This window comes from Aotus nancymaae, unplaced genomic scaffold (assembly GCF_030222135.1).
Source record: "Aotus nancymaae isolate 86718 unplaced genomic scaffold, 86718_ANA_hifiasm-v0.15.2.pri h1tg000039l, whole genome shotgun sequence".
NCBI lineage: Eukaryota > Metazoa > Chordata > Mammalia > Primates > Aotidae > Aotus > Aotus nancymaae.
The window spans coordinates 2,783,605-2,855,693 of NW_026988453.1; the positions used below are offsets into that span (position 1 = coordinate 2,783,605).

The window sequence follows — 72,089 nt, forward strand, 5'->3', positions numbered from 1 at the left end:
TTAGGGGAATAATTGATGAAGACTTCTCTGGCTTTGTTAGAGACCTAGGCATCCAAATACAAGGAGCACAAAGAACACCTGGGAAGTTCATTGCGAAAAGATCTTCACTAGGCACACTGTCATCAGGTTATCCCATGTTAAGATGAAGGAAAGAAACTTAAGAGCTGTGAGACAGAAGAACTGGGTAACTTATAAAGGAAAACCTATCAAGTTAACAGTAGATTTCTCAGTGGAAACCCTACAAGCTATAAGGGATTGGGAACCTATATTTGACTTCCTCAAACAAAACAATTATTAGCCAAGAATTTTGTATACAGTGAAACTAAGCATCCTATATGAAGAAAAGGCACAGTTGTTTTCAGACAAACAAATGCTGAGAGAATTTGCCATTACCAAGCCACCACTATAAGAACTGCTAAAAGGAGCTCTAAGTCTTGAAACAAATCCTGGAAACACATCATAACAGAACATATTTAAAGTATAAATCACATAGGACCTATAAAACAAATACACAAGTTAAAAAGCAAAAACAAAAAAAAAAAACAAGAAGAAAAAAAGTACACAGGCAACAAAGAGCATGATGGAATGCAACAGTGCCTCACATCTCAATGTGAGTAAATGGCCCAAATGCTTAAAAGATACAGAACTACAGAAAGGATAAGGACTCACCAACCAACTCTCTGCTGCCTTCAGAAGACTCACATAAACTTAAAATAAAGTGATGGAAAAAGGCATTTCATGCAAATGGACACCAAAAGTGAGCATAGGTAGCTATTCTTATATTAGACATATAAGAAACAAACTTTAAAGCAACAGCAGTTAAAAAAGACAAAGAGGAACCGTATATAATGATAAAAGGCCTTGTCCAGCAGGGAAATATAACAATCCTAAACATATACGCACCTAACACTGGAGCTCCCAAATTTATAAAACAATTACTAAAAGACCTAAGAAATGAGATAAACAGTCACACGATAATAGTGTGGAACTTCAATACTCCACTGACTAGGCAGGAATACAGAAAGCCAACAAAGAAACAATGGATTTAAACTATACCTTGGAACAAATGGGCTTAACAGGTATATACAGAACATTCTATCCAACAACGCAGAATACACATTCTACTCAACAGCACATGGAACTTTCTCCAAGATAGATCACATGATAGGCCATAAAATGAGTCTCAACAAGTTTCAGAGAATTGAAATTATATCAAGCACTTTCTCAGACCACAGTGGAATAAAACTGGAAATCAACTCCAAAAGGAACCTTTGAAACCATGCAAATACATGGAAATTAAATGACCTGCTCCTGAATGAGCATTGGGTCAAAAATGAAATCAAGATGAAAATTTAAAAATTCTTAAAACTGAATGACAATAATGACACAACCTATCAAAACCTCTGGGATGCAGCTAAAATGATGCTAAGAGGAAAGTTCATATATCAAAAAGTCGGAAAGAGCACAAACAGACAATCCAAGGTCACATTTCAAAGAACTAGAGAAACTAGAACAAAGAAAACCTAAACCCAGCAGAAGAAAGGAAATAACCAAGATCGGAGCAGAACTAAATGAAATTGAAACCAATCAAACAAACAAACAAACAAATACAAATAATAAATGAAACAAAAAGCTGGTTCTTTGAAAGAATAAATAAAATTGATAGACCATTAGCAAGATTAACCAAGAAAAAAAGAGAGAAAATCCAAATAACCTCATTAAGAAATGAAATGGGAAATATTACAACTGACACCACTGAAATACAAAAGATCATTCAAAGCTACTATGAAAACCTTTACACACATAAATTAGAAAACCTAGAAGAGATGGATACATTCCTGGGAATATACAACCCCCCTAGCTTAAATTAGGAAGAACTGGATACCCTGAACATATCAATAAGAAGCAGTGAGATTGAAATGGTAATTTAAAAATTACCAACAAAAGCAGTCCAGGACCAGACTGATTCATAGCAGAATTCTACCAGATATTCAAAGAAGAATTGGTACCAACTCTTTTGACACTATTCCACCAGACAGAGAAAGAAGGAGCCCTCATTAACTCATTTTATGAGGCCAGCATTGCCTTAATACCAAAATCAAGAAAGGATACAACCAAAAATGAAAGTTACAGACTGATATCCTTGATGAACATAGATGTTAAAATCCTTAATAAAATACTAGCTAACTAAATCCAACAACATATCAGAAAGATAATCCACCAAAATCAAGTGGGTTTCATACAAGGGATGCAGGGATGGTTTAAAATACACAAGTCAATAAATGTTATACACCACATACACAAAATTAAAAACAAAAATCACGATTATCTCAATAGATGCAGAAAAAGCATTTGACAAAATTCAGCATCGCTTTATGACTAAAATTCAGCAAAATCAGCATAGAACAGACATGCCTTAATGTAATTAAAGCCATCTATGACAAACCCACAGCAAACATAATACTGAATAGGGAAAAGCTGAAAGCATTCTCTCTGAGAATGGGAACAAGACAAGGATGCCCACTCTCACCACTCCTTTTCAACATAGTACTGGAAGTCCTAGCCAGAGCAATCAGACGAGAGAAACAAATAAAGGGCATCCAATTGATAAAGAGGACATCAAACTGTCACTGTTTGCTGACAATATGATTGTCTACCTTGAAAACCCTAAGGCTTCTCCCAGAAAACTCCTAGAAGTAATAAAAGAATTCAGCAAAGTTTCCAGATACAAGATTAACATACACAAATCAGTAGCTCTTCTATACATCAACACTGACCACACAGATAATTAAATCAAGAACTCAACCCCTTTTACAATAGTTGTAAAAAATAAAATAAAATACTTAGGAATATATCTAACCAAGGAGGCAAAAGACCTCTACAAGGAAAACTAAAACACTGCTGAAAGAATCATAGATGACACAAACAAAAAGAAACACATCCCATGCTCATGGATGGGTAGAATTGATATTGTGAAAATGACCATACTGCAAAAAGCAATCTACAAATTCAACAAAATCCCCAAGAAAATACCACCATCATTCTTCACAGAATTAGAAAAAAAAATTCTAAAATTCATATGGAACCAAAAAAGAGCCCACAGAGACAAAGCAAGACTAAGCAAAAAGAACAAACCTGGAGGAATCACACTACCTGATTTCAAACTATACTATAAGGCCATTGTCACCAAAACAGCATGGTACTAGTATAAAAATAGGCACATAGGCCAATGGAGCAGAATAGAGAACCCAGAAATAAACCCAAATACTTACAGCCAATTGATCTTCAATAAAGCAAACAGAAACATAAAGTGGTAGGTTGGTGTGTCAAATGCATTTTTAACATACATTTTCTCCCTCCTCCCAACCCCCAACCCTCCAACAGACACAAGTATGTGTTGTTTCCCCAAAGTGTCCATGTGTTCTCATCATTCAGCTCCCACTTATAAATGAGAACGTCCAGTATTTGGTTCTCTGTTCCTGCATTAGTTTCTTGAGGATAATCGCTTCCAGTTCCATTCATGTTCCTGCAAAGGACATAATCTCATCCCTTTTTATGGCTGCACAGTATTCCATGGCATATATGTACCACATTTTCTTTATCCAATCTATCATTGAAGGGCATTTAGGGTGATTCCATGCCTTTGCTATTGTGAATAGTGCTGCAGTGAACATACATATGCATCTATCTTTATAATAGAGTGATTTATATTCCTTTGAGTATATACCCAGCAATGGGATTGCTGGATCAAATGGTATGTCTGCCTCTAGGTCTTTGAGGAATCACCACATTGTCTTCCATGATAACTGATGGCTTAATATCTGTGTGATGGGATGATCTGTGCAGCAAATCACCATAGCACACATTTACCTATGTAACAATCCTGCACATCTTGCATATGTATCTCTGAACTTAAAAGTTTGAAATAAAAAAAGACACACAATATTTTCAACTTACAGTGGGTTTATTAAGGTGTAACCCCAATGAAAGTCAAAGAGCAACTGTATAGTCACATTCTGAGGTACTGGAGGTTAAGACATCAACACATCAATGTGGGAAATGACAGAAAAACAATTCGGCCCATAACAATGATTAAACAGTTAAAGGATAAAAGAACAAGACATCCTAGAAGAACTGGCAGTGTAAAAAAAAAAAACTAAAAATACACTTGTGGAAATGAAAACTTAAAAACTATAAATTGAATAGCCATTTAGATACAAAGGAAAGGAAAATTGATGAATTAGAAGACAGATTTAGAAAAATTACCCAGCATGCAGCTAGAGATATTTAGGGGAAGAAAAGATAAAAATGAGATTGAGACATCCGTGATTGAAGAAGAAATTCTATTAAATGTATCAGAGAAGTTCCAGGTAGAGTGAATTAAGATAATACAAAGAAATAGTAGTTGAAGATATATTGGTTCAGAATTTTTCTAAATTGATGAACAATCGAAAACTAAGAGTGATGAAGCTCAATAGGAACAGAGGGAAAAAATGAAAAAAAAAATTAACAACTCACATCAGAAACACTGAAGTGAAATTAAAGAAACCAATCATGAAGAAAAACAATCTTAAAATAACCAGCAGAAAAAGACAGATTACCTGCAAAGAAAGAAAAATTCACCTTTCACTTATTAGATTTCCCAACAGCAATAATGGAAAGCCACTTTAAGAAAAAAAAAAAAAAAGGTCTATCTCCAAAGTTCTGAGACAAAAGTAACTTTCAATCTAGATTTCTTATACCTAGTTAAATAAGAATTCAAGAGCAAGAGCAAGAGCAAAGTTATTTTCAGACTATGATAGCATTTCTCATGCCCAGACTATTAAAGACTATTAAAAAACTATACATTAGAAGGAAAATTAATTACCAGAGTATAAAGAAACAAAATTAGTAAAGAAATTACTAACTCAAAATGGATTAAAAACTCAAATGTAAGACACATAACTATGAAACTACCAGAAGGAAACACTGAGAACATGCTATGGGACATTGGTCTGGGCAAAGATTGTTGGGGTAAGACCTCAAAAGCATAGGCAACAAAAGCAAAAGAAAAAAATAGGACTTATTTCAAGCTAAAAAGCTTCTGCAGAGCAAAGGAAACAATCAACAACAGAGGGAAGGGACAGCCCACAGAATGGGAGAAAATATCTGTAAACTGTGCATTCAAGAAGGAACTAATAACAAGAACATATTAGACGCTCCAACGATTCAGTAGCAAAAAAACCAAATAGTCTGATTTTAAAATGGGCAAAAGATCTGAGTAGATACTTCTCAAAAGGCATGAATAAAATCCTCAATATCATTAATATAATGGAAATGAAAATAAAAATCACATTGACATATCATCTCACCTAAGTTAAAAAAAGACAAAAAATAACAAATACTGGTGAGGATGTAGAAGAAAGGGAATGCTATTGATGAGAATGTTAAGCAGGACAGCGATTATGGAAAACAGTATGGAGGTTTCTCAAAAAACTAAAAATAGAACTACCATATAATCCAGCAAGCCCACTGCCATGTATATATATAAAAGAAAGGAAATTGGTATATTGAAGAGATATCTGCACTCCTGTGTTTATTGCAGCACTATTAACAAAAGCCAATATATGGAATCAACCTGTGTCCATCAATGGATAAGTAGATAAAGAAAATGTGGTATATATACATGAGAACATTATTTAGCCATAAAAAAGAATGGAATCTTGTCATTTGCAGCAACGTGGATGGCACTGGAGGTCATTATGCTAAGTTAAATAAGCCAGACACACAAAGACAAGTATCACATACTCTCACTCATATGTGGGAGCTAAAAAGAGGATCTCATGAAGATAGAGTAGTATGGTGGCTACCAGAGGCTAGAAAGGGAGCTGGGGAGATGAAGAGAAACTGGTTAATAAATACAAAAATACAGTTAGATAGAAAGGATAAGTTCTGATATTTGATAGTGGAGTAGAAAAATTATAGTTAACAATAATTCATTGTATATGTTAAAATAGCTAGAAGAGGCTGGCAAGATAGCCAAATAGGAAAAGCTCCGGTCTGCATCTCCCAGTGAGATCAATGTAGAAGGCATGTGATTTCTGCATTTCCAACTGAGGTACCCAGCTGATCTCATTGGGACTGATTAAACAGTGGGTACAGCCCGCGGAGGGTGAGCCAAAGGATGGTGGAGCGCTGCCTCACCTGGGAAGCACGAGAAGTTGGAGAACTCCCGCCCCTCGTCAAGGGAAGCTGTGAGGGACTGTGCCCTGAGGAACAGTGCATTCCAGCCCCAGTACTATGCTTTTCCCACAGTCTTTGCAACCTGCAGACCAGGAGATTCCCTCGGGTGCCTATACCACCAGGGTCCTGGGTTTCAAGCACAAAACTGGGTGGCTGTTTAGGCAGACACCATGCTAGCTGCAGGAGTTTTTTGTTTGTTTGTTTGTTTGTTTGTTTGTTTGTTTGTTTGTCTCTTCATACCCCAGTGGCACCTGGAAAGCCAGTTAGACCATTTACTCCCCTGGAAAGGGGGCTGAGGCCAGGGAGTCAAGTGGTCTAGCTCAGCAGATCCCACACCTATGGACCCCAGCAAGCTAAGATCCACTGGCTTGAAGTTCTCACTGCCAGCACAGCAGTTTGAAGTCCGCCTGGGATGCCTGAGCTTGGTAGCGGAGAGGCATCTGCCATTTCTGAGGCTTGAGTAGCCGGTTTTACCCTCACAGTGTAAACAAAATCTCCTGTAAATTTGAACAGGGTGGAGCCCACCATAGCTCGCCAAGCTGCTGTAGCTAGACTGCATTTCTAGATTTCTCCTCTCTGGGCAGGGCATCTCTGAAAGAAAGGCAGCAGCCCCGGTCAGGGGCTTATAGATAAAACTCCAATCTCTCTGGGACAGAGCACCTGGGGGAAGGGGAACTGTTGGCACAGCTTCAGTAGACTTAAACATTCACCTGCCTACCTGCTCTGAAGAGAGCAGCGGATTTCCAAGCACAGTACTCAAGCTCTGCTAAAGGACAGACTGCCTCCTCAAGTGGGTCCCTGACTCTCATGCCTCCTGACTGAGAGACATCTCCTAGCAGGGTTCAACAGACACTTCATACAGGAAAGCTCTGACTGGCATCTGGCAGGTGCCCATCTGGGACAAAGCTTCCAGGGGAAGGAGCAGGCAGCAATCTTTGCTGTTCTGCAGCCTCCACTGGTGATACCCAGGCAAATAGGGTCTGGAGTGGACCTCCATCAAACTCCAGCAGACCTACAGCAGAGGGGCCTGTTAGAAGAGAAGCTAACGAACAGAAAGCAATAGCATCAACATCAGCAAAAAGGATTTCCACATAGAAACCCCATCTGAAGGTCACAAACATCAAAGACCAAAGGTAGATAAATCCATGAAGATGAGGAAAAACCAGTTCAAAAAAGCTCAAAATTCCAAAAACCAGAATGCCTCCTCTCCTCCAAAGGATCACAACTCCTCACCAGCAAGGACACAAAACTGGATGGGGAATGAGTTTGATGAATTGACAGAAGCAGGCTTCAGAAGGTGGGTAATAATGAACTCCTCTGAGCTAATGGAGCATGTTCTAACCCAATGTAAGGAAGCTAAAAATCTTGATAAAAGATTAGATGAAGTGCCAACTAGAATAATCAGTTTAGAGAAAAACATAAATGACCTGATAGAGCTCAAAACACAGCATGAGAACTTTGTGAAGCATACACAAGTATCAATAACTGAATTGATCAAGCAGAAGAAAAGATATCAGAAACTGAAGATCAACTTAATGAAATAAAGCATGAAGACAAGATTAGAGAAAAAAGAATGAAAAGGAACAAACAAAGCCTCTAAGAAATATGGGACTATGTAAAAAGAACAAACATACATTTGATTAGTGTACCCAAAAGTGACGAGAAGAATGGAACCAAGTTGGAAAACACACTTCAAGATATTATCCAGGACAACTTCCCCAACCTAGCAAGACGGGCCAACATTCAAATTCAGGAAATACAGAAAACACCACAAAGATACTCAAAGAAGAGCAAACACAAGACACATAATCATCAGATTCACCAAAGCTGAAATGAAGGAAAAAACGTTAAGGACGGCCAGAGAAAAAGTTCAGGTTACCCACAAAGGGAAGCCCATCAGACTAACAGGCAGATGTCTCTGCATAAACCCAACAAGCCAGAAGAGAGTGGGGGCCAGTAGTCAACATACTTAAAGAAAAGAATTTTCAACCCAAAATTTCATATATTCATAAGTGAAGGAGAAATAACAAACTTTACAGACAGGCATATGCTGATTTTGTCACCCCCAGGCCTGCCTTGGAAGAACTCCTAAAGGAAGCACTAAATATGAAAAGGAAAAACAAGTACTAGCTACTGCAAAAACATACCAAATTGTAAAGACCATCGACATTATGAAGAAACTGCATCAACTAATGGGCAAAAGAACCAGCTAGCATCAGAATGACAGGATCAAATTCACACATAACAGTATTAACCTTAAATGTAAATAGACTAAATTCCCCAATTAAAAGATACAGGCTGGTGAACTGGATAAAGAGTCAAGACCCATCAGTGTGCTGTATTCAGGACACCCATCTCACATGCAAAGACACACATAGGCTCAAAATAAAGGAATAAAGGAATATTTAACAAGCAAATGGAAAACAAGAAAAAGCAGGGTTTGCAATCCTAGTCTCTAATAAAACACACTTTAAACCAACAAAGATCAAAAAAGAGCATTATATAATGGTAAAGGGATCAATGTAACAAGAAGAGCTAACAATCCTAAATAAATATGCACTCAATACAAGAGCAACCAAATTCATAAAGCAAGTTCTTAGAGACCTACAAAAAGACTTACACTCCCAAACAATAATAGTTGGAGACTTTAACATTCCACTGTCAATGAGACAGATCAACAAGACAGAAAATTAACAAAGATAGCCAGGACTTGAACTCAGCTCTGGACCAAGCAGACCTAATAGACATCTACAGAACTCTCCACCCCAAATCGACAGAATATGCAAACTTCTCAGCAACATATAGCACTTATTCTAAAATTGACCACACAATTGCAGGTAAAATACTCCTCAGCAAATGCAAAACATAAAAAAAAATGGAAATCTTAACAAACAGTCTCTCAGACCACAGTGCAACAAAATTAGAACTCAAGATTGAGAAACTCACTCAAAACCACAAAACTACATGGAAACTGAACAACCTACTCCTGAATGACTACTGGGTAAATAACAAAATTAAGGCATAAATAAATGAGTTCTCTGAAACCAATGAGAACAAATGCACAATGTACCAGAATCTCTGGGACACAGCTAAAGCAGTGTGTAGAAGAAATTCTATAGCACTAAATGCCCATAGAAGAAAGCAGGAAACATATAAAATTGACACCCTAACATTGCAATGAAAAGAACTAGAGAAGCAAGAGCAAACAAATTCAAAAGCTAGCAGAAGACAAGAAATAACTAAGATCAGGGCAGAACTGAAGAAGATAGAGACACAAAAAGCCCTTCCAAAAAAAACAATGAATCCAGAAGCTGGTGTTTTGAAAAGATTAACAAAATAGATGGATTGCTAGTGAGGCTAATAAAGAAGAAAAGAGAAAAGAATCAAATAGACACAATAGAAATGATAAAGGGGATATCACCACTGATCCCAAGGAAGTACAAACTACCATGATAGAACGCTATAAACATCTCTATGCAAAGAAACTATAAAATCTAGAAGAAATGGATGAATTCCTGGATACTACACCTTTCCAAGACTAAACCAGGAAAAAGTTGAATCCCTGAATAGACTAATACCAAGTTCTCAAATTGAAGCAGTATTTAATAGCCTACCAACGAAAAAAGCCTAGGAACAGATGAATTCACAGTCAAATTCTACCAGAGGTACAAAGAGGAGCTGGTACCATTCCTTCTAAAACTAGTCCAAGAAATAGAAAAAGGACTCTCCCTAACTCTTTTTATGAGGCCAGCATCATCCTGATACCAAAACCTTGCAGAAACACAACAAAAAAAGAAAATTTCAGGCCAGTATCCCTGATGAACATCAATGCGAAAATCTGCAATAAAATACTGGCAAACCTAATCCAGCAGCACATTAAAAAGCTTATCTACCACGATCAAGTCAGTTTCATTGCTGGGAGGCAAGACTGGTCCAACATACACAAACCAATAAATATAATCCATCACATAAACAGAACCAATGACAAAAACCACATGATTATCTCAATAGATACGGACGGACTTTGATAAAATTCAACACTGCTTCATGCTAAGAACTCTCAATAAACTAGATGTTGATGGAACGTATCTCAAAATAATGAGAGCTATTTATGACAAACCCACAGCCAATATCATACTGAATGGGCAAAAGCTGGAAGCATTCCCTTTGAAAACTGGCACAAGACAAGGATGCCCTCTCTCACTACTCCTATTCAACATAGTATTGGAAATTCTGGCCAGGGAAATCAGGCAAGAGAAAGAAATTAAGGGTATTCAAATAGAAAGAGAGGAAGTCAAATGATCTCTGTCTGCAGATGACATGATTGATCGTATATTTATAAACCCCCATCATCTTAGCCCAAAAACTCCTTAAGCAAAGTCTTGGGATACAAAATCAACGTGCAAAACTCACAGCATTCTTATACACGAGAGCCAAATCTTATACACAGAGAGCCAAATCATGAGTGAACTCCCATTCACAATTGCTACAAAGAGAATAAAATAGCTAGGAATACAACTTATAAGAGATGTGAAGGACCTCTTCAAGAAGAACTACAAACAACTGCTCAAGGAAATAAGAGAGGACACAAACAAATGAAAAAACATTCCATGCTCATAAATAGAAGGAATCAATATTGTGAAAATGGCAATACTGCCCAAAGTACTTTATAGATTCAATACTATTCCCATCAAGCTACCATTGACTTTCTTCAGAGAATTAGAAAAAAAAAAACTATTTTAAATTTCATATGGAAAAAAAGAGCCTGTATCCCAAGAAAATCCTATGCAAAATGAACAAAGCTGGAGGCATCACTCTACCTGACTTCAAACTTTACTGCAAGGCTGCAGTAACTGAAACACCATGGTCCTGGTACCAAAACAGTTATATAGACCAATGGAACAGAACAGAGGCCTCAGAAGTAACCCCACACATCTACAATCATCTGAACTTTGAAAACCCTGACAAAAACAAGCAATGGGGAAAAGATTTCCTATTTAATAAATGGTATTGAGAGAACTGGCTAGCCATATGCAGAAAACTGAAATTGGACCCCTTCCTTACACCTTAAACAAAAATTAACTCAGGATAGATTAAAGACTTAAATGTAAGACCTAAAACCATAAAAACCCTAGAAAAAAACCTAGGACTAGGCATGGGCAAAGACTTCATGACTAAAACACAAAAAGCAATGGCAACAAAAGCCAAAATAGACAAATGGGATCTAACTGAACTAAACAGCTTCTGCAGAGCAAAAGAAACCATCATCAGAGTGAACAAGCAACCTACAGAATGGGAGAAAATTTTTGCAATCTATCCATCTGACAAAGGGCTAATATCCAGAATCTACAAGTAACTTTAATATATTTACAAGAAAAAAACAACCTCATCAAAAAGTGGATGAAAGATATTAACAAACACTTCTCAAAAGAAGACATTTATGCAGCCAACAAACACATGGAAAAAAGCTCATCATCACTGGTCATTAGAGAAATGCAAATCAAAACCACAATGAGATACCAACTCATGCCAGTTAGAATGCTGATCATTAAAAAGTCAGGAAATAGGCTGGGCTCAGTAGCTCATGCCTGCAATCCCAGCACTTTGGAAGGCCAAGGCAGGCAGATCACCAGAGGTCAGGTGTTTAAGACCAGCCTGACCAACATGGAGAAACCTGTCTCTACTAAAAATACAAAATTAGCCGGGCATGGTGGCACATGTCTGTAATCCCAGCTACTTGGTAGGCTGAGTCAGGAGAACCGCTTGAACCTGGGAGGTGGAGGTTGCAGTGAGCTGAGATCGTGCCACTGCACTCCAGCCTGGGTAACAAGAGCAAAACTTTATCTCAAAAAAAAAAAAAAGCCAGGAAACAACAGATGCAACAGATGCTGCAGAGGATGTGGAGAAACAGGAACACTCTTACACTGTTGGTGGGAGTGTAAATTATTTCACCACTGTGGAAGACAGTGTGGCTATTCCTTATGGATTGTTGGTAGGAGTGTAAATTAGTTCACCATTGTGGAAGACAGTGTGGCTATTCCTCATGGATCTAGAACCAGAAATACCATTTGATCTAGCAATCCCATTACTGGGTATATACCCAAAGGATTATACATCTTTCTACTATAAAGACATATGCATACTTATGTTTATTGCAGCACTGTTCACAATAGCAAAGACTTGGAGCCAACCCAAATGCCCATCAAGGATAGACTGGATAATGTGGCACATATACACCATGGAATACTATGCAGCCATAAAAAACTATGAGTTCATGTCCTTTGCAAGGACATAAATGAAGCTGGAAACCATCATTCTCAACAAACTAACACAGGAACAGAAAATTAAACATTGTATGTTCTCACTCATAAGTGGGAGTTGAACAATGAGAACACATAGACACAAGGAGGGGAACATCATACACCGGCGCCTGTTGTGGGGTGGGGGTTAGGGGAGGAATAGCATTAGGAGAAATAGCTGATGTAGATGACGGGTTGACGGTGCAGCAAACCACCATGGCACATGCATACCTATGTAACAAACCTGCACATTCTGCACATGCATTCCAGAACTTAAAGCATAATAATTTTAAAAAATAGCTAGAAGAGAATTGTAATGTTCCCAACACAAAGAAAAGAGTTTGAAGTGATGGATATCCCAGTTACACATGTGATTTTTACACATTGTATACCTGTATTAAAATACCACATGTACCCCAAAAATATGTTCAACTTTTATATATCAACAGATTTTTTAAAGAAAAAAAATAGAAGTTAAAATGATCATCTTAAAAAATGAAAATGAACTAAATTCAGTCTGAATTTAAAACACTCTCATACTGTATTTTTTAAATATATCCAAAAATCTAATTTTATGCAGTTCAGAAGGCACATACTTAACATAAGCATACAGAAACGTATTCCATATCATACAGCCAACTTTGTAATGTTTCATACATGTTTTTATCCTTGGTTTGTTGGGCATAGCATTTGTATTTATGTAATAGTTTATATATGAGGTCGGTACGAAAGTCTTCGTGGCTTTTGCCATCTTGTAATGGCAAAAACCACAATGACTTTTACACCGACCTAATATATGTATAACACTTAGACCTTCTATGTATTATTTAATTTTTCTTTTATATCCGTTCCAAAAAGTGGTTAAAATTTCTGGCCATTTCACTGAACAGTTTTAGCAGTTGTCGCATTCCATGTTTTGAGGCTATGTTACTAGGTAAATACACAGTCATCATGGTTATATCCCCTTGCTCCAAGAACTACTTAACTGTCTTGTGTACTCTCTTCGTCCCTTATAAAATCTTCATCTTGAATTCCATTTCGTCAGATATTAGGACGCTACTTGGGCTTTCTTTTCATATTCTATGCTTAGTGTATTTTTCTAGTCTTATATTTTTATTTTGTATACATTTAATAATGTCTCCCATAAACAAAATATTATCAGACATAATTATTATTCAACCTAAAGGTCTCAGTTTCAATTGATTATTTTCATGTCCTGCTCCCTATATAATTTCTGCTGTATTCAGGCTTATTTTTGGTATTTTTTCAGATTTTTATTTACTATACTTTTCTCTTTTTTAATCTCAATTTTTTTTTCTGTCCTCCTCAACACAAAGTTTATATTTTACGGACTAAGGTGACTGCTTCAGCTCTCATTCTAACAATAGGAAAAAAAATAATGGGGAAGGGAAATGTATGTTTCATGTCTGTTAGCTCTCAGGTCATTTCTTCACTCCCACTAGCTCTCTTCACCTCTACTAGCATTCCACCTGCCAGGACTTGGTTGCATGGCCATACCCAGCTCAGGAGAAACCAAGAATTGTAGTTTATAAAGACCACCAATGTCCTAAATAATTGTTCTTTCTCAATAGAGAAAAAGGAAAAGAGATGTTGGCTTCATCACTAATAGTTGCTGCCACAGCACATCTTGTCAGCTACATAAACATCTACTCCCTCCTAGGGAAGACAATCCTAGGAACCCATTTAATTACAATCACATCAAGCTCAAAGCCTAGGATTTCTAGGTAATACACAGTCCTCTTCAACAGGTCCAAATATGATGCTTTATAATCCTGCAAACTATAAACCAAAACACAAGCTATCTTCCCCTCTCGTCTATATCCAATATATAGTGAGATGAAGAAGAAGATGACCACAATAAAAATGTTAATTAATGAAGGGGAAGAAAGCAGTCACTGGTCCATAGCAACCTTCAAATGTGGAAAGGCAGGAATTTTCAAACTCTCTGACCTAGCAAGAAATTCCTTGGTTAGCCCTTGTAACAGCACATGGTCCTGGTCTCCTGGAGGGATCCCCTTGTCCAATGTCTATCATGGCCCCTAGATTTGCCCTCTGGAAGGGTGTTCTTTGTCTACTATTCCCCATGACCACATCTGATGTGGGCATTGAAGAGTATGCTACTGACCAGGCATGATGGCTCACGCCTGTAATCCCAACAGTTTGGGAGGCCAAGTTGAGTGGATCACCTGAGGCCAAGAGTTCAAAACCAGGCTGGCCAACATGGCAAAACCCCATTTCTGCTAAAAATACAAAAATTGGTTGGGCATGGTGGCAAATGCCTGTGATCCCAGCTATTTGGGAGGCTGAGGCACGAGAATTGCTTGAACTTGGGAGGCAGAGGTTACAGTGAGCCAAGATCATGCCACTGCACTCCAGCCTGGGCAACAGAGTGAGACCCTGTCTTGAAAATAAAAGTTAAAATTAAATTAAAAAAAAAAAAAACAAGAGTATCATCTTGTTAGGGACTGTGCAGATTTGATAGCCCAATTAATCCTAGTGCAGAACTATGTGTCAGGAATTTCTTTAGGGATTAGGTGGGAAATAATCATAGCATTTTTGGCCAGTCTTGTGGTTCCTTTGAAAATCCAACTTTCTGAAAAACTTAGTAGGCTTTCAGTCTACTTTTTTCCATGAGTTCCATGTGCAAAGATCTACTGCCAAAAATCTTGCCTAGAGTTAAAACCCAGTCTCTTATTTACTGGCCTCTAGCCCCTGCCCATCTCCTCCTCTCAGTTTAATGATGACTTTCTTAAGGTCATGTGAAACAATAAGCGTGAGATGATCTTTGCCATTGGAGTGGCTTGACTTGTCTGAGCCAGAAATCTTAAAGGAAAGGGATTTTTAATATATGAAGTAAGAAGTTATCTGAACAGAGTTATCGCCTGTAGTTCTTGCTACATCCCCTAGAAAAATTTCTTTTCTTCAAAACTTCTTCCAAAACTCAAGTTTCCAAAATGAATTTCTGAATGGCAAAATAAACTGTCTGAAAACCATTTTTATAATGCTTTTGCACTAAACAAAAATTTGGTTAGATATAAAATTATAGGGACAATATAGGGTTTTTTTTCTTTCCTTCATGGCTTTAAATATAAAATTCCTTTTTCTTCTTGCTTTCAATGTTCTTAAGAAATTTGAAGTTAATGTTATTTTTGTTCCTTTGTTCATGATCTTCTCTTTCTCTTCAGAACTTAATAGAAGTTTTTTAGTGTAATTAGTGTTTTAAAATTTCTTTATAATGTGACAAAGTTTGGATCTCTTTTTATTTACCCTCTTTAAAACTTTAAAATCTCTGAAGCCATAAGTCATTCATCTTTTTCTTTCTTTTTTTGGTGAATTTTTAAGTTGAAGTATAACACATAATATAAAGTAAACAAATTGTAAATATACAGCTCAATGATATCTTTACATAATAAATATACCCATGTAATCATCACCCATATTAAGACATAGAATATTCCCAATACCACAAAAGAAAAACATTTTTTAATTTTTACCCTCATTTATTATTGGTCTGTTCTTTATAGAACTGGAACCACACAATACATACCCTTTCAAATCTGACATTTTTCACTCGCCATTATATTATTTCTGAGCAATTAATTTCTCTTGTGAGTGCAACATTAGTTTATTATTTTCATTGCTGTTTAACACTTCATTGTATGAATATATTACAATTCATTATACTTTCTTCTTTGACAGAAGTTTGGTAGCTTCCAGTTTTAAACTGTTATAAACATCACTATAAGAATGTTTGCACTTGTGTGCTACTGCACATATGTGTGCATTGTTATGGAGTATGTACCTAGGAGTAGAATCGCTAGGTTGCACAATACACATATGATCAGCTTTACTATATACTGCCAAACATTTACCAAAATGGCTGTGTATGTTTACACTGCCACCAACCACAAATAGCAATTCAGTTATAGCAAAATGTTGCTATCTGCTAATTCTGCATGGTAGATACACAGATGCTTATTAAATTATTGTCCAATACTTGATGTGTTAAAGACTTCACAATTTTAAAAATATGTAAAAACATAAAATTTAAAAGTAATTTCATGAAGAATGTTCAACAGAATGGGCAATATTATTTAATGCTTGCCCTCCTCCCCCATTCTGGGCCAGGGCATATATAAATGTTAGGGAATAGAAAGAGGTACTAATAAGACTCAGGATTTTTTTAAACACAATAAGATTCAGGGAATATGTGAAAAGAGCTCAATTTTGACAAAAGGATAAGGTAAAATGTTCTTGTAGATATTCTGTCAGCGAGATTTGGAACTCATCCCTCAACATCCCACCTTTACCCCAAAGCCTAGAGTTTCTTGCAAGAGGCATAGGAGAAAAATCAAAGGGATTCTGGGAGCAATGGGGAAACATAGGGTTAAGGGACCATGCATAAAGATGAGATGAAAAGAATTCAAAAGGACGGTGTTTCTTAGCCCACTGAACACTCAATGAGTGGCTATGGGGGGGCTACCCGAAGGAGCTGATACAAAGATTACAGTGAGGGGTTGAATAAATTAAACTATTACCTAAACCCATTTACCTCTGTGGACCTGCAAAAGGAGTACCTTTGCCTCACAGCTAGAGTAAAGCCCTTTTTTTGTTTATATTGGTCTCACAGTAAGCTTGTTTACAATAGATTCTTCATTTTTCTAGAGTCAAAATGGTTGCACCCGAGTCAGCACTTCTGGGGATAAACCCTGGAAATTTGTTTCATAAACAAGCTCCCTTCATGATGCCGGTATGCAATCAAGTTCTAGAACCACTAACAATCGTTTGTATCACTGAGTTGGCTCATAGATTTAAATAACTGAAAGTCACTACACCATGGACATTCCTGGCTCTTTCTTATATATAAAAGAAACGTTCATTCGGGGGATATGGCTTCATTTGGACCTGCAAACAAAAAGGTGATTTTACTATATCTACAGTGAGAGAGTGCCAGGGTATTCAACCCCAGCTTGAAAAAGATAAACTGACCCAGGTCAGCCTGAACAACAGAGGACAGCACTGCTAAGACCCTTCAACTACAGAACACAAGATTTAATTGTTAATCAGAAAAGCTGCATCAAGGGGCTGTATCTTTTCTGCAGTTTTGTCTTCCGTTGACCACTTTATTTTCACAATATTTCCTGGAAAGCTGAAGAGAACATTGAATTTTAAAAATTGACTCTAAAATGGAATGGCTGATTTGTAAAACTGAATACACATTATTAAATACTTCAGAGCATTTGATCTAGTATGGTCCACATTTCCATTCAGTTCCAATGGTAAGCATTTTATGCCATGTGTTCTCTTTGTTAGGAAATCATTTTCTTTGAGACAAAATTAATTTTTCCCTCAAATCAAATCATAACCTCTTTCCCTTCCACAAACTGTAATTTTTCTTTTTCCTATATTTTTCTAAGGTTTTAGAAACTACTCTTTTTTATATTTCAAGACATCAGGCTTAGGTGCAAATAGTATTTTATGCATACCTTCCCTGTGTGAAGATATTGTATTAGATACTTGTTACTTTCACATATAGTAAAGGATTTAGAAAAAATTAGATGGGTTAAGGGTCATAATCCATATTTTACTGATGAAAAAATAAAGATCCACTGAGACTCCATCACATGGCCAAACTCATACAGTTAACAGAAGAAACAGTCAAGATTCCCAGGCAGCTCTTAGGATGTTATATCCCTTGATATTTTTACAACATGAGTGTTTTTCAAATTATGTCCTACAGAACCTTAGTATTCCAAAGATATGTTTCAGGGATTCTGCAAATCTTAAGACACAAATTTCATATTTAAGTGTTATACATCAAACTTTAATATGCCAAAGACTACCAACCGCTGACTAGTGCAGTTAGATTCACTCATTTTGTGCCCTATCTAAAATAAAACTTACCCTTATCAGTTCTATGCATACATTTAATTTGTTTATAAATGTGGTGATACTTAGAAATTTGGGGGATACTGTTATTTCACAAATCCCACAAATAGGATACATGTGCTATATCTGACTAAATGCTAAGCAAAGCTCAGGCACTTCAGCTACGTTCATTACCTATCGTGATAAGTAGTCTACTGTGAAATAAGAAGTGAATATAGAGCAAGTCTGTGGTAACTGTATAATATTACAAACAGTTGAGGTTTGCTGGTTATAAGTTTATTCTAAATGCCTCTTATTAAAAGAAATTCAATCAGTTGATAGATATTATTAGTGACTTTTTGAGAATTTTGACACATTTTCAATACTAAAATTGTCCTATGTCCTTTTCAACCATCCTAAGATTATAAACGGAGCTGTTAAGAAATTATCCTATGCAGCTACTTCTGTGTATGATTCACAATTTTCTTAACGCAGTTTAACCAAAACAAAGCACAGGAATGAATAGAATGGTGACTCTGATGTTAGGGAATTACTGCTATGCCTAGCTCCTGAATTCAGCTTTTGTGCTTACGAAAAAACTTATTAATTGATTTTTTTATTAAATAAATGTTATTCATTTTAACTCCTAAAAAGATATTTATCCAAAAGAAATAGCATTGTTATCTGTTCTATATATAATAAAGTTTCAGTCAAAGTTTTCTTTTAAAAAGGGCTTCTGCTGCTTTGAAAATTTAAAGATCAATCTATTATACAAAGCTGCTATTTGGCAAATAGAACAGTACCCTACCGTGAAAGAAAAATTAATACTTATTGAATAAACAGACTACCTTGTAATTTTCAGCTGTAACAAACTGAGGTAAAAATACATCTTATTCGGTTCCATTATTCTCCAAAGCAAAGTCTTAACAGAAGTATTATACTCTCAAAGGACATTTTATCTATAGCATCCTTAAGAGAAAGAGGTAAGAATTTAATTAAAATGAGGATGAATTTATAAAATGGGATTGCTTGAGCCAATATAGCTTTGCATATTTCATTGTCTACTGCTATTATTTTTCACAGCGAGGTTTAAAAAGCTGGTATAATCGCCTGTGGTGATGCATTCCAGAACAAGGCAGTCAATCCTACTAATGTCCAGAAAATCATTTAGAAATATCTTCTTCCTAAATAAAATACAGCATATTGTATTTTCTGTATAATGAATAACACAAAATCAACTTATTTCTCAAGGCTCAATCACTGCAGACAAGTCTCATTTTCTTTATCTGTCAAATGTATACGATAGTTCTTTTACCGTCAGTCTCTTCAGTTGTACGCACATTTCATCCCTAGCACTTCACTCAAGAACATCAGACATCACGTGTACAATTCATATCCTATCCTATGACATTAATTCCTCCTCTGTACTGGATCTTTCTCGTCAGGATATAAACATCCTTTTTAATTTGTGCTATATATTTTTTTAAAAACCCTTCTCTAATTTTCACTTCCTCCACTCACTGTCTGGCTGTCACTTCACATTTCTTTTTCCCCTTTAAAGCAAAACTCCTTGAAAGGGCTGTCTGTACATGCTGTCTCCAATTTCTCTCTGTTAGTCTCTCCTGAACTCTCTTCATTCAGCCATGTGTCTCCATCACTCTAATCGAAGTCGTTATGTACCTCCACACTCAAAATCCCAGTGGTCCATTCTCAGTCATTTCCCACATTTAGCAACGTCATTTGATGCAGCTGATCATCCCTTCTTTCTACACTTGGTTTCCAGGATACTACAGTTCCCCGGATTTCTCCCGTCTCAATGCTTGTTGCTTCTCAGTTCGCTTTGCTAGGTCTTCCTTCCTCTCCTTCCTTACTATGTAATGTTAGAGTGCCACAGAAATCTCTACTTTGGGCCGGGTGTGGTGGCTCACGCCTATAATCCCAGCACTTTGGGAGGCCGAGGCGGGTGGATCACGAGGTCAAGAGATCGAGACCATCCTGGTCAACATGGTGAAACCCCGTCTCTACTAAAAATACAAAAAATTAGCTGGGCATGGTGGCGCGTGCCTGTAGTCCCAGCTACTCGGGAGGCTGAGGCAGGAGAATGGCCTGAACCCAGGAGGCGGAGGTTGCGGTTAGCCGAGAATGCGCCATTGCACTCCAGCCTGGGTAACAAGAGCGAAACTCCATCTCAAAAAAAAAAAAAAAAAGAAAGAAATCTCTACTTTGTCTTCTTTTCTCCATAATTACTCTATTGGAGATTCCATTCAGTCATGGCTCTCATAACAGTCAGAATGGATATTAATAAAAAGTCAAAAAATAACAGATGCTGGCAAAGCTGCAGGGAAATGAGGATGTTTATACATCCTCAGCAGGAATGTAAATTAGCTCAGCCCCTGTGAAAAGCAGTTTGGAGATTTCTCAAAAAACTTAAAATAGAGCTATCATTCAACCCAGTAATCTCACTACTGGTTATACACTCAAAGGAAAATAAATTTCTACTAAAAAGACACACACACTGGAATGTTCAATACAATACTATTAACAACAGCATACACATGGAATCAACGTAGGTACTCACTGATTGATCAAATAAAGAAAATATGGTACATATACACCATGGAATACTATGCACCCATAAAAAAGAATGCAGTCATATCCTTTGTAGCAACATGGATGCAGCTGAAGGCCATTATCCTAAGTGAATCAGCACAAGAACAGAAGACCAAATACTGTATGTTCTCTCTTACAAATGAGAACTAACCATTAAATACACATGGACATAAAGATGGGAACATAGACACTGGGACTGCTAGAAGAGGGAGAGAAGGATGGGAACATGGATTGGAAAATTACCTGCTGGGTGCTATGCTCACTACCTGAGTAAGCGGAAGTAGACCCCAAACGTCAGCATCACACAATATACCCATTTAACAAACCTGCATGTGTGCCCCCGGATCCAAAATAAAAGTTTAGATTACAAATAAAACAAATTAAAATAAAATATGTATACACCAGTAACTCCCAAATTCATCTCTCCAGCCCTGACCTCCCAAACACAAGGCTTAGTTATCCAACCATCTATCTGAAATCCCCATTTGCTTGTTCAGTAAACATTTCAACACATCACCCAAGAAACTAACCCCACCTACCACTGTCCTCATTTGCAACGATGGCAACTCCACTGTTTTCAGTTGCTTGAACTAAAAATCTTAGCATCATCCTTGACTTCTCTGTTTCCCTCACTTTCTATATCCAGTTCTCAGGAAATCATATTGTGTTGCCTTCAAAATATATCCAAAATTCAACCCATTCTTACCACTTCCAGTACTTTTTACCTGACCCAAAATCTGTCTCCTGAATTACTGCAATAGACTCCTGACAGTAATCTGACTCTGTCCAGTGCCTACTCTCTTTGACTCTACCCAATGCCATTTCTTCTCCCCACCCACAACAGACTAGTCTCAGCAGAAGAGCCAGAATGTATACCTTTAAAGATTATGTCACTGCTATGTCACCAGATCTATGTGTTGTGACCCCCATGACCCTTTCGTCCTCCCCTACCACCTTCCTATATTCACTCTGTCTCAGGCACACTGGCTTTCTTGCTGTTCCTCTGAAGACCAGACTTATTCCTCTATCTTAGAGTCTTTGCATTGGCTGTTTCCTCTTCCTGAAATGCTCTTCCGAGGCTATCACCAACTTCAAGTCTTTGTCCAGATGTCACCATCTTACTTAGTCCTTAACTACTCTATTAAAAATTGCCATCAGTAAGCCCTCCCTGTCATCCTTCTTACCTACTTTACCTAAATACTTTTTCCAGAGTACTTACCATCTTCTTACCTAAACTGTCAATATTGAGACTCAATTGTTGTGCTTATGTATTGTCTCTATACTCTCATCAGTGTGTAAGCCCCACAAGGATCCTTTTCATCTTGTTTGTTAAATGGTGCATGGAAAGCTCCTAAGACACTGTCTGATTGGCTGGGTGCAGTGGCTCACACCTATAATCCCAGTGTACTGAGAGGCCAACATAAAAGGATCACTTGAGGCCAGGAGGTTGAGACCAGCCTAGGGCTCATAAAGGAGACCACATATCCAACGGCCGGGTGTGGTGGCTTATGCCTACAATGCCCAGCACTTTGTGAGGCTGAGGCAGGAGGATCACTTGAGGTCAGGAGTTCAAAACCAGCCTGGCCAACATGGTGAAACCCCATCTCTACTAAAAATTAGCTTGGCAGTAGTGGCACGTGCCTGTAACCTCAGCTACTCAGGAGGCTGAGGCAGGAGAATTGTTTGAGCCTGGGAGGTGGAGGTTGGTGAGCCAAGATGGCGCCACTGCACTCCAGTCTGGGTGACAAGGTGAGATCCTGTCTCAAAAAACAAAGAAAAAAAAATTAATTAGCCAGGCCTGCTAGACTGCACCTGTAGGTCTGTCTACTCTGGAAACTGGGGCAGGAGAATTGTTTGAGCCTAGGAGGTCAAGGCTTCAGAGAGCCATGATCATGCCACTGCACTCCAGCCAGGGTAACAGAGCAAGACCCTGTCTCAAAAATAGTGCCTGACTCATAATAGGTGCTCAACAAATATTCAGTAACAAAATAGGCTCTACTTGCAATAAGCTCAACAACATAATTCTTGATGAATTGAAAGAACAATGGAAATGGTCATTAAGCCACAGTAAGCAATCCATTATATCTATATAATTTAAACCAGTGGTTGTTAACCAAGAATGATTTTTCTACTCCACTTCTCCTTCTGCCCCTTGCATGGAATATTTGAAAGTGTCTGAGGCTTCTTTGGCTGTCACTCCTCAGAGGCTGCTGCCTAGTGAATGTAGGTCAGGGATATTGCTAAACATCTGCAATGTACAGAGAAGCCCCCACGCAACCAAGAATCATTTGGTTTAAAATATCAATAGTACTAAAGTTGAGAAACTCTGATTTACACTGAAATTTTGAGAGATCCAAAAAGCAGGAACAGAATGTACAGGAAGTAAATGCTATATAACTACTCTGCTTAGATATTTTATTGTGCCCGAAGTTTTGTTTCAGTGACTCCTTCCTTATAGTCTAAGTTACAATAGGATCATACACAGTATTGTTCAGTCTTGCGATTTAGAAGGTAAACTGCTCAGTTTAACAAGATTAACTGAGTTCCACAGAAATTTGATATATTCACACAGCCAGTTAGCAGAAAAACCATTATAATGTTTTAAAATCCAAATACAAAAAAAAACATATATTTTAAGATCTAAAGATAAAATAAGTATCAGAAAATAATGCTAACAAATTAGATGCCCTACAGCTGGCATGGAGTGAACGTGAGGATGCCGTTTTAACAGCTCATTTTCTACAAATTGATCCTAGACCATAAAACTCTTCCAACATGGCCGCGAGTGGTTTTCAAAGAAATTTAAAAAGTGAGCACGGCCCCAGTCTAATTCAACAACGAACAAAATATTAGCAATAAAACAGCTGCCAAAATGACAAACTCTCCTCTCTCTCCACCAACCACCCTTTTCCCTTCACTCCACCAAGACTAAGACACTGACATATGACCTACTGATTGTGAACACATGGTAAAAGAACACTCAGAATTTAATAAAAGTATTAACCTAATATATTGTTGGACTAAAAATAATGATATATTGGAGATGGCTCATGCAGGTAGCAAGAGCCAATTGAGCACATTTCTTCCCAAGCTATGTTCATGGATGGTAAATGGGTAGCTTGCAATCAGCCATCATGGGAGGATGTATACCATGGAAACTGACAAATTCTATAAATCAAGGCTTCTTCTCCCCACCAAAGAACTGACTATTAAACATTTGATAGTATACCACTAATTATATTTGACATGATACTGCTAGGTTTGTTGAAGCTTGGATCTCCCAAATGGTAATTTTGAAGAATTTAGTCCAGAAGATCACCATTACAAGTAGGGGAATTTTTACTTGAGAGATTCAGTTTGGATTTCAAAGTTAGATGGCCAGGATTTGAATTTAAGCCTTGAGTAAATTATTTGCTTTCTTAGTCCTATTCTCCTCATTTGTAACATGAAGTTATTAATATACCCAACAGAGAACTACCTGTGAACAGTAAATGAAATACCTGCATGAAGTTCTGAGTTCGGAAGCTGGTAGGTACCTGATGACCAACTAAAGCCCTAAGCCCCTTTCTTATGTACTTGTGAAAAAATGGGAAAGATTGTTGCGGTGTTGAGACATGCTGATGGCCAACACCATTCATTTCCTCCTCTGTCTGTCTCTAAACCAATAAAATGCAAAAGATGTGGGAGACCAAAGAAAAAGTAAATTGTTAAAATAAATATGATTGAGGAAATGTTTCAGAATACTAGGGAAATAGTCATTCACACCAAGGACCAAGTGATTCATCTGAACCACAAATGTCACCTCCAGGGCTGGCTACCTACTTTGTCCAGGGAAAAATGAAAGTGTAGTGCCTATTGTTCAAAAATTATTCAGAATATTGAGAGGTAGCAGTGCAGCATTCAGGGCAGAACACAGGGCACTGTGGGACCGCACAGGTTGCATGCTCATAAAGCTAGCCCTGGCTACTCCGCATCCTTCTTTCACTGCTCTCACCCCTTCCATCACTTTGCACACACATACCCACACTCATACTGCCTCATTTTTTGTTTTCTGATGCCTGATAAAGATTTTACAAGCCTTTTGCAGCACAGATAGTTTGATACGGCTGTCAACGCTGGGGAAAAGGACATTCACTTCTGGATTGTGGTCCTCTCTTCCTTTGTGTTCCTTTTTTTATGTTCATTTAAAAACAATCCTTCTCCTTGCTGATGGTTGGCCTAAAGGAAATAAATAGATCCCATTTGTCTATCCTGGCTTTTATTTCCATTGCTTTTGGTGTTTTAGTCATGAAGTCCTTGCCTGTGCGTATGTCCTTGGGGCCACAGGTTGGAGAGACGTGAGTCCTCTGTGGCCACCAGCAATAAAGACCCTGCAATTTGGCATTAAAAAAAAAAGAAAAGAAATAAAAAAAGAAAAACAAAAAACAACAGTCCTTCAACCTTAAAAGTTCTTACCATCTACTTAACAATATTTTGGCCTGTGAAGGTTATTTTGAAAACATTTGACATAGACCATATACAATTTTTGAATGGTGCTTTTAAAATTCATCATTACAAATTGCTACTTTAATTCAAAAGCAGCATCTATTTCTCTTTTTTCACCTTTTTTGCTTTTTCTTTTATTTTAGATTCAGGGGTACATGAGCAGGTTTGCTATATAGGTAAATTGCATGTCGCAGGAGTTCAGTGTACAAATTATTTTATTATCCAGGAGATAAACATGGCACTTGATGAGTGGTTTGTGATTTTCTCCCTTCTTCCACCCCCGAGCCTCAAATAGGCCCAGGAGTCTGCTGTCCCTTCTTCGTCTCCATGTGGAGTCTATGTTGATCTTCCACTCATAAGTGAGGGCATGCAATATTTGGTTTTCTGTTCCTATGTTAGTTTGCTTAGGATTTTGCCCTCCAGCTCCATCCATACTGCTGTAAAGGCCATGATCTCATTCTTTTTTATGATTGTGTAGTAGTCTATGGGGTATATTTACCACATTTTCTTTAACCAGCCTACTGTTGATGGGCATTTAGGTTGATTCCCTGACTTTTCTGTTGTGAACACTGCTGCAATTAATATACATGTGAATGTGTATTTATGGTAGAATGATTTATATCCCTTTGAGTATATACCCAATAATGGAATATCTGGGTTGAACAGTACTTTGAATGCTGCATATATTTCAGGGAAAAAAAAATATGAGGTGTAGAGAAAGGCAAACTGAGGCTGGATGCCAATTATTATAAATTGTATATAGTTTATTCAAAAATTATAAAGAACTTTAAGACAATGACAGCAGAGCATTAACACAAGCATAGAACCCATTACAACATGGAAAAATTATATAAACTACTTGAAAATCTGTTTTGTCCTTTGCAAAAGTTGTGAAAGTTTAGTTTATGAAATTTTAAAAAGTGCCTAGCACATATTTTTTTCAAAATTACCTATCATAATAGGTATCTAATCACATTGTTACAACTTAAGGCAGCTTTCAATATTTTTGTTTGAGGGTCCCATTGATTGCAAAAAATACTAAAACAACAAGAAATAACACTTTGACTCCTTTAGCATATTTGGAAAGGTGAAAATGCTTCCATCTGTGAAACTCTAGCTGTTAATTTAAGAGCAAAAGACAAAATGTATGTAATGAACATGTGTAACTAAAGTAACTAAAAATTAATAAGGTTATAAAGAGAGCAGCATAATCAGAACTCCACATCATTTATCTAAGAAACAACTTGTTGTATCCAGCTCCTTCTTTTCTTCATCTATGCAAATGAAAAAATTGGACTAAAAAGCTTAAAGCTTTTGCTTTCCCTCAAGGACCCATATTGAAGAGGGAGAAAACTCAGACAGGGTGTCCCAAATGGGTACTATTAGGTTGGTGCAAAAGTAATTGTGGTTTTTGCCTTTTTTAAAAAATGGCAAAACCACAATTACTTTTGCACTAACCTAACACTTCAGTAGAGTTACTGGGTTCCAGGATTTGGTCCTCAGCTTTTTATACTCAGAAACTCTTTTACGAGTGTATCCTACCAGTTAACCTCAAAGAGATTTATTCAGGCAAACTAAAGTCAACCAATCTAGTTTTATACACTAGAACACCAATTATTAAATTATAAGAAAATAAGTAATGCCAGATTAACAGTTTTTGGTCATTTGCTCAGAGTGTTCTCCTGGTAGATCAGTTTACTCAAGAGACTAAATTATAGGTCAGAAGTTTGCTTGAAGAGCCCAGAATCAGAATAAAGGGTTCAATTGTCATTAACAAAGGTTAGCTATATGAATTGGCCTGCATCTGTTCACACTGGGGATATTTTTGCTCCAATAATCAATATTAGCTTTTTGGAACTAAAAGGACATCTCTTCCATATTTCCCTGAAAACTACTGACTATCCTATACATACTTCCTTTTTCTTTTAACTTCTGCATAGAATGCTACTGCTCTATTATTAATCATTTTATCATGCAGTTACATTGTAATGTAATTGATTAAGTCATCTTTTTCACAACATCTCAGGCAGTGAATGATACTCTAGCCACGTCAGTTGACCTGGGCATTTTAATCCCCAAATTTACAGATCATCTTTTGGAGAAAGATAGTGTCAAAGAGATGTACAGCAATTCAGAACACTTATGTTGGGATTAAACTGACTTGGCTTAATTCCTAAGCAAGTTTAGGCAAGTGAAGTAACCTCTCCAAGCTTCAACATTCTCATCTGTAAGACAGAAATAATAACACCTACTTTTTGGGTTTGTTGAGAGGATAAATGAGATAATATATATAAAAGTTCAATGTCTGACCCAAAGTAAGGACTCAACAATGAATAGATGTAGTCATCAATACTTTCAAACATTATACACTGTGTTTTAGCCAACATCCGTCTTCCAAGTTGGGCTTTATATTCTTTTGTCTCAAAACCGGGGGAAAGGGGGGCACTTATACACCCTTTATATCTGGACTGCACATTTCAGTATTCACTTTCTTTAAGTCAACACATACAAAGGCAAAGGCAGGTGAACTTTCAAGGGCAATATACTCTTCATAAACTTGAACCCAATGAACTATAAACTCACAAGCTAATAGCTAATTATAGCTTTTTGTTTTGCCCATTCTGGCAATGAATTTTGCTATTTCCTCACACTACAAATGTTACTCTATTGAACCCATCAGTTCATAAAAACAAGTTCAGCATCCCCCTGTCATATTTAATATAAATCAACTGTACTGTGAAATTTTGTTTTGTTTAAGCTCGTGATAGTTACCAGTATAAACCATGCAAACTTTGGCCTTTTAACTCCAAGACCATTTTTCACTCTATTTCTTTGTTAGGAGGATCTGTTTGTGTATAATTAAATGTGGCTTTCTTAAACCTTTACACTTGGTAGCTTAATGTATTTTTGTTTTATTTCGAGTACAAAGGCCACATAATGCTTTTGTTGGCATCAATTCTAGTTAGTATGCCAGCTACATAATTTTGTTCTCTGCAATATGTCAGCATTTGAGTGCCTTGGGCTCAACAGGTGGTGCTAGATAAGGTTCTGGCAAATCAAATAAGTAATGTTGTTATTTCTTTTGTCAAATTATAATTAAAAACAGAGTCTATGTAAAATGAGACTTACATTTTCCTGTTTTTAAAAGGGCTCAACATCCAGCACAAATCATTTTCTATAACAAAGACCCATTAGGAAGGAAGCATATTGTCTGCATAAATATGCAACACCTTCTGATCTGCAGTTTCATTGGTCTCTGTAAAGTTTACTTTGAGAACTTGATGTGTAAGCATTGCTTATAAGGTACTGACTTTTCCACTCTTCTGTAATTCAGGAGCATGAACTTAAGGCCATTCCAAAAATTTAAGAAGAAATTTAAACATTGTTATCTACTAAAGTATAGAATATTAAGAAACTCTTTAAACATTTTTACTTAAATCATTTGCCTTAAAGTTTTTTCCTTGTGTACTATGATATCCTAGTCCTTGATTATAAGAGAGCAGAGGCCGGGCACAGTGGCTCACGCCTGTAATTCTAGCACTTTGGGAGGCCAAGGCGGGCAGATCACCTAAGGTCAGGAGTTCAAGAACAGCCTGGCCAACATGGCGAAACTCTGTCTCTACTACAATACAAAAATTAGCTGGGCATAATGGTGGGCGCCTGTAATCCCAGCTTTTTGGGAGGCTGAGACGGAAGAATCGCTTGAACCCAGGAGATGGTGACTGCAGTGAGCCAAGATTGTACCACTGCACTCCAGCCGAGGTAACAAGAGTAAGAACTCCATCTCAAAAGAAAACAAACAAACAGAAACAGAAAGAGAGAGAGCCAAGGTGCTTCCATAGTCAAAAAACTATAAAGACCCTTGGCCAGAGAGTTAGGTTTCTCTTTCATAATTTAATATCCAGTGCTGCCAGAGAGCTGAGCACTGCCATATAGTATGATGGGATATAAGAGACTCATAAGCCTGATTATGTCTCTGAAAGTTCTCCCTGTGGAAGTTGTTCCTGCAGGGCAGGCACATGTGATGCTTGGCCACTTGCTCCTGTGTGCTCAACACCATTTCAGAAGACACAAACCAGTGTAGGGTAAAATGTCCCTTATAGCAACAACTTAAAGCATACCCTAAGAATGACCCTGTTTGGAAGATGCAGCTGAACGTGTGTTCTGAGCTATAGAATCCAGGAGTGGTCAACACAAAGATTCATTCCTTGTCTATGAGGAACATCTGAGTCCCTAGCCTCTTCCATGGAGTACAGGATAGACAGTGCATTGAGGCCTTCAGTTTTACATGAAGGTTGCCAGATGGAAGTCATTAAGTGAAGAGTGTTTAGTGAAAATGGTATATAAATTGCAGGTTATTTGCAAGCAATTGCAGTTTTCCTGCCCAGCCCATCACCACTGGACTATAGATAAGTCAAATATCTTGTCCACTGGACTCTCTCCCCTGTATGTAACCTCCTAATAAAACCCTGTGTTTTGTTTGCTAGCCCTGGGTCTCTTCTTCTACCTATTGAACCTGGTGCCTTCTCTATTAAGGGTAATAGGGGTTTGGCACAACACCAGACAGTTGCCACATGCCTCCTCTGTTCCCGAAAAGAGGCCAGCGTTGTCTTTCTGCAAGCCAGAGTACGTTAACATTCTGGTTTGAGTTTTAGTGCTAAAATCAAGACATTTTAGCAAAGGAATCCATTATGTAGTTCTTTTATTTCAAAAACATTTGATCCAATAGCAGTAATTAATTTTTCTGTGCCCATGGAATAGTTATCTGAAGAAAAATCAAAGCAACCCAAAAGTATTGATCACGATATGTGGGAACACAAGAATGTCTGGCATCATATAGACAGGACATACAGAAGATTGAATAAAACTTCTCCAGGTGGTCAGACTTGAACATGAAGCATCGATTTCTCTACTTTCAACTGAATTTTCCTTTATACCCTGAAGTTAGAGATACCTCAGCTAAACACATTTTTGTTTTTTCCTAAAGATGTAAGTTTCCTAATGTCTTCATATAACTAAGACTCATGAACTACTATGTATATAAATGTCCTTAGTTCTAAAATAAAGACTTCAGATTTGGCAGACTAAACAGTGTCTATATTTTGTGTCTATATTTGGCTTTATTTATAAAAAGCATGGTGTATGCCTGACTACAGATCAACAGAAAATCAGGTTTCCAGACTGAAAGGCAAGATAATTAAATGTTGTATAGATTTTTAAATTAAAGTTCAAGGAAACTGAATGCATATCACACATGAAACACGAAATCATGTTTCTAGTCTTGATACTACTATCGTCAAGGTGGGCAAATGGGAAAATAATTTCTCCATTGGTTTATAGGTTTCTTCATCTGTAAAAATGAGGATCTGGACTAGAACTAGAGCTATCCAAATATTTATAAGCAATATCTCTCTTACTTCACCCAAAAAATGGTAAAGCATAAACCTAATCTATTCAGAATAATGGGCAAGGTCCCCTGCCCTTTGACTTCTCCTCTGACTTCGGCCCCCAACATCACCCCCTAGCTTTGGAAAAGACCTAGAAAATACCTAAGGTTCCAAGGACTCAGGAACTAGCTTAATCTCTGAGTTGCTGGGCCAGCTCTAAACTCCCTAACTGTAGCATTGCTAAACACCATGTGTTTTACAAACACTTTACAGAGTACACTTCACTTTGCATTCCTCTCAATCCTCTGAAGTAAGGAGGATGGCTATTATTATTTCTATTTTGGATGTTGAGAAAGCGGAACCTCTGAGAGATTAAGGTGAGCTCTAGATAGACAGTGAGTAAGGGCTAAAACTAAAGTTGCAAGCCAGAACTTCTCTGCACTCCATTTCCCACTTAATACCCTTTCCTATATAGCACAGTCACAGGTTTTATTGCTTTTGATTTTTGCAAGGTTCAAATAAGCCCCTCAAATATGATCATAAGAACAAAGATAAAACTTCACTGAGGGTAAGAAAGAAACAACAAACAAATTACCAAATTCAATAGGCTGAATGCGGCCATTGAACCTTTCACCATGTAAAGCCATGCTAAAAAATAATTGCTAGGATTAGTGACTCTAATCCTCATAGGGTTTTAATTCTGACATTTGAGCTTTAGCTATTTCATATTGAAAGTGTCTAACACCACCTTAACACTACTCCATTAAGGAGTCCAATGGGCCAAAATCCTTGTTCTGCTTTCTAAGACCTTGGGGTAATATCAAAGAAAGAAATCTACCATTGTAAAGACATCAATTCTCTCCATATTTCTTCATAAATATACCATTCCAATTAAAATTCTAACAGGATCTATTTTACTCTTAAAATTATTCTAAATTTGAACTGAAAAATAACATGTGACAATAGCTACAAAGCTCTGCGAAAAGGAAAAGAATAAGGACAAATTAGTATTGAGTGTTAAACATATTGTAAACATGCACTAATTAAAACGGTTAGATATTAGTACAGGAAGTAGGCAGACAAATAGAAGAAGCGAATAGAAAAACCTAGAAGTAAACTAAAGCAGTTCTCAAAATGTGGTCCAAAGACCCCCAAGGGCTCCTAAGACCCTCTCAGCTGTCTGCAGGGTCCCGATTTAGTCAACTATCTATCATCTGGGTGATATCTGATTTTTTTTAAAGGAAAACAAGATATCACAACAGACTGATTGAAGAAGCAGATATGAGACTCCAGCTGTCTTCTTCTGTGAGACCATACATTAAAAGATTTGCAAAAACACTGAAACAATGTCACTTTTCTCACAAGTTCTCTTTGTAGAAAAATAGTTATTTTTCCCTGACTTTCCAAGATGGCCAAATAGGAACAGCTCCAGTCTGCAGCTCCCAACAAGATCGACACAGAAGGTGGGTGATTTCTGCATTTCCATCTGAGGTACCCAGTTCATCTCACTGGGATGGGATGGACTGTGGGTGCAGCCCATGCAGGGCGAGCTGAAGCAGGGTGGAGTGTCACCTCACCAGGGAAGTGCAAGGGGTTGGGGGAATTTCGTCCCCTAGCCAAGAGAAGCCATGAGAGACTGCACCCTGAGGAATGGTGCATTATGGCCCAGACACTGTGCTTTTCCCATGGTCTTCGCAACCGGCAGACCAGAGGATTCCCTCTGGTGCTGAGGCCACCAGGGCCCTAGGTTTCAAGCACAAAACCGGGCGGCCATTTGAGCAGAGACTGAACTAGCCGCAGGAGTTTTTTTTTCTTTCTTTCTTTTATACCCCAGTGGCACCTGGAATGCCAATGAGACAAAACCATTCACTCCCCTGGAAAGGGAGCTGAAGCCAGGGAGCCAAGTGGTCTGGTTCAGCGGGTCCCACCCCCACAGAGCCCAGCAAGCTAAGATCCACTGGCTTGAAATTCTCACTGCCAACACAGCAGTCTGAGGTCAACTTGGGATGCTCCAGGCTGGTGAAGGGAGGGGCACCCACCATTGCTGAAGCATAATTAGGTAGTTTTACCCTCACAGTGTAAACAAAGCTGCCAGGAAGTTTGAACCGAGTGGACCCCACCACAGCTCAGCAAGGCCACTGTGGCCAGATGGCCTCTCTAGATTCCTCCTCTATGGGCAGGACATCTCTGAAAAAAAGACAGCAGCCCCAGTCAGAAACTTATAGATAAAACCCCCATCTCCCTGGGACAGAGCGCCTGGGGGAAGGGGTGACTGTGGGCGCACCTTCAGCAGACTTAAACGCCCCTGCCTGACAGCTCTGAAAAGAGCAGTGGCTCTCCCAGCACAGCATTCAAGCTCTGATAAGGGACAAACTGCTTTAACAAGTGGGTTCCTGACCCCTGTGAATCCTGACTGAAAAACACCTCCCAGTAGGGGCCAACAGATAACTCATACAGGAGAGCTCTGGTTAGCATCTAGCAGGCACCCCTCTGGGACAAAGCTTCCAGGGAAGGAACAGGCAGCAATCTTTGCTGTTCTGCAGCCTCTGCTGGTGATAGCCAGGCAAACAGGGTATAGAGTGAACCTCCAGCAAACTCCAGCAGACCTGCAGAAGAGGGGCCTGACTGCTAGAAGGAAAACTAACAGAGAGAAATAGTAACAACATCAACAAAAAGGACATCTGCTCAGAGATCCCATCTGAAGGTCACCAACATCAAAGACCAAAGATGGATAAATCCATGAAGAGGGAAGTAACCAGTGCAAAAGGGTTGAAAATTCAAAAAACTAGAATGCCTCTTCTCCTCAAAAGATCACAATTCCTCACCACCAAAGGAAGAAAATTGGACTGAGAATGAGTTTGACAAATTGACAGAAGTAGGCTTCAGAAGGTGGGTAATAACAAACTCCTCTGGGCTAAAGAAGCATGTTCTAACCCAATGCAAGGAAGCTAAAACCTTGAAAAAAGGTTAGACAAATTGCTAACTAGAAAAAGCAGTTTAGAGAAGAACATAAATAACCTGCTGGAGCTTAAAAACACAGCACAAGAATTTCATGAAGCATACACAAGTATCAATAGCCAAATCAATCAAGTGGAAGAAAGGATATCAGAGACTGAAGATCAACTCAATGAAATAAAGCAAGAAGACAAGATTAGAGAAAAAAGACTGAAAAGAAACAAACAAAGCCTCCAAGAAATATGGGACTATGTGAAAAAACCAAATCTACATTTGATTGGTGTACCTGAAAGTGATGGGGAGAATGGAACCATGTTGGAAAACCCTCTTCAGGATATTATCCAGGACAACTTCCCAACCTAGCAAGGCAGGCCAACATTCAAATTTAGGAAATACAGAGAACACCATAAAGATACTCCTCAAGAAGAGCAACCCCAAGACATAATTGTAAGATTCACCAAGTTTGAAATGAAGGAAAAATGTTAAGGGCTGTCAGAGAGAAAGGTCATGATACCCACAAAGACTAACAGCAGATCTCTCAACAGAAACTCTACAAGCCAGAATAGACTGGAGGCCAATATTCAATATTCTTAAAGAAAAGAATTTTCAACCCATAATTTCATATCCTAATTCTAAGCTTCACAAGCAAAAGAGAAATAAAATCCTTTACAGACAAGCAAATACTGAGAGATTTTGTCACCACCAAGCCTCTCTTACAAGAGCTCCTGAAGGAAGCACAAAATATGGAAAAGAACAACCAATACTAGTCACTACAAAACATACCAAATTGTAAAGACCACCAACGCTATGAAGAAACTGCATCAATTAACTGGCAAAATAACCAGCTAGCATCATAATAACAGGATCAAATTCACACATAACAACATTAAATATAATGTGCCAAATGCCCATTACATTACAACTTAAATGTAAATGGGCTAAATGCCCCAATTAAAAGACACAGACTGGCAAATTGGATAAAGAGTCAAGACCAATTGGTGTGCTATACTCAGAAGACCCATCTCAGGTGCAAAGACACAGATCGGCTCAAAGTAAAGGGATGGAGAAATATTTATCAGGCAAATGGAAAGAAAAAAGAAAAAAATAGCCAGGGTTGCAATTCTCTGACAAAACAGACTTTAAACCAACAAAGATCAAAAGAGACAAATAAGGGCATTACATAATGGTAAAAGGATCAATGCAACAAGAAGAGCTAACTGTCCTAAATATATATGCATCCAATACAGGAGGACCCAGATTCATAAAGCAAGATTTCAGAGACCTACAAAGAGACTTAGACTCCCACACAATAATAGTGGGAGACTTTAACAAGTCATTGTCAATATTAGACAGATTAACGAGACAGAAAATTAACAAGGATACCCAGGACTTGAACTCAGCTCTGGACCAAGCAGACCTAATAGACATCCACAGAACTCTCCACACCAAGTCAACAGAATATACATTCTTTTCAGCACAACATCGCACTTATTCTAAAATTGACCACATAATTCAAAGTAAAACACTCCTCAGCAAATGCAAAAGAATGGAAATCTTAACAGTCTCTCAGACCACAGTGCAATCAAACTAGAACTCAGAACTGAGAAACTCACTCAAAACCAAACAACTACATGGAAACTGAACAACCTACTCCTGAATGACTACTGGGTAAATAACAAAATTAAGGCACAAATAAAGCAGTTCTTTGAAACCAATGAGAACAAAGACAATGTATCAGAATCTCTGGGACATAGCTAAAGCAGTGTGTAGAGGGAAATTTATAGCACTAAATGCTCACAGGAGAAAGAAGGAAAGATCTGAAATTGACACCTTAACATCACAATCAAAAGAACTAGAGAAGCAAGAGCAAACAAATTCAAAAGCTAGCAGAACACAAGAAATAACTAAGATCAGAGCAAAACTGAAGGAGATAGAGACATGAAAACTCCTTTAAAAAAATCAATGAATCCAGGAGGTAGATTTTTGAAAAGAGCAACAAAATAGATAGACCACTAGTCACACTAATAAAAAAGAAGAATCAAGTAGATGCAATAAAAAATGAAAAAGGGGATATCACCACTGATCCCACAGAAATACACACTACTATCAGAGAAAACTATAAATACCTCTACACAAATAAACTAGAAAATCTAGAATAAACAGATAAATTCCTGGAAACATACACCCTCCCAAGACTAAACTAGGAAGAAGTCGAATCCCTGAACAGATCAATAACAAGTTCTGAAATTCAGGCAGTAATTAATAGCCTGCCAACCAAAAAAAAGCCAGGAACAGACAGATTTACAGCCAAATTCTACCAGAGGTATGAAGAGGAGCTGGTACCATTCCTTCTGAAGCCATTCTAAACAATACAAAAAAGCAGGAATCCACCCTAACTTATTTTATGAGGCCATCATCATCCTGATACCAAAACCTGGCAGAGACAACAAAATAAGAAACTTTCAAGCCAAAATCCCTGATGAACATCGGTGCAAAAATCCTCAATAAAATACTTGCAAACCAAATCCAGCAGCACATCCAAAAGCTTACCCACCACAATCAAGTCAGCTTCATCCCTGGGATGCAAGGCTGGTTCAGTATATGTAAATCAATAAACATAATCCATCACACAAACAGAACCAATGACAAAAACCACATGATTATCTCAACAGATGCAGAAAAGACCTTCGACAAAATTCAACAGCCCTTCATGCTAAAAACTCTCAATAAACTAGGTATTGATGAAACGTATCTCAAAACAATAACAGCTATTTATGACAAACCCACAGTCAATATCATACTGAATGGACAAAAGCTGTAAGCATTCCCTTTGAAAACTGGCAGAAGACAAGGACGCCCTCTCTCACCACTTCTATTCAACATAATATTGAGAGTTCTGACCAGAGCAATCAGGCAAGAGAAAGAAATAAAGGGCATTCAATTAGGAAAAGAGGATGTCAAATTATCTCTATTTGCAGATGACATGATCGTATATTTAGAAGACTCTTTCCTCTCCTCTCAAAATCTCCTTAAGCTGATAAGCAACTTCAGCAAAGTCTCAGGATACAAAATCAATGTGCAAAAAACACAAGCATACCTATATGCCAATAACAGACAAACAGAGACCCAAACCATGAGTAAATTCCTATTCACAATTGCTACAAAGAGAATAAAATACCTAGGAATACAACTTATAAGAGATGTGAAGGATCTCTTCAAGGAGAACTACAAACCACTGCTTAAGGAAATAAGAGAGAATATAGACAAAGGGAAAAACATTCCATGCTCATGGATAGGAAGAATCACTATCATGAAAATGGTCACACTGCCCAAAGTAATTTATAGATTCAACACTATCTCCATCAAACGACCATTTACTTTCCTCACAGAATTAGAAAAAACTACTTGAATTTCATATGAAACCAAAAAAAGAGCCCACATAGCCAAGAAAAAATCCTAAGCAAAAAGTACAAAGCTGGAGGCATCACACTACCTGACTTCAAACGATACCACAAGGCTACAGTAATCAAAACAGCATGGTACTAGTACCAAAACAGATCTATAGACCAATGGAACAGAACAGAGGCCTCAGAAATAATACCACATATCTACAACCACCTGATCTTTGACAAACCTAACAAAAACAAGCAATGGGGAAAGGATTCCCTATTTAATAAATGGTGTTGGGAGAACTGGCTAGCCATATGCAGAAAGCTAAAACTGGATCCCTTTCTTACACCTTATACAAAAATTAATTCAAAATTGATTAAAGGCTTAAACAAAAGACCTAAAACCATAAAAACCCTAGAAGAAAACCTAGGCAGTACCATTCAGGACATAGGCATGGGCAAAGACGTCATGACTAAAACACCAAAAGCAATGACAACAAAAGCCAAAATAGACAAATGGGATCTAATTAAACCAAAGAGCTTCTGCTCAGCAAAAGAAACTATCATCAGGAGAACAGGGAACACATAGAAAGGGAGCAAACTTTTGCAATCTATCCATCTGACAAAGGGCTAATATCCAGAATCTACAAGAAACTTAAACAAATTTACAAGAAAAAACAACCCCATCAAAAAATGGGTGAATTATATAAAGGACACTTTCCAAAGAAGTAATTTATGTGACCAATATGCAAGGAAGCTCATCATCACTGGTCATCAGAGAAATGCAAATCAAAGCCACAATGAGATACTATCTCATGCCAGCTAAAATGGTGATCATTAAAAAGTCAGGAGGCAACAGATGCTGCAGAGGATGTGGAGAAATAGGAACACTCTTACACTGTTAGTGGGGAGTGTAAATTAGTTTAACCATTGTGAAAGACAATGTGGCAATTCCTCAAGGATCTAGAACGAGAAATACCATTTGACCCAGCAATCCTATTACTGGGTATATACTCAAAGGATTATAAATCATTCTCCTATAAAGACACATGCACATGTACATCTATTGCAGCACTATTTACAATAGCAAAGACTTGAAAACAACTCAAATGCCCATCGGTGAAAGAGTGGATAAAAAAAAAAAATTGGCACATGTACACCATGGAATACTATGCAATCATAAAAAAGAATGAGTTCATGTCTTTTGCAAGGACATGGATGAAGCGGGAAACCATCATTGTTAGCAAACTAATACAGGAACAGAAAACCAAATACCCTGTATTCTCGCTCATAAGTGAGAGTTGAACAATGAGAACAAATGGATACAGGGATGGGAACATCACACACTGGGGCCTGCTGGGGGATGGGGGTTAGGGGAGGAATAGCATTAGGAGAAATACCTAATGTCGACAATGGGTTGATGGGTGCAGCAAACTACCATGGCACATGTATACCCATGTAACAAACCTCTGTGTTCTGCACATGTATCCCAGAACTTAAAGTATAATAATTTAAAAAAAGAAAAATAGTTACTTTTCATAAAAATATGTGATTATATTAAAATGTAGTAGGTTTGTTACTGCTCATTTTAATGAATTGATAAAATGTTAAGTATTTCTTAGTTTTAATTTCTAAAGTGATAAATGTCAATAGTTATAACTCACAAAAACTAAAGCTCTTTGAGATGCTCAGAAAATATTAAGAGTGCAAAAGCATTTGCAGCCAAAAAGTTGAAGAACTACTGCCCTAAATAATATATCAAAGCTTAATATTTGGTAAAGGCAACACTTCAAGCTAGTGGGGAAAGGATGGAGCATTTAATATTGTTGGAACAAGAACCCAGTTGTCTGGAAGAAATGTGCCTCTGCATCTAAGCAGAGACAAAACAACTTTTCTGAAAGGAGGATCTCCGAAATTTCAGATGAATTTCTACCCCCAAAGGACTTACAGGAAATTTAGTCTTAACCCCAGCTGGGGCTCCCCCATTTTTTCCCATGATTATGGCAATATCCAGCAGGATTAGTGTCAAAGTATCATCTTTTCATACCAGGGAACATGGTGACAACCACTGTGTCAACCCACAAGATCCCTTCAAGGTCAGTCCCTTTAAACTGTACCAATTGCCCATGGACCTTTGTTGAGGCTGGAAACCACCAACCATTCCTCTCTGATATTTAGTTACCTTCCCAGGATGCTGCTAGTACAGAGGGTACCTACACCTCACCAGGACCTACAAGTCTGTGGGATCCTGCTCCCTGACCTAGCCCAGGTGTAACTACTATTCTTTTATCTTCCGTATTTGACCATTTGGCATCCTTCCATAGGCCACATTCTAACTGCTGCCCTTGCTCACCATCCTGGGCCTACCTGCACACTTCTCTTTTGTAGGGGTGTGCAGTTTGTAGCGTACAATAACCAAGTACATTTAAACATATCTGTATCTTATGCCTACAGCAATGCAGAACCTTTTTCCTACTTCCTGCTGTAACTGCAACAAAGACTTTAGCTCCTAGTTCTTTCTTCTTCCCATCCATTTGGCCTTGGTGTTTCTTATGTGGCCCTGTGTGGATGCCATGACTTCCCACCTCTAAGGAACTGTGAGTATGACTGACTTATTCCTTCATGACAATCACTTTTGTGTCTGCCTGTCTTACCACACCTAACTAAATTAAATCCCAGATACCATGTAAAACACCTGGAAATTTCCTTTTAGTCTAGATGTCTTTCCTCTAGCCTCCTGGTCCCCTTTAAAGCATCCAAATGGTTTTTGCCATGGGTCTTGTACTGATGCAAAGCCAGATTTTGATAACTCGTTTCTTTGTCATTCCTGAGCCTGAATCCAGGGATTCCATCTTTTCTGCTTTCATCTTTGGTTTTTGCCTGGAACCTTGCACCCTTCCCAGCTCTAGGTACTATCTTATTTTTCCACTGCCTTCTCTATCTCCTGAGGTCTTATTACCCAAGAATAAACCTCCCTTACTTCCTGCTATTCAAGTCAGCTGATTTGCTCTTCAGCTTCACCTTGATTCACACATCAAAAAGTATCTATTGAGCACATATTAATTCCAGGCATTGAGTATCTATCAATGAAACAAAGAGACATGGGCCATGCTCTGTGGTAAGGCCATGGATTCCCAGTTCTTCGCTCTGTGCTAGAATCTTCCTTTGTCTCCAGCCCTACTCTTCACCCTGGTTATTTGCCTGAGCCTGAAGGAATGGTGTACACGTGTTTGGGGCTGCTCTTTCATGTTTTCCTGCCAATGTAGGTAATTATACTTTCAGGTCTTGATGTCTCTCTGCCTCCCTTCTCCTGTAGATCACTGAGTTGGCCTAGCAGATGCCCAAAGGCAGGAAGAAGTGACATTTTGTAATTGAGGAAAGCAAGAAAGGTTTGGAGCAACTACTTTCAAGAATGAAATTAATTACTTTAGAATAGGAAATTAACTGGCTCAGCTCAGGTTAGTGAACAGCTCAATTGTAATTGCAAGTGTACACATATTATTAATGTACTTTTCAATAATATTTGATTTATTCATCTCAATCTCTTGGTGGCTTAACACAAACTGAGGATGGGGATGAGGAGGTGTGGAAGGAAGAACATGAAAGGAGAAACCAACTTGTACTGAACTCCAGTGATATTACAAAATATTTATTTCATTTAAAATACATCACTCCTATGAGATAGTTATTAACCTATCAATGATTCATATACAAAAACATAAAAAAATAACTTACCCAGGATCACACAGGGACTAACTGGTAGTCTTAGATTAACCTAAGCCTATACAGTACCAAATTTATATCTTTTAGAATACTTTGTAGCATTTTAAAATATGTATTTCTATGTGAAATGCTACATTCCTGATCTATACATCTTCAGATGTGATGATATGCAAGCTACCACAGCTGAGTCTTTCTCAAACTCTAATCACTATATGAATCACCTGAGGATTCTACTTAAATGCAGATTCTAATTCAGTAAGCCCAGAGTGAGATCAAAGAATCTGCATTTCTAACAAGCTCCCAGCTGATACTAATACTGCTGGTCTAGGGAACACACTTTGAGGAGCAACACCTTAGTCCACTCGCCTAGATTTTATAGAGAAGAAAACTAAGGTTCATATAAGATGAGGAGACTCTTTGATAGCAAATTAATTAGTGACAGAGCCAACAAGACCAAAAAGTCCAGTGCTCCTTTCACTATGTTCTTTATACTACATAAAATATTATTTAAGATTACAAAACACATCAAATATATTTATTTTCTCTGTTTTTGCATTTGATAATACATTTTAAAACCAGAAAAAATGTGTATTAATGGTAAAACTTGATGCTTTATCTTTTTAAGAATAAAAAATGTTAAGTATAATTTCAAAAACAGATAGCACATCTTTTGGAGAACATATTTATCACGTATTGAATATGCAAAGTAAAATTGCTGTTAAACATATAATTTACTACAGAGCTTGCAAACAAATTACATTTATTTTATGGAAATGCTTTAATTTTTATTTTGTTTTGTTTTTACTTAAGACACAATTTCACATGCAAAGGGCTTTTTGCAACAGTTTAAATCTTTCTCTCACCCAGAAAACTTTATGTGGTTTTTAAAAAGTAATTCTCCAAGTCTCAAATACCAGTGTAGGTAATGTTAGAAAATGCAGTAAACCAATAAGATTGTTAACAACTTAACACTTAATCTTATAAGTGTACAAAGTTGTCAGTAAAAACTGCATTGTGCAGCACCAAGCACACTGCATGTTCCCAATAAAAATGTTAGTTACATGTGTTTATTGCAGCACTATTTGCAATAGCAAAGACTTGGAACCAACCCAAATGCCCATCAATGATAGACTGGATAAAGAAAATGTGGCACATATATACCATGGAATACTATACTGCCATAAACAAGGATGAGTTCATGTCCTTTGCAGGGACATGGATGAAGCTGGAAACCCTTATTTTCAGCAAACTAACACAGGAACAGAAAACCAAACACCACATGTTCTCACTCATAAACAGGAGTTGAACAGTGAGAACACATGGACACAGAGAGGGGAACATCACACACTGGGGCCTGTCAGGAGGTGAGGGTCTAAGAGAGGAATAGCATTAGGAGAAATACCTAATGTAGATGACAGGTTAATGGGTACAGCAAACCACCATGGCACATGTATACATATGTAACAAACCTGCACGTTCTACAGTGTATCCCGGAACTTAAAGTATAATCTAAAAAAAGTTACACTATTATCAGTAGCAGTAGTATCCTCATTATAATCCTCGTGAAATCAAGTCAGAAGACTCTTGTTGAAGAGAACACATTTTTTTTTAATGTTCTCTTCAGAGTTTATTATAAACCAGTTTCAGAGGCCACAAGGAAATAAAAGGACTATGTACAGCCTAAGGGAAACAGGCAGGGAGCTGAGGAGGGTCAAGATGAGTCTAGGGCCTTGGTGGGCGCATTCCCGGGGGAGGGGGCCCTGTAAGGGAAACCAGACAACCCAGTGAGACTCCGCGAACAGCAGCATAACAAACAAACAGGTCTGTGGTAACGCAGCCCTGAGGAATCGAGCCCACACCTCTGCAGAGCTACTTCCATACTCTGTGGCCAAGGGTCAAGAAGGCCTCACATCCCAGCGGGAGGAGGCCGCCTTCCCGGAGGGGGCATGCCCATTGGAGTCCCTCTTCCAGGAGGGATCCCCACTGGGGGACCCATAGGGGGCCTCATACCAGGAGGTGGGCCCATCGTGCCTGGAGGGGGTGCTCCTCGGCCCATAGGAGGGGGAGGACCCCCACGGCCAGGTGGGTACTGGGTTGGGGCTGCAGCAGCTGCAACAGTGCCCCTTCCTTGTGGGGTCATCACCTGTTGAGATGGCCCGCCAACCCCATGCACTGGCCCAGCAAGTCCTGCAGGAGCCTGGGGCATGGGAACCCCAGCTGGGATTCCTCTGCCAGCAGCCCTGCCAATCCCTGGACCCCCGGCAGCTCCAGCAAGTGGTACTCGAGCAACATCAGTATCTTTGGGAGGAGGTCCCTCTACTGCCATTGAGACCAGGTTCTCCCCTCGCAGCAGCACCAGACCAAGGACTTGCTTCTCTTCCCTTTCAGCTTGTTTGGAGTTCTTTGGCTTGATCTTCCTGAACTCATCACAGTCACAGAGGATCAAATTCATGTGCTTGTCAAAAGCCTTGAAGGTGCCAATGAAGATCCGGCCGTCCTGCAGGATGCACCTCATCCTGTAGTCAATATGCGGCAGCATCTTGCTGCTCTTGCCCACCGTCCTAAGTAGGGCTGCTGGGCTCTTCTCCCTTGTCTTAGGACAGAGAATGTTTTGCTGCCATGCCCAATGAGAGAAGATTCCTGTAATTCTCACTTCTTTGTATAGATTCCTCTGCTCTGGACTCAGTCTCTTCCATTCTGCTTCCGTGAAGATCACAGTCACATCCCTGAATGTAACTGGTACCACAATTTGGGCCTTTCCCTCCTTTTCCTGGGGCCAGTGAGTATCATTAGAAGGCAAGCCTTTTGCTTTATGATTTTGAGCCAGTTTCTTCATGGTCTCTATATTTTCCCCATTCTTTGAAAGGAAAATCTCCTCCCAGTCTTCATCTCCCAGTGCTGAAGGATAAGGCAACATCATGGCCCCAAAGTCAGCCTAGTATGTGCCTTGAAATTCTGCCAGAGGTCCAGGTATGTGTTATTTCATCTCAAGATGGATTCTGCTGCCTGTGGTGACTTCTTCCAACCTTAACTGTAAAAGCCCATCTTTTCTCCATGCAGCCAGGACCAGACAGTAGTTTCTCAGGGGCACAGAACTCCTTCCTTTCTCAAGAGATAGTCATCTCCTGGCAGACAGGCATTGAGAAGGTGGACCAGAGCCAGCGGGCGAGTTCTCTCAGACCTCATGCGCCGACCTGTGCCAGAACTACAGTCCAGCATCCTCGTAGGCTTCGGCTCCCATTGGTCGCCACGGAGCCGCTTCTGGGCCATGCATCGGCTAATTTACCAGGACAGGGACTACTGCAGTGAGAGCCTCTGTCTCTTCTCTTAAAATACCCATGCTGAAAACAGGTTCTGGCTCCCGAGTGAAGTCTCTGTCCCCTCGGCCGAAGAGAACACATTTTTAAGGTAAAATGGCTGATTAGATGAGTCAATCCAATCCAAGAAGCTAATTTCAGTGAGAATTGTACTCATCTAAAGAATCACATAAGTAACTCCCTTGTCCACTATTTTCAAGTCCTAAAGTATAAACAAGTATAGTGGAGAGAAAAACTGTCTCTCTGACCTCCAAAGACTTGATAATTGAGTCTGTGAAATACACAGTAGACCGATTAACAGGAGAAAAGGCATCCACATTTATTACATACATGGAAGGTCACAGAAAGAAAATGGAATGCCCCAAAAACCCAGTGAGATCTAGAAGCGTATATACTCTCTTCAGTGGGGAGAATAGACAGGGTATGCAGGCAACCTAAGAGACCATAAATGATTCGTGAGGAAGGTGAATAGGTATAGCTTGTGACAAAATCTGTCTGGATCTGGTACTGATCTTCAGTCTCTGATCCTGTGGTGTGGTTAATGAGATTCCCAGGGAGGAGACTCATTGAGGAGAAAATTGAGTTCCATTTGGAAGACCTATCTTTAGTCAGATAACGGAAGTTCAGAGAGAGTCCTTCCCTGTGTCTAGAGAGATAAATAAATGAAAGATAGTAGGGTAGGAGAAGGTCAGAGAGAACTTGTTTCTCTTCTAGCTCAAAGCACTCAGCATGCCAAAGTGCTATACTTTGGGGTATCATTTTCTGAGCCCAGCACAAGATAAAGTTATGATTTGGCATTTTAGCCATGCTAACTATCGAAAGACTACTCAGATATTCTCTGACCAAAATGTTATTTGTTTCTATTAGTTTTTTTCTAATTCTTAAGTTTTCCTGCTACTATAACCCAGCTCAGCCTACAGTATCTCTACTACCCATATTTTTTCCAAATTAGATACTTTATTATGACTACCTCTAATTCTCACTATAAAAGCTCATTAATTCTTTTAATCATTTATCTTTTAATTAGGTACTTTTCATTAAATCAAAGGTTTAAAATGTGTTGCCTATTTTCTTCATAAGTTTTTTTGCCTATCTCATAGTGTAAAAAAAAATAACAATTTTAATCAAGAAATAGAAAATCTGAAAACTTCTATATATAGGTTAATATAACAGCTAAATAAGATTAAAAACTGGAATAATTATTAAGGCAATTCACTACATTAACAGAATATAGGGAAAAAATATAATCATTAGGATATAAAGGGCATTTTATGAAATTCAGTATCCAATCATGATTTTTAAAAAGGAAAAAATAGAAATCTTATAGAAAGCCAAAAATTGAAAGAAAATCCTTAAACTGAAAAAAACCATCTTCACAACCTTCTCCAAAAAAGGCATTCCACAAATGTTACTCAATGATTGGAAAAGCATAAAGACGGTTTGCCGAGTGTAAGATTTCTTCATAGAAAACCTAAATACTCTACCAATTCAAATTAATATGAGTTTAGCCAAATTTCTGGTTTTAGAGTCAATACACAAAGGTCAATTTAACTTACAGACATCACCAAACAAAAATTAGTTTATAATGCACATTTAAAAAGATATTCTAAAATTTTTAAATTACCAAGAAATAAATCTAACAAAAAATATATGAGATTTCTAAATAGCAAATGACAAAACGTTGTTGAAGGACATTAAAGAACTAGGTAAACTGAAATATATATACCGTATTTATAAGGACTATTCAAAACTGTAAAGGTGTCAATTTTGTTCAAATCAGGTATCAAAATTATACTGAGGGTCAAATCATACTTTTCATTGTCATTCAGTCATTCATTCTTTAACACATATAATTAGCATATGTAAAAATAATGTATAATCTGCCCTTACTAGGGCTATTTTAATCATGATAAAGAATAAATCAACTTCAACTAGCTTAAGCGATAAAGGGAATGTTCTCACATCCCTAGAAAGGTCTAGGGATCAATCTAGATTCAGGTCCACTAGATTCAAGAACTCAATGTCATCATTAGGACTCTGTCAGTCTGATTCTCCCCTTCTCTCTCAGCCATCTTTTCCTTTGTTATATTCATTCTCAGGGTCTTCCCACCTGCTAGTTGTCTATTACAGCTTTAAAAACAGCAAGTTTTTAAACTATTATATAATTTAACTGTGCTATGTCTTGACAAATGACCTAATTCATGTAAAACCCAAAAAAGAACAGATTGGGCCTATATTCAAGAGTTTGATTCTACCCATCAGTTCCATTAACTCTAATAAATCCAATCTCTAATATTATTAGTAAATCAGTGTCCCTAAGTAATCTGTATATTGCAGTGAATTTTCATATGTATTTAAATGTTTAAGAAATAAATGCAATGAATGGCATATTGTGTGTATGTGTGTGTGTGTGTGTGTGTGTGTGTGTGTGTGTACCAAAGTATATATAGTGACAAATACTTTTGGTCCAATTTGCATTATTATACAATGTGTATTTCCTAGAACTGTGTTCACTGTATCCTTTCTCTCTGCTCTTTAAATAAATGTAGATCTCTAATGGATGGATAACATATTTTATTCCACTATGTTATTCCTCCTGCTGCGTTTAGCCTTATCAAAGCCACGTATCTTAAACTCTAAACTATAGTTGGGAGTTTGGGTATACATTTTCTCTCCTATCTAGATTATAAATCTCTGGAGACCTCACACTATCTCAAGTCATACTTGTGTTTTTCATCAAGGCTCAGCCATGTGCCTGTCCAAGAAAAATACATGTTAATGCTTTGTTGAATTGAATGGTTCAGCTTAGTTCTTTTAATGAGAAGGAACTATGGGCTACCACTTTCATTTAATGTGTTTTGTTTTTAGGAATTTTTGAACTGTTATTCAATTTAGGTTCTGAAAGTATGTTAGGGTTTTCTCTTAAAAGCATAAAGTAATACTTCAATAAAAAATTTCACAAGAAATTTATCACTGAGACTACAAATGTGAGTTTAGCCATCATCCCTCCCGCTTTCTTCATCCCATTGCCTTGTTCCTCTTTATAAGCTCAATGGTTGCATAAAAATGTAAATTGTCTGCAACACTGACGTTCCCTTTCCATCTCTCCTTCATTATTAGTTACTTCATTAGTTTATTACTAGTTACTCACTATTTCATTACTCCCATCTTCATTACTAGTGTTTCCATGGAATCAGTAATTAATAGTAAAAAGATAAATTCTTTATCAAATAGAAGTCTATTTTCTGAACATAAGATTTATTAAAAGTTTCTAGCCTTCGATATTCTAATGCCCCAGTATGATTTTTAAGAATAAGGAGATGTATAAAAAGCTCGTAGTTGGATCTTGGGAGCAGGCGGATGGTCCACTGCGAGGTTAGCCACCGCTCACCTCCCTCCAAAAAAAGAATAAGGATTGGGCTTACCAGCTTGAGAAGCCGAGTTTATGAATTTAGCCACAGACAGATTGCCAGCTGACAGTATGTCAAATTCGGATTACAAAGACTAACAGAAGCAGAAAATAGAAATCATCTGATACTTTCTACTTAATGTGCTGTACACAAATTAATAGAGCAAATAAAGATGATTGGGGGGGAATAAGTCAATCTGTCAAGTTTTCCACGGAAACGTTTGCAAACAAACTTTAATTGGGTTCTTACTTTATTTAGTTAGCTATGTTTGAAATATCTTTGAAGATAAGATCATTGACTCTCATTTTTAGAGGAAGCACTGAAAAGTAACCTTTAAAAAAAAGCTCATGAATACAAATGGATTTAAATGGGAGTCTATTATCGCCTCAATGCTTGTATGCCACTCCATTAATATTAATGAGAGTTAGACATAAGCATTTATAAGAGATAAATAGACTCTTATGGTGTTTACTGCAAGATTGCCTTGTTCGGAAACCTGTAGTGTTGAACTTAACCACAGTTGCCAACAACAATGAATATAAAAAGAAGAAAACTTTAATATTTACAGCTTTTATATTCTTTCTCTCCCTGTCAAAGATATACCATTCCCTGCAGAAAAAGGGAATTAAAAATATATGCATTTATTGGCTTGTAAAATTTTGCTTCAAGTGACAAGCTCACTTCTTACATAAATAATTAATAAGATAGAAATGAATATGTAGTAGGCTCATTTCATTCCTCTAAGGGTTAAGTTCCATTTCTGTAAATTGGTTTGTACCCTATTTCAGTACTATCTGTCTTCACATCTGGGTATTTTCTTTGGTTCTTTCATGGTGATTTGAGATCATTAGAGATTTGCTAGTAATTGACCTGTTTGGATTGCACATGAGTGGCATCTGTTGCAAGATAATGCAGGGATTCTTGAGCAAGGTGGCCAAACAGGAACAGCTCCTATATACAGCTCCCAGGAAGACCAATGCAGAAGGCAGGTGATTCCTGCATTTCCAACTGCAGTACCCGAATCACCTCATTGGGACTGGTTAGAAGTGGGTGCAGCCCACAGAGGGCGAGTAGAAGCAGGGTGGGGCATCACCTCACCCAGGAAGTGCAAGGGGCCAGGGAACTCCCTACCCTAGCCAGGGGAAGCCATGAGGGACTGTACCGTGAGGGAGAGAGCTATCTGGCCCACATACTATGCTTTTTCCACTATCTTTGCAACCCGCAGACCAGGAGATTCCCTCAGGTGTCTACATCATCACAGTCAGCCCTGGGTTTCAAGCACAAAGCTGGGCGTATCTTTGGGCAGACACCCAGCCTGCTGCAGGATTTTTTTTTTTTTTTTTTTGTATCCCAGTGGTGCCTGGAATGCCAGCAAGACAGAACCATTCACTCCCCTGGAAAGGAGGCTGAAGGCAAGGAGCCAAGTGGTCTTGCTCAGCGGATCCCACATCTACAGAGCACAACAAGCTAAGATCCGCTGGCTTGAAATTCTCGCTGCCAGCACAGCAGTCTGAAATCAACATGGACACTGGAGCTTGGTCGGGAGAGGGGCGTCCGCCATTACTATGGCTTGAGTAGGCGGTTTTCCCCTCACAGTGTAAACAAAGCCACCAGGAAATTCAGACTGGGCAGAATCCACCACAGCACCACAAAGCCACTGTAGCCAGACTGCCATTCTAGATTCCTCCTCTCTGGGCAGGGCATCTCTGAAAGAAAGGCAGCAGCCCCAGTCAGGGGCTTATAGATAAAACTCCAATCTTCCTGGGTCAGAGCATCTGGAGAAAGGGGTGACTGTGGATACAGTTTCGGTAGACTTAAACGTTCCTGTCTACCAACTCTGAAGAGAGCAGTGGATCTCCCAGCACAGAGCTCAAGCTCTGCTTAGGGACAGACTGCCTCCTCAAGTGAGTCCCTGACCCCTGGGCCTCCTGACTAGAAAACATCTCCCAGCAGGGGCCTTCAGACACCTCATACAAGAGAGCTCTGACTGGCATCTGGTGGGTGCCCCAATGGGATGAAGCTTCTGGAGGAAAAAGCAGGCAGCAGTCTTTGCTGTTCTGCAGCCTATGCTGGTGACACCTAGTCAAACAGTGTATCTAGCAAACTTTAGCAGACCTGCAGAAGAGGTGCCTGTCAGAGAGAAAACTAATAAACAGAAAGGAATAGCATCAACATCAAGAAACCAAGGAACACTCAAAAACCCCATCCGAAAGTCACCAACATCAAGACTAAAGATAGACAAATCCACGAAGATGAGGAAAACCCAGTGCAAAAAGGCTGAAAATTCCAAAAACTCAGGATGAAGAAACTCACTCAAAACTGCACAACTACATGGAAACTGAACAACCTGCTCCTGAATGACCACTGGGTAAATAACGAAGTTAAGGCAGAAATAAAGATCTCTGAAACTAATGAGAACAAAGACATGACGTACCAGAATCTCTGGAACACAGCTAAAGCAGTGTTTGGAGGGAAATTTATAACACTAAATGTCCACAGGAGGAAGCAGGAAAGATTTAAAATCAACACCCTAACATAACAATTAAAAGAACTAGAGAGGCAAGAGCAACAATTCAAAAGCTAGTAGAAGACAAGAAATAACTAAGATCAGAGCAGAACTGAAGGAGACAGAAACATCAAGCAGTCTTCAAAAAAAATCAATGAATCTAGGAGCTGGTTTTTTGAAAAGATTAACAAAACAGACCACAAGCCAGACTAATAAAGAAAAAAAGAAAGAAGAATTAAATAGACACACTAAAAAATGATAAAGGGGATATCACCACTGATCCCACAGAAATACAAACTATCATCAAAGAATACTATAAACACCTCTACACAAAGAAACTAGAAAATCTAGAAGAAATGAATAAATATCTAGACACCTGCAACCTCCCAAGACTAAACCAGAAAGAAGTCTAATCCCTGAAAAGACCAATAGCAAGTTTTGAAATTCAGGCAATAATTAATAGCCTACCAACCAAAAAAAATCCCAGGACCAGACAGATTCACAGCTGAATTCTAACAGAGGTACAAAGAGGAGCTGGCACCATTCTTTCTAAAACTATTCCAAGCAATAGAAAAAGAGCGACTTCTCGTTCACTCTTTTTATGAGGCCAGCATCATCCTGATACCACAACCTGGCAGAGACACAACAAAAAATGGAACATTTTAGGCCAATATCCTTGATGAACATCAATGCAAAAATCTGCAATAAAATACTGGCAAACTAAATCCAGCAGCACATTAAAAAGCTTATCCACCACGATCAAGTCAGCTTCATCCCTAGGTTTCAAGGCTAGTTCAACATATGCAAATCAATAAATGTAATCCATCATATAAACAGAACCTAATGACAAAAACCACATGATTATCACAATAGATGCAGAAAAGGCCTTCGATAAAATTCAACACTGCTTCATGCTAAAAACTCTCAATAAACATATTGATGGAACATATCTCAAAGTAATATGAACTTTTTTTGTGAAACCCATAGCCAATATCATACTGAATGGGCAAGAGCTGGAAGCATTCCCTTTGAAAACCGGCATAAGACAAGGATGCCCTCTCTCACCACTCTTATACAATGTAGTATTGGAAGTTCGGGCCAGGGCAATCAGGCAAGAGAAAACAATAAAGCATATTCAAATAGAAAAAGAGGAACTCAAATTATCTCTGTTTGTATAGATGACATAATTGTATATTTAGAAAACCCCATCGTCTCATACCAAAAAGTCCTTAAGCTGATAAGCAACTTCAAAAAAGTCTCAGGATACAAAATCAATGTGCAAAAATCATAAGCATTCCTATACACCAATAATAGAGAGCCAAATTATGAGTGAACTCTCATTCATGATTGCTACAAAGAAAATAAAATACCTAGGAATACAATTTACGAGGGGTGTGAAGACCTCTTCAAGGAGAACTACAAACCACTGCTCAAGGAAATAAGAGAGGACACAAACAAATGGAAAAACATTTCATGTTCATTAATAGGAAGAATCAATATTGTGACAATGGCCACACTGCTCAAAGTAATTTATAGATTCAATGCTATTCCCATCAAGCTACCATTAACTTTCTTCATAGAATTAGGAAAAATTACTTTAAATTTCATACGGTCCAAAAAAGAGCCCATATAGGCAAGATCATCCTAATCAAAAAGAACAAAACTGAAGGCATCACACTACCTGACCTGACTTCAAACTATACTTCAAGGTTACAGTAACCAAAACAGCATGGTACTGTACCAAAAAGATATATAGACCAATGGAACAGAAGAGAGGCCTCAGAAATAATACCACACATCTACAACCATCTGATCTTTAACAAACCTGACAAAAACAAGCAATGGGGAAAGGATTCCCTATTAAAAAAAATGATGTTGGGAAACTGGCTAACCATACACAGAAAACTGAAACTGGACCCCTTCCTTACACCTTACACAAAAATTAACTCAAGATGGATTAAAAATTTAAACATGAGATCTAAAACCATAAAAAAAAAACCTTGGAAGAAAACCTAGGCAATACCATTCAGGACATAGGCATGGGGAAAGACTTTATGACTAAAACACCAAAAGCAATGGCAACAAAAGCCAAATTGACCAATGGGATCTAATTAAACTAAACAGCTTCTGCACAGCAAAAGAAACTATCATCAGAGTGAACAGGCAACCTACAGAATGGGAGAACATTTTCGCAATATATCCATTTGACAAAGGGCTAATATGCAGAATCTAAAAGGAACTTATGCAAATTTACAAGAAAAAAACAAACCCATCAAAAAGTGGGCAAAAGGTAAGAACAGATACTTCTCAAAAGAAGACATTTATGCAGCCAACAGACATATGAAAAAAAGATCATGATCATTGGTCATTAGAGAAATGCAAATCAAAACTACAATGAGATACCATCTCATGCCAGTTAGATTGGTGCTCATTAAAAAGTCAGGAAACAACAGATGCTGGAAAGGATGTGGGGAAATAGGGACACTCTTACACTGTTAGTGGGAGTGTAAATTAGTTCAACCATTGTGGAAGACAGTGTGGCGATTCCTCAAGGATCTAGAACTAGAAATACCATTTGACCCGGCATCCCATTACTTGGTATATACCCAAAGGATTATAAATCATTCTACAATAAAGACATATGCACATGTATGTTTATTGCAACACTGTTTGCAATAGCAATAAATTGGAGCCAACACAAATGCCCATCAATGATAGACTGGATTAAAAAAATGTGCCACATATACACCATGGAATACTATGCAACCATAAAAAAGAATGAGTTCATGTCCTTTGCAGGGACATGGATGAAGCTGGAAACCCTCATTCTCAGCAAACTAACACAGGAACAGAAAACCAAATACCACATGTTCTCACTCATAAGTGGAAGTTGAATGGGGAGAACATATGGGCACGGGGAGGGGAACATCATACACTGGGGCCTGTCAGGGGGTGGGGGGCAAGGGAAATGATAGCATTAGGAGAAATATATAATGTAGACAATGTGCTGACAGGTGCAGCAAACCACCATGGCACGTGTATACCTATGTAACAAACCTGCAAGTTCCGCACATGTACTCCAGAACATAAGTATAATTTTAAAAAAATAATAATAAGAAGAAAAAGATAATAGCCCTACAGTTCACAATTAAGTGCTTGCCATGTTATTAATTGCGGCCAAACCAGAATAAAGACTCCTGAGGTATCATTTTCCTTTAGACAACTTCATTTTGTTCTTACTGTAATCTCTATTATAAATGAAGCACTTTGGCTGAGAACAATGATTTGTGTATCACACAGTTTGTCCATCCCATGTCTACAGCAATTAGTAACCCAGTCCTTGTGGTCTCATTTTCACTCACCCTCTCTTTCCCTTCATAAGCTCCCCATCCCCAAAATTAACAGCACTGCTCTTCCCAGAAGAGAAAAGATCAATGTAATGTGAAAGTCAGATGAGTTAACCTCTACTACTCACTTAATGATGAACGCCACCACCACTAACAATTTATTTCCAGGCTGCAGAATAGGCATGGATCTTGCCATTTTATTCCCAATGCCCAGATGTGCCTTATTTGGTAGGAAGCATGTATCAGAGAAACACTTGCTTTCTTTTTATCACATTTACAGATGCCTATTAGAACTGAGCTAAAATTTGCATGGATAAGCCAGAGATTAGCAAGTAAACACAGACACTCTCCTGGATATAGCAGAATAGAAACATTGCTGACCTATGCATTCATGAATGACAATCCAAACATAATACCATGAGGCTAATTAACTGTACATGAAGGAAGTGAAAATATTCTTTTCATACGGGTAAACTAAATTCAGTTCAAGTTCCTTTAGACCAATAAGCATTTTAGACAACCTGACTAAAAAGTGTCTTAAAACCAAGTCAAATGTTTTTCTTAAAAGAGAAACTTGACACAGTATCATTTATATATCAACTGAGCATCAGAATGATGCAAAGAAAATTGAAACTTCTATTTTATTTCAAATTAAGAGTCTAAAAGTGACAGAGAAAAAAAGGAAATTAGTTAAAAACTACCAGGTCTCTAAAATAGATATGTAAGTGTATAGTGAGCAAGTAGTCTATTTATAACACTATAATAAAATAATATAAATTATATATGATTACTTCTTTTGAAAAAAAATTCATTTGAAAAACTATACAGCAGGAAATTTTAAATCACACAATTTAAAAACACCAGTTATGGGTCAGGCATGGTGGGTCATGCCTGTAATCCCAGTACTTTGGGAGGCTGAGGCAGGCAGATCATGAGGTCAGCAGTTCGAGACCAGCCTGACCAATATTGTGAAACCCATCTCTACCAAAAATACAAAAATTAGCTGGGCATGGTGGCACGTGCCTGTAGTCCTAGCTACTGAGGAGGCTGAGGCAGGAGAATCACTTGAACCCAGGAGGTGGAGGTTGCAGTGAGCCAAGATCACACCATTGCACTCCAGCCTAGGTAAGAGAGCGAAACTCCATCTTAAAAATAAAATAAAATAAAAGCACAAATAATGAAATCATTTTGAATGAAACTGCTATTCGGAAATATTTTGATACAATAGTCTGTAAAAACTCTGAAAATATAACACTTAAATTATTAATAATTATTAATAGTAAAAATCCTCTGTGGACTACATGGAACAGAAACATTCTTGCCTGCAATCTTACAGGACAGAGGACTGACTTTTCTCTTAAAGAACACAACAATAGTTAGACCAGTTAACAGAGGATCCCAGGAACCTTGGGAATGGTCAAAGCCCATATCCAACCAATAAGAGAAGGGAAGAGCTAGGGAAGATAACTTACCACCTTTGAGGTTGGTCCTTGCAAGAGGCCTGAAGTTTGGACTACAGTGTCCAAGAAAGACATAGAAATGTATTGAGGCTAGTGTCTGCTCTGGTAGGCAGGCTACAGTGACAGGATTATCCAGGCAGTGAGTCACTGGAAGTTGCCACCATGATTCTGAATTGAGGAGGGGGTCCATGTGGTTTGAAGCAGGCTCCCAGGCAACGTCTACAGAATATAGGAACTGATAAAGATTGCTACATTACAAGAGTCTCAGCCAAATTGACTAAAGTTTGGGAAAAAGACCAACAGGAGAACTGACGACAAAGAGGAAACTGAGGCAGAGATTCAGACTCACGAAATATGTATGCTTGGTAGAGTTACTGGTGAGGAGCCGTGTAGTTTGGTGAATGAACCAGTTCACACCAGATAAAGGACCATTCCAGAAACAAGTTACTGGAGTGCTAGGGCTAGGGTTTACTGAATGCTTGCCTCAGGCTTCCAGTGGGGCTAACAGTGAAGGTCAGACACTAGACAGTTGTTCACCAATATGCTTTCCTTTCTTCTTTACCACACAACTGGACCATATGTGCTGCAAATCCCTGTTGCTCTGTGACTCAGTTCTGATCAACAAAGAGGGTTGTGAGTAAGTGATGTACACCGCCTTTTAGCTCAGGCTCATCAAATCCCCTGGTGCTATCTACAGGCTCTCTCCTCTTCTTCTCCTGCTGGTTGAATGGAGAGGATCTACAGGGCCCAGAGAAAAAATGAAACTACAAGACAAAAAAAATCCCAGGTTTCCAAATGACGGAGTGGAACAGAGCTAACACAACTTTGCCCCATTCCTGATACCAAGTAAACATTGCATGAATGAAGGTGTTAGGCCATGATTAAAGTAGCCTGCATTATTTTTAAAAGTAATACAGTGAGAACACACAGACACAGGGAGGGGAGCATTACACACTGGGGTCTGTTGGGGGGTACTAGGGGAGGGACAGTGTGGGGCAGGGAGATTGGGGAGGGATAACATGGGGAGAAATGCCAGATATAGGTGACAGGGGGATGGAGGCAGCAAACCACATTGCCATGTATGTACCTATGCAATAATCCTGCATGATCTGCCCATGTACTACTCCAGAACCTAAAGTAGAATAAAAAATATATACAAAAATAAAAATAAAAATAAAAGTAATACAAATGTCTTCAGTAACTGCCATTAGACAGGGCTGAGAAAAAGCTGAAAATAACACTCAGATATTTTGTAGGTCCATTTGATATTTTTAAATCTCAAACTCAGGTCATAAAAAAGTATTATTTATGTAGATTTAAATGAATAGAAATAAATATCAAAGTAGAAATCAACAAAATAGAACTACAATAGAGAAAAATTAATAAAACCAAAAGCTATTATTTGATAAAATAAATAAAATAGATAAAACTTCGACAAGACTAATCCAGAAATAAAGAGAGAAGATACAAATTACCAGTATCAGGAGTCAGAGAGTCAACACACTACAGATTCTACAGATATTAAATGAACAATAAGGGAATGTTATGAATAAACTTAGGCCTATAAATTCAACAACTTAAAAGAATAAGATCAATTCTGTTGTGGTCCATGAGATCGGCACATCTGCTGGGGATCTCTTGACCAGCAAGAGGGTCCCAATACCTGGAAGAGAGAGTGAGCAGAAGAAAAGAGAGATAGAACAGAATGGGGTCTGGAGGACTGACAAGGACTGCCCAAGTCAGCAATTTATTTTGTGCACAGGGTCTCATTATATACCCTTTAGCCTGCAATGGCTGACGTCAAGTCTCTTAGTGAAGTTACTACAGCAAAGGAGAAGGGAAAGTTACAACATTGCGAGCCTGGGGTTCAAGATAAAACCAGTCAAAGGAGAAGCATACAATCAACTGTCATAAAGATTGATCAAAAAATCATAAAACAAACAGGTGACCTTTTCTACTTACCCGATAATCAAAAACACAGAAACAAGATCACATTTTACAATGGTCAAACCAAGGTATAAATCTTAAAGGTAACAATTTCAAATGTCATATGAATAGTCACAAGCTTCAGTGAGTACCTGGTAACAGAGTCATAAAAACTAGCCCAGAACAGAAACTTCAAGAAATACAATGCACGGTGAAACCACACAGCCTTCACCCAGCCAAACTGTTAGATCAGTGAGCCAGAAATAAACTTCTGCAAAATCAAACTTCTTGCACTTCCTTCTTTCCCTTAGCTCGACTGCGTCCAGGAGGGGAGAAATGTGTCTGGGCTCAAACTCCATTATGGCGGAGACACTTAGGGGTCTCTATGCTGGAGTGATCCCCACACAATTCCTTAAAAAATGCAAACAACAAAAGCACACTCAGGAAGAAACAATCTAAATGGCTCATGTATTAAAGGCATAAATTTGTGGTGGAAAAAAACTTCCACACACAAAGAAATTCAGAACTAAAAGTCTTCACTGGTGAATTCTACCAAAACATGTAAAAAATGATACCAATTCTATACAAACTTTTGCATAAAATTGAAGAGGAGGAAACACTTTCAAACTCATTTTATAAGCCCAGCATTACCTGATATGAAAGCCAGACAAAGACATTACAAGAAAAGAAAATATACAATATGCCTAATTAGCGAGATGCAATATTTATAAAATGTTAACAAATCAAATACAATATATCAAAAGGATAATGCATCATGATTATCTGGGGTTTGTCATAGGAACACAGATTTGGTTTAAAATTCTAAAATCAATATAAATTATAAAAATAAATATAATTGATTATTGACTAATGATATTAGGTTGATGCAAAAGTAATTGGGGTATTTTGTTTTTGTTTTCGTTTTGAGACAGAATCTCACTCTGTTGCCCAGCCTGGATTACAGTAGTGTGATCTTGGCTCACTGTACCTCCGCCTCCTGGGTTCAAGTGATTCTCGTACCTCAGCCTCCTGAGTAGCTGGGATTATAGGCATGCACCACCACACCTGACTAATTTTTTATTAGTAGAGACAAGTTTTCGCCATGTTGACCAGGCTGGTCTTGAACTCCTGACCTCAGATGATCCACACCTTGGCCTTCCAAAGTGCTGGGATTACAGGCATGAGCCACCACACCTGGTCATAATTGCAATTTTGCCGCTAAAGTAATGGCAAAACCACAATTACTTTTGTACCAATCAATCATTGATAATTGAGTATACGAACAAAATAGAAAAATCTGTGTTTTTCTAGATGCGGAAAAATAATTTGACAAAATCCACCATCAATTTCTGCCCAAAAGTCTCACTCAGCAAACTAGGAATAGAAAAGTACTTCCTGAAACTGATACAGAACATCTACAAAAAGCCTACAGCTAACTAGCCTTGTATTTAATGGTGAAAGACTGAATGCTTTCACGCTAAGATTAAAAACAAGACAAAGATATCTGCTTTTACCCCTCCTATTTAATACAGTACTGGAGGTTCTAGCCAGTTCAATATGGCAAGAAAAAGAAATAAAAATTGAACAGTTTCAGGAAGAAGTGAAACTGTCTTTACTCACAGATGACGTAATTGTCTATGTAGAAAATCCAATGGAATCCACCAAAGAAAGCTGCTAGAATTAATAAGTGGTTGCAGTATATAAATTAAAAAATCATTTGACCTATACATCCTAGCAATGAAGAGTCAGAAATTCAGATTTGAAAACACCATTTTAAATGGCATAAAAACATATGAACTACTTAGAAATAAATCTGATGTAAAAGACTGTATATTACTGAAAGAAAGTAAAGAAGACCAAATATAGAAAATATAATTAATTCCTAGGGTTGGAGGACTTAATATTTCTAAGATGTCAGTTCTTGCCAAATGGATTTATATATTACACACAAACTATATCTAAATCCCAGCAGGCTTTGTAGTAGAAATTGAAAAACTGATTTCACAATTTTTGTGAAAATGCCAAGGACCTAGAATAGCAAAAGCAAATTTGAAACAAAACAAGGTTGGAAGACTAACACTACCTGATTTCACAACTTATAAAGCTACATAATTAAGACATTAAGACACTGTAGCATTCACATTAAGAAACACAGACAGCTCCATGGAACAGAACAATAATTCAGAAATAGACCCATATACATGGACAGCTGATAGTTTATTATAAAGGCATAAAGACAATTTAATAGAAAAAAAGTATGATTTGTTCAACAAATAGTACTGGAGCAATTGTATATCAAATGCAAAAAACAATTGAACGTCAATATTTATATCAAACCATAATTTAAAATTCTGTCAAAATTGATCATATACCTAAATGTGAAACTTAAAACTATGAACTTGTAAAATAAAGCATAGAAGAAAATCTTCATAACTTTGAATGAGGCAAAGATTTCTTAGATATAATGCCAAAAGCATAATTAATTTAAAAAACATACTGATGAATTGGTCTTCATAAAATTTTAAACTCCTGCTCTTTAAAGGATACTATTAAGATAATGAAAAGACAAGCCACATACTGAGAAAAAGAGATGTGGAAGTCTTATAGCCAAAAAAAAAAAAAAAAAAGAGTTTCTATCCAGAATATATAAAAGGATTCTTAAAAGTCAGTAATAATAACAAAAAAGCAAATATTTTAAATAGGCAAAATATTTTAACATGCCTTTCATCAACAATATATGAATGGTAAATAATTCATAAAAGATGCTTAACTTTAATGTCATTAGTCATCAAGGAAATGCAAATTAAAGCCACAATGAATTATGACTAATAATTTCAGAAGTTGGTCTGGTAATAAATATCAATAAATACCAATTTAAATGGCTAAAATAAAAAAGACTGACTATCCCAAGGACTGGCAAGAATGTGGAGAAAATGAATTTCTCATACACTGCTGTGGCAGTATAAAATGTACCACCACGTTGAAAAACAAGCAGGGGATGGGGGGATCGGGAAGGGATAACATTAGGAGAAATACCTAATGTAGGTGATGGGGGGACGGATGCAGCAAACTATCATGGCGTGTGTATACCTATGTATCAATCCTGCACAATCTGCACATGTACCCTAGAACTTAAAAGTATAATAAAAAAAAGAAAAACAAGCAACTTCTTAAAAAGTTAAACATGTGCATGTTTATGATCCCGCCATTCCAATACCAGCATTTATGCAAAGGAAAACAAAGTGCATTTCTCTATGAAAACTGTATATAAATGTTCTTAGCACCTTTATTTGCAGTGCCCAAAAAGTGCAAAGAACTCAAATGTCTATCAACAGGTGAATGGATAATCAATCCATAGTATATCCATTTAATGGAATACTATTCAGCAATAAAACAAACTAGTGATACATACTATGATGTGAATAAATCTCAAAATAATTATGCTGGTTGAAAGAAGACAGATATCATACAGTACCTATTCTTTAATATAAATATCTAGCAAATAAAAAATGATGGCAATGAAAAGTCTATCAGTGGTTGCCTGTGGAGGGGGGAAAAAGTACACAGATAGATCATGAAGGAGCACAAAGAAACTTTTAGGGTTCGTGGATATGTTAGTCATCATAATTGTTATGATGGTTTCACGGATGTATACATGTCAAAATATTAATTGTACATTCAAATGTATGCAGTTTATTTTAGTTACACTTCAATAAAGCTGTTTTAAAAAGGGATAAATAAAAATCCTATTTCGATAATTTCTAGTTGCCTGAATAATGGCTTTATAACATAGATTATATGGTATATTTTATGGGGCATTTGCAGAATGTGTCTGTTTCTAAATCCCTTTCTTTGTAATCAGCTTTCCCTTTGCACATGAGCAAGGGAACAGGTGATACTGCACAAGGAAGATATCAAGAAAGCTTCAAATGATGGCAATTATGACGAAGTTAGCCAATAGGTTTTGAGCAATTTTTTTTTTTTTTTTTTTTTTTTTTTTTTGGTCAGGCAATGTTCTAAGTATGTTAAATCTATTGACTCAGTTAATTTTTACCGAAAAGCTAAGATATATATAATAATGAAAATTTTAACTCAGATTTGTAGATGAGAAAACTGAAAACTGAGGCACAAAGAAAACTTACGTATCTTGTTCACGGTCAATTATTTATGAAGTAGGAGAAAGGCTATATAAGCTACCTAAAGGCAAAGATCACAGGACAGTGGAAGTCAAAAATTAAATCTAGGCTTCTGAACCCCCAAATCAAGTGTCCAATATACAAGCAGATGTGTAGATTGTTAACCTATCAAACAGGTGTTAACTCTGTGCCAGACATGATGATAAGCTTTTCACACTTTCTAAAGGATTTTCTCATGTAATTTTCAGAGCAATTTCCTTCTACAGATGTGGGCAGTTAGGCACAGAATGGATGAGTAACCTGGCCAGGACACTTGATCGTTACATCCCAAAGCCTACATTTGAATCCAGGTCTGTCTGAAACATCATTGCTTTTCATCATTTTTCATGTCTGTTTACAACTGCAATTGTATCATGGCTGCACATTTAATTCATACTACGATGCTTGTGGTCTCAGCAAAGACTAATTCCCTCATTTTGTCCAAGCTGATCCATGTAAGATTCATCAACATTATCACCAGTGACTTCCATTTCACAGGAAAGAGTTAACCAACAGTCTAATTTGGTTTAGTCTTTCTTGGTTAGAAACGCTCATCTGTCAGCCTTTCTCCTGCCTCTCATACCCTCAATTTTCTCCCTGCTATCATGTCTGAATTTATGGGAGGAAAAGTGTATATGATATTTTGGCACTGATGATGGGGGCACAGTCCTCTTACATTTGCAATGCCCAGATACTACCTTCGACCTCTTCCTGTGACTCGACATCCTGCTGACCTCAATTCTAAAGTTTGCAGTTGGCATTTTGCTTTCTCTCAGCTTGGACAAATTCCAGGGCGTGCCCTGGTTGACTGGGCTCTCCTTGGCTACTGCTGTTCACCCTGCTGACGTCTGACTGTAACTTCCATTTGTTCCTGGTCATAGCCTAGGCTGTCAGTCCCACAGTCCTCATTACAAAGTCACCTTGCCCCACTACGGCCACCTCTACCTCTGCCAAGTTTCCCATCCAGAAACACTGATTCTTTCTACACAGAAAATTTGAGGGTAGTGTGGGAAAGATAAAGCTCACCCCCCACCAGCTGACCATGTTACTGTTCTGGCACAAAATTGTATTTTTTTAATAATAGCAGCTAATTACTATCTAATTCTTTCTATTTACAATTATTTTGTAGCAAATTTTGATTTACCCCTTGGCAGAAAGACACTTCCAAAAAGGCAAAACTACATTAACTTTCAATAAATTATATATGTATATTGCACAAAATAGTACAAATGACATTTTAATGAAGTATCCCTTCATAACATTGCAAATATATTATTGGATTATAAAGTTATTTGATTTTATTAAAATATAATAAGTCGTTACCCAATGATTAATGGAGTTTGAGAATGAGAAAATAATAGCTGATGTTAGTTTTCAATTCTTTTAAATGTTGATAGAAATAGTTTTAGTTTTGTCATCAGACTGTTAAAGAAAATCAGGGCCTGGCGTGGTGGTTCACACCTGTAATCCCAGCACTTTGAGAGGCCGAGGCAGGTGGATCACTTGAGGTCAGGAGTTCAAGACCAGCCTGGCCAACATGGTGAAACCCTGTCTCTACTAAAAATACAAAAATCAGCTGGGCATGGTGGCATGTGCCTGTAATCCCAGCTACTCGGGAGGCTAAGATGGAAGAATAGCTTGAACCTGGGAAGTGGAAGTTGCAGTGAGATTGTGCCACTACACTCCAGCCTAGATGATAGAAATAACATGCTTTTATCATATCACAATTCTATGCAAATACTCAGATATTCACTAAGATCCATATTAAATCATATACCTACATGATATTATTATATGTAAAATATAAATAAGAATCTGAGAGACAATAGCTATTTTTTAATTGTCTATATCTAGAAGATATTAGGTTGTTTTTGCACCAACCTAATATTATACTGCATTATTTCTACAAAGACTGAGTTGTTCAAATGTAATACTAAAATTAGTATTATAAGCATAGATTTGAAGAGTATTACCTCCAAATGTATAAAGTATCAGTCATCATCACGTGCTTCATAAATACTCCATCTACACAATCCTAGACCACCAAATTTAAGCCAAAGGCATTCTGCATAGAAGCAGGTTCTAAAATACTTAATCTACGGAACACCTTATAAAAGTCTCAGGAACATCTACTATACACTTCTACCATCTTCCTTAACAATGCCAATCACAGTTTAATGCTAAATTCTAGCTTTTACATTTGTCAGAGACACTGAAATAAGATTGAGAGCAATTGAATTCGTTTTTTCCTTAAATGGTCAGAGAAAAATACCTTAAAGTTGGCTCACTAATGATTAAAGAAAAAGCAAGTTATTTTATTTGTGCACAGCTTATTACTTTTGAAACTATTTGCTCAAATTCCTAGACAAACTGATGGATTTTAAGCTCAGATTACCAGGGAATAAAATAGTAATCAGCAAATTCATAAATACTCTCCTATTATTAAAAAAAAAAAGCACCCTTTGTTGAAGATCTTATTTCTTGACTGTAATATCAACATACAAAATAGTGCTATTATCTATATTCCAGCTATGAAATACAAGAAAAAATTATAATAAATTTATTAAAAATATAATGTTTACACATAGATGCTATTGGTCTTTATTGAAGAAGAATGTCTTCATTAAAATAAAGAACTTAACAAATAAATGCAATTGAAACCCTAATAAATGAGTCTATTTGCTTTCTTCACTACTACAGCTAATAGCTACTTGTTTATCTCTACGCATATATGCACCTATTCCTGAGTTGTTTTTGAGTCAAATAAGAAATGAAGAAGCCATCTTGTCAAAACAAGAGAAGCTTGTGTATGTCTCTAGTAAATTTTCTAGGCAACTGAGTTTTAGCATTCGTGGAAAGGAACTTCCATTAGTTCAATATAGATAAATAGAAATCCCAGGTTGAAATTTGACATTCTTTCTTTCAATACTCTGACCTCTAAGAAACTTTTCCTGACTTACATAATCTCTGCTTATCCCTTATTCTGCAATTCCTGTGTAAGAGGGGTACCTCTGGGTCATATGGTAACTCTATGCTTGTTTAAGGAACTGTCAGACTGTTTTCCAAAGCAGCTAACCCATTTTACATTCCCACCATCAATGTATGAGGGTGTCAATCTGTCTACATCGTCACCATTTTTTATCATCCGACTTTTTTAACTAGCCATCCTAGTGTGTGTGAGATGGTATCTCTTGATGATATTCATTTGCATTTCCCTAATGACTAATGATGCTAAGCATCTTTTCACGTGCTTATTGGCCATTCATGTATTTCTCTGGAGAAATGTCTTTCACATCCTTTGCCGATATTTTTAATTTGCTTATTTGTATTTTTATTATTGAGTTGTAGAAGTTCTTTATACATTCTAAATACAAAACCCTTATCAGATATATGATTTAAAACTTTTCTCCTATTCTATGGTTGTCTTTTCATTTTTCTGATCCCTTTCTTAATAACTAAGCCCTGATTCCTTAAAAATACTTTCACATTTACTCTGGAATCCAAATTGATTTCTAGACATTCCTACCATTTGTAGATTCCAAGCTACAACGACCTGGATATGTTTTATTTCATCAAGTATGGATAAGTAGATCATCACAAGTAGGATCTGAATTTTATTATCAGCTGTTTTCCTTCCTGTAGTTTTCTGAAAGTATGATAAAAAATTAACCCACAAAAAGATAATATAGAGCTTATTTAGAACTTCTAAAGAGCATCTAATTCATTGCCTTATTTTTCTCCATCTATCTGAGAAACAGACCTATCTCGTCTTATGATCTGTTTAAATTCCCCATTCCTTCCTGTAGTTTTCTGAAAGTATCATAAAAATTACCCCACAAAAAGAAAATATAGAGTTTATTGAGAACTTCTAAAGAACATGTCATTCATTTCCTTATTTTTCTCCATCTGTCTGAGAAAGGGATCCGTCTCTGTCTTATCATTTGTTTACATTCCCCAGATGAGACTTCGCTCTTGTGCATACCCTTTGGCTCTGCCATAAGACCATAACTAGTAAAAACACTTTGGCCACTTCAAACCAGTCTTTTGAGTTCTCTAGAACACATATTTTAGATATACTCTTCAAATAACAAATTGAGAAAATATCTAGTGTGCAATCCTGCTTTGTTCTAAGTCTAGCAAGTCGCCATTTCTACTGATTATTATTGCAAGAACTGTTTCATTTATTTCAAATTGCATAAGGCAGTTTTGGCTCTCAAAATTTTAGACCCGACGCAAGTTTCAAAGAATGTTTTTCTCTTTGCTATTCTGATTTGAGAGTCCAAATAAATTTGGAGATTTCCTACCCTCCAAACTTAAAGCCAGAACAATTGCTTCAAAGAGTCATTTTGAAATTCTCCTGATTTGATGCTTGTCGGTATATTTCTAAATGGAGTGATCAGAGAAGATATCTAAAAATGTTCAAAACCACTGAAAAACTTATCCCTGACAAAAAATATATATATATATCATTGCTATCTAGGGTTTTGGCTCTAGTTATCAATTGTTTTAAGACATGGTCTTATATTTAGGTGATGTGATGCTACACTATTTTCTCTTTTACATGATTCTATTCCTTGCTGCATGCTGTATCTCTTCCAATCACACTGTGCCTTCAGAAATCACTGGAAACCTTGACGATAAAGCTAGAACTTATGGAGAAGACTTCTGATTTGCAGCAATAACATAGATAAGTGATGTTGAAAGAAATTACATAAACAGTTATAGGTGTGTTTTGCTTTACTGTTATTTCTAGTAAGACGGAGCTTTTTAAAAATCTAAAGTGTCATCAAAGCAATTCTACTCCAGAAAAATTACCTCACAGCCTCTCTATACATCCAGTTTCTCTGTATCGTTCTTTAAACAGAAATAAACACATAGAAAGGTTTGGGGAAAATTTGTTGTTACATGGATTGTACTGATTTTCAACACTTTTTTTATTAGTCAAGATATATCTCATTCACAGCATTTTCCTGAAATACCAAATATTTTAACATGATTTGCCTTCCATGAGGAAGTCTATGATAGAAAACATAATTCAAGAGAAACTGAGCAAAGAAAGCACTGAGGTAAAAAGGAAGACTATAAGGCTGATTTTCACAGACATTTTAATTCACCCCCATTTTACAAAGCAGCAAATAGCTTTGCATTACACTTAAAATTCCAGGGCAGCTGTACCTGAGCTTATTTGTCCCAAGTACAGACTCAGAAGCAACTAATGCCACAAGAACGCATGGCTGGGTTTGTAAGTTGAAGCCGATTCTCTCTACTAACAAAGCATAAGGGATGCCATAAAATGTTATTTGACACAATTTAAACAAGTCACCTTCAGATTAAGGGTGGATTATTTTTTCTTTCTGAAAATATAGAAATCACCAATTTTTGAATGATCCTTTTGTTCAATCTCTTCCTCCCTTGTTTATGACTTTATGCCCCCAATATAGATGAATGTTGTATAAATCTATTCTTCTGTTCCCATAACTAAATGTGAAGTGGAATCTGGTCTAGGGGGAAGGAGACTGGCAAAAAAAAAAAAAAAAAAAACAAAGTCAGTAATTCAAGTCATTCTGAATCTCTCAAGACTTCATTACTAAGCATTCTGTACACTTTGCATAAATCTTATCAAGCATGAAAAATTATTCAGGCTTATTCAGGAGCATGATATTCCCCTAATCTCCACTAAAACATCATTAACAGAATTTTGTGAACTGCCTACAGTGCCTTTAAATTCAACCTAATTTAAAGTTGTACATTCTATTCCTTAAGCAATGTTTGGGTATTACCAACATACTGAAAGATAGATGAGATGTGCTCATGGCGATACAGCTTTTAACCTTTCCTCTCCTCTACCATGACGGGGGTGAATTACCATAAATGATGGGTACTCTCTCTGCAGTGTGGACAATTGATTTGACCTGACTGCCTCCAAAGTTCTAATGGACTTTGTGGCCAAATCCCCTGAGATATAAAATATGTTGAAGTGAATTGGGGCAGGTTAAAGAACAGACCTGCTTTTCATTGCAGGTTCTGGCTATAATACATCTCCCAGTTGTTCAGGGCAAAAGATTAAACATGATCAATACTCAAATCATTTTTTTAAAGTGTTGCCCTCAGTAAATCTATTTTTGTTATATTTTTCCCCCTGCCAAGCATGGTTTTACAAACCTTGAAAAGATTCTTTTTTTCGAATGCAGAATTACATACACAGCTCTATTTTCAGTTTATTCCCACTTAATTTATCCTCATCTGTTCAGTATATTGATTACTTGCACTATACAAAATTTCTTTGGATTCAGAGAGTGAATTCCTCATTCTTTGAGTTTACACTGAAATTTCTATTTGCAGTGAAAAAGAGATTATCAAAGAGGAAAGAAATATGGTAGGAAATACTACAGGCAAACAAAAGAACATAATAAAGAAAATGATTCCCAGACAAAACGCCAGAAAAGTAGACAATTTTGAATCTTAAAACTTGTTGAAAAGGTTGAAATTATATGTTTTCCAATTTACATAAATGTTGAGAAGAAGGAAAAACAATGTCTATGACATAAAATGCTAAATTAATTAACTGATAGGATAGGAGGTGAACAACAATGATGTAAAGTTAAATCCCAACACTTGATTCTCAAACTACCATTAGAGGAAGCAGCACAGACCTCAAAGGGAGATCCATGAAGAGAGAAAAGGAAAAATTTAAAAAGAAAACATCCAGTAAACCAACAAAGGAATCACTTTAATGAGTTGCTGCTTAGAGGAAAGCTGATGTCTGAAGAATAATGTTTTCATTCTAGATCTCATTGGATACAAAGCTTCTTTGTAATGAGTATTATCAGTCCCGTATTCCGGGAAACAACAATGTGCAAGGCAGATTTTGTGTCATAATCTCCTCAGAATCAATTTTCTTTAAAAATGCAGAGTTAATCAGGTCATTAACGTTCATTCAACAAATACTGGGCAACACTCTGGATAAAACGCCATGACGGAAAACAAGAAAAAAAAAGTGAGGTGAAAGACATCTATTCCTGCTCCCCAAGGAGAGAATAATCGAGCTGAGAAAATTAAACAAGCACCAGTGACAACCTTAGTCCAAGGCAAAATATGGTAAGTACTATAAAAGGTATAAAGTACTTCAGGTTTTAGAGTAAGAAGTATCATTTCCTCGTCAGAGCCAAGAAAGCTTCGTGGAGGTGCTCAAACACTGGCTCAAATGCGATATGTATCTAGAACAATTTTTAAGCTCTGAACATTTTCATAAACTAGGTATAGGAGGGAAAACGATTTCCATAAGTGTACTATATGATGAGTGTAATCACACTACGTTTCTATGACCTAAACACTGAGCCTTAAATTAGAGACCAGCAAACTTTTTCTGAAAAGGGACAGATGGTAAATATTTTAGGATTGCAGGCCATATGCTCTCTGTTGCAATTACTTGACTATCCCAAAGACAATATATAAACAAATGAGCATGACCATGTTCTAATAAAACTTTACTTATCGACACTGAAATCTGAATTTCATATAATTTTTACATAAAACAAACTATATTTTTTCAACCATATAAAAATGTAAAAACCTTGCTTAGGTCACAGACTTTCAAAAAAATAAAACAGGTTGTAGGCTAGATTTAGCCTGCAGGCTGCAGGTAGACAGTCCCTGTTACTAACATTAGCTAAATATTTCTTTGTCATTTTCTATCTACCACACCTTCCTCAGACTGCATCTTTCAAAATAATCTTTATAGAACACCCATGGGGAGAAAAACACTTCCCATTCTATACACATTTGTAGTTATACTTTAAAACATTTCACCTCTTTTCTTATTTTCTTGGAATGAATCACCAAATATGTATATTGTATGTGCTATGTTGTATTTCATAGTTTTCTACAAGTGCAGAGATAAAGGTTTTGTTTGGATTTTATGCTCCAATGCCCTTCCAAATGATAATATTTTACTAACTTTTTTAGCAATAACAACATATGGGTCAAAGACAATGAATATTTAATATAGAGGCACAGGAGGAGATGAAGCACAAATGATGTATTTTATCCTAAAGGGGAATTTTGAAATAACTTTCTAACATGAAAGCTCCACCTTCAAGTATTCGAGAGCACATTTCTGTGATCTTCACTAAATAAAGGACATTTGTGGGATACACAGCGTGAATTTTTTCTATGTTGTCTCATTAGATCTCATTTGATCTTCACTTTTACCGTGTGAAAGATACGTTATATCATTTTCATTTTTTAAATTTTGAAGAGATTTGCTGTTCATGTCTCCTGAACTGAAGTTAAGCTTTTCTTGGGTAAGGCAGAGATGAAGGTGTTGACACAAATTGTGTGTGTGTGTATGTTTCTGTGAGTTTTCTTAATGTTTCTTAACTGATTTTATGAGCCTCTTTAGCAAACCTGGATGTCAAACATACATTTCTTTATAATTTTTTTAAATGAAGTATAAAACTCCATCCAGAAAAATTAATCCTAAGTGTACAGCTTAATGAAAAACAGTTAACACATTCATGTGGCATCTGCAGATCAAGAAATAGAACATCTATAGCATCCCAGAAAATCCCTCTCCAGTTCCCCACAATCTCTATCCCACCTATCCTCTCCACCAAACAAATATCTTTCATATCAGTTTCTGTTCTCTTTTGATATTATTTAAAGCTATGCATCAACACCATATCCTTTGCCCAGTACTATCATCTCAACTAAAATGTCTTTATAGCTTTATACGTTTTGTGACACAGCATATTAAAATTATTAATAGCTTGTCCTTCAGTAAGAAATTTGTGGTTTCATTACTTACTAGTTTTGTCACTATGAACAAGTTACTTGACCTCTCTAAGCCTCAGTGGTTTCCTCAATCATAAAATGTAGACAATACTGCTATCTACCTTTATAAGACTATCATGGGGAAAAAATGATAAAATATATGTAAAGTTGCTAACACTCTTCTCATCATCTAGTAAGAAAACTATAAATAATAATTATTATTATTATTTCACTATTTACTAGTGTGACATGATTATAGGCAGTCAATAAATATTTGAGTCCCTGTCCTGGACTCTGGGTAACTCAGCTTATATAAACTACATAAACCTCTACATATACATAACCCAATTCCATCTCTAGTTTAAATACAATCAAAATAATTGTAAATTTAACACAACTGTTAGTAACTCTTATTTCTAAAATCTAATGCACACTATATGTGTATTTGTGTGTATAACTCTCCTAAAATGAAATAGTTTCCACCTGGTTTCTTCTCAAAATCTATCTTAAGACCCATTCCAAATACTGCCTCCCATAGTACATCTTTACTTAATCTGATTCCAGCTAATCTCTGAAGGGCCAGGTTCTGTTACTTTGCTGAAGCCCTTCCAGTGTCCTTCTGGACAAGAGAAATACATGAGTGACCGCACTGCACTTCCCGTAGGACAGTCCCGAGCATAGGCACTGTTTCCTAGATCCCTTGCAGCCGGCCCAGCATTATATTTTACACATAATAACAATAATATACTAAAAATCATACTATCAGACAAGTCTATACAAATTTATAGTTTAATTCTTTTATCAACCCCTCAAAACATGACAGTTAAATACTTCAATTGTTCTCAGTTTGCAACTGTTTAATTTGACAAGCACAGATATGCCGCGTACTATGCCCCAGCAGGATTTTGAGTGCTTTGCATAGCATAACTCACTTAATCCTACTGGGTGATAGAGGCGTTATCATTGTCCCCATTTTACAGGTAAGGAGAATAAGACTTACAAAGTGGTTGAACAAGTAGCCCAAGGTCACCCAGGTAGTAAAGCAAATAACTGAGGCTCACCCTCAGCCGGATCACCTAACTACCATGCCACCATGCACTGCAGCCTGCATCATAAGGGACCACCAATAAGTAGGTGAAGACATTGATTAAAGATAAGCTTACATTTAAAGCTTTGGTCTATAATTAGATCAGTGTATAAAAAATAGATATTCTAACTGTGGGGGTGGGGGAGATTGATGTTCCTCTTATGCCTCAATCTCTTCATTACCTGCTTCTTCCTTTCCAGCTAAGCACAGTGTACTAGAGAGCTTAGTTCATCCACAGGGCTTGTTGCAGGCACAACGAGGAACGACTGTGGGATTCTCATCCCAGAAGTAGATGTAGCCATAAAGTATTAATGTTTTTGCAAAAAAAGATTAATAAATTCTAGTTTTCAAAAATCAAAGAACTTAAATGATAGTAAGATAATCTACTTTCATAATCAGTATTAACTTTTTAGATCTGTGACTTTTTCAATGACCAGGCATTTCTTCTCTGGATTTGCTTTGCTTTTTTTTCTTTTTTTTTTTTTTGAGACAGAGTTTCACTCTTGTTACCCAGGCTGGAGTGCAATGGCGTGATCTCGGCTCACCGCAACCTCCACCTCCTGGGTTCAGGCAATTCTCCTGCCTCAGCCTCCTGAGTACCTGGGATTACAGGCACGCACCACCATGCCCAGCTAATTTTTTGTATTTTTAGTAGAGACGGGGTTTCACCATGTTGACCAGCATGGTCTCGATCTCTTGACCTCATCATCCACCCGCCTCCGCCTCCCAAAGTGCTGGGATTACAGGCGTGAGCCACCAAGCCCGGCCCCTGGATTTGCTTTTCTTATCTTCAATGCATGTTTATTAAATGTCTGCTCTGTGCATTCCACTGTCCTGAGTATCAGAGATGCTAAAATATTAAGACATTCTTTCAAATGATTTATCCTTTAGTTTTCTCTTTTAAGAAGTATCTCTTTTCCTTCTTAACTGGGGTGATCTTAATTGAGATAACATCTACAGAGCAACTTCTATTTCTTGGAAAGCAGTTGACACCTTATAATGTTTTATGCAAGCACTATGGTTAACATACGGCAAATTATTCTAGGCAAATGCTGTTTATAGATATTTCAAACATTTTTTCACTTTGTGTAAATTTGTATTGATCTAAATGCAATTCTTACACTTCTTAA

The 72,089-nt window shown here is 37.4% G+C and overlaps 1 protein-coding gene and 1 pseudogene across 1 annotated transcript; both read right to left on the reverse strand.

Moving 5' to 3' along the window:
• Positions 1 to 40,685: 40,685 nt before the first annotated feature.
• LOC110569563 (zinc finger protein 343-like) lies at positions 40,686 to 43,945 on the reverse strand (annotated as a pseudogene).
• LOC105722019 (small nuclear ribonucleoprotein-associated protein B-like) lies at positions 42,866 to 43,508 on the reverse strand. Its single transcript, XM_064360185.1, has one exon. It carries the CDS (start codon positions 43,496 to 43,498, stop codon positions 42,866 to 42,868), a length of 633 nt encoding a protein of 210 aa, XP_064216255.1. The 5' UTR covers positions 43,499 to 43,508.
• Positions 43,946 to 72,089: the final 28,144 nt, after the last annotated feature.

Bases quoted from the DNA above. Each gene is read 5' to 3' on its own strand.
- LOC105722019 (XM_064360185.1), bottom strand. From the start codon at position 43,498: ATGCTGCCGCATATTGACTACAGGATGAGGTGCATCCTGCAGGACGGC.